This window comes from Vicugna pacos, chromosome 15 (assembly GCF_048564905.1).
Source record: "Vicugna pacos chromosome 15, VicPac4, whole genome shotgun sequence".
Taxonomy (NCBI): domain Eukaryota; kingdom Metazoa; phylum Chordata; class Mammalia; order Artiodactyla; family Camelidae; genus Vicugna; species Vicugna pacos.
In genome coordinates, this window is record NC_133001.1 from 56,911,091 (window position 1) to 56,983,179 (window position 72,089).

At 41.5% G+C, this 72,089-nt stretch overlaps 2 long non-coding RNA genes across 2 annotated transcripts; one reads left to right on the plus strand and one right to left on the minus strand.

Moving 5' to 3' along the window:
* Positions 1 to 22,220: 22,220 nt before the first annotated feature.
* LOC140685938 (uncharacterized) lies at positions 22,221 to 32,440 on the minus strand. The gene is made up of 4 exons (XR_012059406.1): positions 32,361 to 32,440; positions 31,140 to 31,188; positions 26,633 to 26,700; positions 22,221 to 22,306 (listed from the first exon to the last, which is right to left on the minus strand). It is a non-coding gene; the product is annotated as an uncharacterized lncRNA (long non-coding RNA).
* A 30,583-nt stretch (positions 32,441 to 63,023) lies between these two features.
* On the plus strand, positions 63,024 to 71,279 carry LOC140685939 (uncharacterized). The gene is made up of 2 exons (XR_012059407.1): positions 63,024 to 63,144; positions 71,039 to 71,279. It is a non-coding gene; the product is annotated as an uncharacterized lncRNA (long non-coding RNA).
* The last annotated feature ends 810 nt before the right edge of the window (positions 71,280 to 72,089 follow it).

The window sequence follows — 72,089 nt, forward strand, 5'->3', positions numbered from 1 at the left end:
ACGTCCAGAGACGCGCGTTTCTAGAAAATTCCCAGGTGACAGGGATGCCGCTTCGCCAGGAACTACACTTTGAGAACCACTGCTTTACGCAGTGTTTAATCCAAAAGCCAAAGCAGACCCTGCGCAGCAAGGAACCTGGCGGCTCTCAGCCCGCAGCGGACCTCCAGTTGGGCTGCACCTCCGCAGTCCGCTTGGTGCTTCCAGCCACGAGCAGGGGAACGTCCGGAGCAGGGCTACCTCAGGGAACCTTGAGATTCACGCAGGACGATTCAGCGGTTGTTCGCTTTTGCTTGTATTGTTCTCTGCACCTGCAAGTCCAAACCTATCCACCATGCACGTCTCAGGTGAAATGGTGCTTCTCCAAGGGAAGGTTTCCCAAAATGCTACCTCTTCCCCTGGAAGGTTTCCCAATCCTCCAATTGGAGAGAGTCTTTCCCCCCCTTAACTCCCTCAGCGTCCACCCGCATCTCTCAGTGTCCATCTCTTTCTATCTTGGGTTCTTGGAATCTGTGCATATACGTTAAACACATTTATCTCCCACCTTCTGCACCCTAAGAGATGATGTGTAATCTAGTCTCGGGGTGGTAACCAGCACACATCTTTTGCAAAAGTGCCAAGCAACCTTGAAATGCCTGAAAAAAGGAACACTTCATTAAACTGACTGGGTATTGACATCACACACTCAAAACCACGTAGATGAACACACACACACACACACACACCCACACACACAAAACCATGCCTATCCAAATTAAAAAAATAAAATACTTTCCCAAAGGACCATATCCCAATCTATAATCTGAGAAAAAAACAAAAGGTAGTTGGAAGCTTACAGTAAAAAGCTATTTTTGCAGGAAGGTGGATCTCAAAATGGAGGAAGTCTTTTTATTTTATTTTTCCTCCTCTGCTACTGCACCTCAATTCTCTCTGTGGCTCCTACGTACATTTTTGTATCTATATGAGGACTGAGGCACTGTGTGTGTGTGTGTGTGTGTGTGTGTGTGTGTGTGTGTGCGCGCGCGCGTGTGTGTGCATGTGTGTGTGAACCCTGCTCCTCTCTCTGGCTGTAAGTCCTGTTTTGTATTATGTTCATCTGCATTAAGGCTGTTCGGTGCGATTCTTACAGATGGCATGAAAGGGTATTATTGAAATGACGTTTCTAATAGTCTGGACATCTTCCAGGAGCACATAGAACCATAGTACCAAATTCTTTCATCTAATTAAGTTTGAAGATAATTTAGCTGATTGATAGTTGGGGTAGAAAGAACTTCTCTAGATTAGGGAGCCAAAAATGGCACATGCTTTAAGTATCTCACCTCCTGCCATTCTCAGAAGTTACCACAAATTAATTCTGCTGATGTATTTCTTGAAATGTAATTGAATTATCTACAGCAGAAATCTTATTGGAAAATTTAACCATCCCGTCTAGTATGCTTATTATGAACTCAACCCTGCGTAATCACTCTTTCTTTTTCTCTTTTCATGCCTTTTTGAGTAAACAATTTGCAAATTTGGGGGACAGGAATTAACGATGAAATATTTTTATTAGCGGTTCTAATATCATATTTTATTAGTGCCTCGATTAACTGATGCAAAGCCAGACAACTCATTTAATAAACAATAATGGCTTGTTAGGATCTCCTGCATCCCGTCAGGGGCAATTCACTGCTTACTGTGCATTGTGAATGAAGACTGTCGACCACAGGGGAGTGAAAGGAAAATGCGTGGACACTGGTCAGGTTGATTGCTGGACAAACTACTCCAAGTCTGTGCCAAATTGAGGTATGTCCGTAACAGCACCTTGAGAACACAAAGGAAACTACTCCAGTTATAAGGGGGCACTTTCATTCCTACTAGGGGGGAGCCCCTCCTGCTTAGAACGGCTTCTCATACACCTTGTAACCCCAGTCCTTCACAGCTAATAGACCCTTGATACGTGTTTGTAGGGAGGAATACAAAACCCACACTGCTCCGAAATCGATACATAGTATTTATGAAAATAAAAATGATGTAGTCTTAAGGTGTCGCACAATCTCATAGAGTTTGAATTCTGACATTTTGTTTATTTATTTAACTATGTAGCCAGTTGGCTATCTAATTAGTTTTGTGGGTTCTCAAAATATTCAGGAAGAGAAAAGTCCAAATTGATCTGTTACTAGCAGGAAAGAATTCTATTTCTCAAACCATAAAAATCTTAGCACACTTAGATATCTTAGATTATCCAGATAATACCATAATTTGCTAAATTCAAAAGGAGTTCTCAAGCAAGATAAGGAATCCCTTTACTCAAAATGTATTATCAAGACTCAATTATGTTACAGAATGTGTTCCACCCCCAAAATATAGCTGACAGTATTTTTTAGGCAAATCCTTCATTTCTGCACCAAAGCCATTCAATATTTATTATCTGGTATTTTAAGAGCAATTATCTTTTAATATGATTCCAAAATTATTCTCAAACCTAAAGTTAACTTTGGCTGATTTAGCTATTTGATTTCTGTATGTGACTATTTAACTAATAGCTGTAAAGTCGTGAGTTAACAGACAAAAAGTGCATAAGAGTTGTTATTAAAAGCTACTTTCCTTTGGTTTCGGTTGCCCGTGCACAACCGTATTAATTGCACTGACGATCTAGAGACAGAGACACAGTGAAGTGTCTCACTGAAGCTTTCTTTGTCTTCTAACTTCAACTCCAGTTTTAATTTTTTAAACAATTAATTCTACAACTAAAACTCTGTGACGGATGCCATTCAAATGGCAGACACTTATTGGGGAGCAAAAAGGATAAAATCAAGTAGTCATTCTACTAATCCCTTTACAAGGAAACAGCTTTCTGCATAAAAAGTGGAACTTATGTGGCCATTAGCAGATGCTACATCAAGCGACCAAAAATATACACATTTAAATTCTTAAGCACAATCTATGAACACTACACAGATGGTTTCCAAGAAACTGTACCTAAATTGATTACGATAAAAATGATCTGCTGCAATTGTTTCTGTCAAAAGGGAGAACAGAATTTGTCCCAATGTGTCGCTCTGCCCACTCATGCAGAGAACCCAGCTGCTGGGACAGATGTCGCTCTAAGCACTTTATTTTAGGGTCATTAAAATGGTTACAGGGGTTAGTCATTCACTGTTTTATAAATCGTGCTTACTAGCTGAGCTCAACAGATGCTGGAAAACTTCTCTGTAGTTGATCAGAAACAAAGTTTCCCATCAGATCCCACCTACCTTGTGCTCATATGCAGAAATTAGGAGCGAACGGGAATGAATCGTTAAACAAAGATCTGCGCACAACTCGTGGTGCACTTGATCTAGGAAGTCATTTCCACCCAGCTCTGTTCATAATGCTGAGGCTCGCCTGACATCCACCTCCGGCTGGCAATGCAGAGCTGTGTTGAAGGCATACATGTGTTCATTTTATTTAAGACATTTAGGTCTTACATCAATATTGCATGATTGCATTTTTAAAATCAACCCAGGTCTATGCCATTGTTCTTAGCAAGGTGTCCCACAGAATTTGTCAGACAATAACACAGATCATCTTGGTCTTCCTGAGGACACTCTTCTTTAGAAGGTTGTTTCTAAGCCTTTCTGAGAATATCATTTTAACTCTCTTCATTGGATATCAAGCTCTGATTTTGTATCAAGATGTATTGGGGTGGCACCTAATATATTAACAAAAACTCAGGAATATCAGCAGAATGTATATGAAGTGATGGGCATACATAAAATTTTGGGGAAATGGGTATCCATGTATAACTCCATGGGATCCGTGTTGAGGGTGATTTAAAGTATCACTGTGACTGTACTTTGGGACTCTAGGTTGCAGAGCTGGTAAACCATACACAGAAATTAATGCTGTTCGAAGGAAACAAGCTCTTGTTATGCAGGAAATTCAGAAATTCCGAGAAGACAACTTGCTCAAGACCAAAGGCCATAGAAGGAGAAAAGAAAAGAGCAGGGAAGGGGAGGTGATGGGGGCAAGGCTGTGAACTACGGCAGAGGGGAGGGTGTTCTCAGTAGATGTTGCTGGAAGTACTGTGAAATTAATCTGATTTTCGAGGAAAGCAGACAGGCAGGGACTTCAGCTTCTTAAAAAAGACTCAAAGCTCTGTAAAGAGTTAAGATCAAGAAACCAATGTAAAGAAGTGAAATGTCTAGCTTTAATGTGGAGGCAGGTCAGTAGTTTGTGGAGCCTAAAGCTTGTATATGTAATTGGGGTCTATGAAAATAGAATGTAATTTTTAAAACGCACCTCATGGAGAGTCCATAGGTATTTCCCACCCACCAAGGCTGTGTTTAAGGATTACCAACGTACCAGAGGCGAGAATGACTTAGCTGCAGCTGCTTCCCAGAACTGGCATTTCATGATAACACAGTTTTAAGGGTGGATTTGTCTCTTTTTGGGGGCCTGATCCAACTTTCTGATTTTACAGAAAAAGGAAGTTCAAGTACAGAGAGATCGAATCCAATTGTTTACTCCCTCATCTTGAGATACTACACCAAAACAAACAAACAAACAAAAAAAACCATATTTTGTTGGAATGAGGTTGCCACCACTCAAGAGCTTTGCCGTAACCCCGTCCTTGCTCTCAGTGATGCCCTACTGCTGTCCGTCTGGTGCACGTTTCTCAGTAACATATTTTGATTCTACAGGCAATTGATTACAAATAGCACATGCAGGAGCTGGTAAGAGACGTAGTTGAAATATTTCTCCTATGTGTCTACTTTCCACTCCCATACAAATATCCACATTTTCCCACTTTGCAAACTTTGTGAGGGCTGAAGTAGTATTAAATAAGCCTTATTTTAGGAGAGAAAAATAGTAGCAACAAAAAAAGCCCAAATCTACAATATCAACAATGTCTTTGCTGTTACGACTCTGGGGAGACTGTTCTCTGATACTGTTTGATTTTGGCTTCCCTAGCTTTAATTTTTTTTTCTTTCTATGCATTATAGTCCCATGAATCATGGACTTTTCACAGTCGATTTTGTTCTTCACAGTTTACACTACACCTTCCAATATATTAAATCACTGTACTTGTATAATATTTTAAAAATAAATTTGGAGGTGGGAAGATGTAAAAACCATTGATAAAAGTTAATATTTTATGAGAAATATTCTTTAAATATTTTCCTCCCCCCAGTATTATGTGGACATGCAGGGCTGAATTCAAACTCTTTGACCTTGAGTTTCTTTATACAATAAGGAAGCTGGATTCACTAAGGAGTTATTTCAGCTTGTGGTGAGCAGTCATTGTTATAGTCTTTTTTTATAAAAAAATAACTTTCATGAGATTAAATATATCAGTTAAACCTTTGGACGGGAGACAGACACTGAGCTATTTCCTAGATGCTTGCAAAATAACATAAAGAATATATGGAAATATGCCATGAGTGAGATTAAAGTCTGTGATCAGTATTGTCACAGAGTTCCCAAATCCCACGCATTTCTACCTTAGGAGTGGCCATTCCTTTCTCTGAGCACCAACTCAACTTGGCGCGTAACATGCAAATGGCACTTAGGCATGTCCCATGTCCTCCACTGAATTCTGCATTCCCTAAAGACAGTGACTGAACTTTACTTGTCTTGGTGTTTCCTGGAGACGCAGCAGGCACAGTTTGTTTTACTCAGTATATGCTCAGTCAGCAGTGAACGAAGGGTTATCAAAAGAGACAATTGCAGCTTTTACTTTAGAGGAAACCGGCTTTTACTTTAGAGGTCATGATGAAGAAGATCAGTGACATACAGAGGTGACCTATGGCAGTGATGTTTAGCTGAAGTGTGTGACCCATCGTCCAGGAAACATGGCGGTATAAGGGTATGCATTCAGACTGTTCATACTCTGAAACTGTAAAACAAACATAAAAAGTGTGCAGTCTAATTGGTCAGGCAGTGCACTATAGAAGATATTTCAAAAATGCAAATTCTGTTTATCCAGAAGTGGGTGAACAGCGTAACAGCCGAAGAGCGCCCACCACGTCATGCCCTCCTTCCTCTCACACCAGGAGCGTCTTCTCTCTCAACCTAGTAATGCTGGAACTTAATGCAGTCATTATTTAAAATAAATTGTTTTTAAAATTCTAAGTTAAAGTTTTTAATTGCTCTGGCTTGTATGTAAAAAGCTGATGGGAAGAGATCAAGACAGGGCTCAGCAAGGCCACGTAGGAAGCTGCTGCAGCAAAAGACGTCGACGGTTTGGTCTGGGCGGACAGTAGTGGCTGTCGTGGGATGTGGAGGATGTGCTGAGAGAGCTCAGTGATGGGCTGGATATGGGTCTGAGGAGGCAATGTCAGCGATGCCTTGATCTGAGGACCGGAAGGCATGGGAACACTGTTTTGTTTTGCTGCTTTTTTTTTTTTCAGATGAAGAGGATCCGAGGGAAGGAGATGAGAAACAGGATCAAGAATGGAGTTCTGCACATGTTAATGTTGAAATGTATATGCGATCTGTCCAAGTGAATACATCAATGGAGACGCCGTGGTTCTGGAGTTAAGAAGACAATTCTGGACTGGAGACATACATTTGGAACTCTTCAGCCTATAAACAGTATTTTTAGAATAAGGCCTGCCTTTGAAATTGCTGGATAGTGAAAACTTGAAAACTGAGAATATAACAAAAGATAAACAAAAGAAAGAAATAACAAAGAATAGACAAAAGAAATAGCAAGTAATATAGCAAAATAAGAAAAAAACATATAAAAGGAAATGATGGAAGACAAAGCAAATCACTTTTAACCATAAACGTAAATAGGAAAAAATTAAACTATTGGAAGAAAATAGATTTTTCATTCTGTCAAAAAGCTAAATCCCTGAATTATAAAAGATAAACTTCCACAAAATGACCTAGAAAATATGAAGGTGACGAGTGAGGTCAGGTCACCCAGGCAAATTCAAAACTGCAGGAAGCAAGGAGTGAAAATGAGACCCACCGAGGGCTGGCCTCAGGTGAGGCTGCGTATCTCCTGTGCCCGGAGGACAGGGGGAGCTGGGCTGAGCGGGGCCCAACACGCAGCATGACACCCCCGTGTGTCACCTGTAAGCTGCACCGGAGCGTCTGCAGTGGGGACATCATGGAGTGACTGTAGGTGGCCCCCGCATCCTGGTGAGGGACCAAGGCAAGGGCATATATACCTTCATTTCATGCAGGTCCAACTTGGGATCAAAACTAAGACTCGCCCTTTTCCTCCTCCCATCAATGTGCGCCTGAGAGCTGGGATGACTTTTCAAAAAGATCAGATTGGATGATCTCACTGCCCTGGTTAAACCCCTTTGCCCTTAGGATTCCAAACCTAAGTTGCTCCCACAGCCCCCGTCCGGTGGCTTCTGCTGACACTTCAGCCTCCGCTGGTTCACGTCCCTCATTTACTCCTTACCCTGAACAAAGCAGCCTTTCATCTTCTTGAAGGATCTTTGTTGTTGTTGTTGTTGTTGCCGTGCTGTCACACACAGGAGGCTCTCCTTCCCTCCCAGCTCAGCAAATGCTCATCCTTCCTTCAGAGCACAGATGAAAGAGCAGGACAGAAAGCCCTCCCTGACTCTAGCCAAGATCTCTCCTCACTGCCCATCCCCCTCACACCAGTTAGCGACTTACTGTAACACTGTGGAATAATCACTTAAATTACCTGTAATCGTAACTAAGCTCTATGCTTCATGAGGTCTGGGTCTTGTCCATTTCACACCGATTTTTATTCTGTGTTGAGTTCAGAGCCAGGCACAGAAGCAAAATTGTTTTTCTCTGCACTTTTTTAGTGACCGTGAAGACAGATGCACGGTGCTATGTGAGACATTGGGATACAGAAAGTTGATCAATGAATCTGCGTTGGATGGATCAGTTTACGCTAGGACATTCCTGCCTATCCCATAGTTGCCGGAAGCAGGTGAAAGACGGAAATGAGGGGAAAAGGCACTTTCATTTTCCCTTTGACTTACTTCTGTGGGACAGTTTCTGTGTGTTCGTTTCAGCACATAGGGGATAAGAGCTAAGAGAAGAGCTCTCGTTTGCTCCACACTTGGCGCTGGCTACCTTTCCCACCTGGAGAAGCGGGTAAAGGGTCTAAAAAACTGACATCTTAAAGTAGTGAAATATGTTGAACCCCCACTCCACCTAACCCCTGCCAATCTCTTTACAATGTAATCCATGCAAACACAGATTATGTTCATATAAAATTCCAGTTCTGCACCGTGGCCAGTCACCAGAATCAGTCACTAAGGCCAGAGTCGGTTTCAGCCATCGCAGCTGCTGGTTGGGTTTCTCCTACTCCTTCATCTTCTGGAAGCCTTACTGACACTCCCAGTTAATTCTGTTGGCAGTGACCTTGCTGTCCGTCAGCTCTAGAAAAAGCAAACGATACAGAAGCCTGAATAGATTAGAGAGTTTTGGGGGGAAAAATCTGCCTTTATTCCTAGGATAATTTACAGATTAATCACTTATTGCTTGCCTTATATTTCAAGCTGGAGACAAAAAATTAAAAAAACAAAAAACAAGCACATAGATTGTGAATTATTCAAAATTTAAAATGTCTTTATCATTGGTTATTGTGTGAAAGTTCTTTTCTCTCTCTCTCTTTTTTTTTTTACTTCCTTCCTGCCTGCCTTCCCTCCTTCATCCCTTCCCTTTCCTTGTCTTTCTTTATCTCCCCTGTTTGATGCCGTGGGTTCTCTGTCTCTCTGTCTCTTTTGCTCTCGCCTTTCCTGTAAATCTGTTGAGGGGATTTAGGGCACAACAAGAACAGAGTACAAGTCAATTCAAATACCTCACTTCGCTGAGCTCGTGAAAATCCTGCTCAGGGGTTGCTGCCATAGAACACAGCTGACTTTGTTTCACGAATCAAAACAGCTGAGAGAAAATGCTTCAAGTTGATTTTTTAAGTAAAACAAAAACAAAAATAAGGACCGTAAAGGTTAAAGTAACACATTTACTAAAATAGGGATAAATGCGTAAATGATTCGATTTAACCCGCAAACCAGTTGGGTCACATAATGTTGTATGCATGTGTGCTCAGGGCGCTGTCCACCCTGTCTCTTAGAAAGTTAATGATGCATTTCCTCAAGATAGAAAATGTTCTTTTTCAACATTTAAGTATAGGGCAGGTTATAGAATTGTTGTCAATGTTATTTTTAAGTTGAAAGTTATACAAAATATACATCTATAGAGTCTAAGAACATGTTTTCTTGGTCTCAGTCACTACCCAGTGGTATACAGCAACCTGGTGCTACTCCTGTACATAGCAGAAAGGAAAATTACCCCCTTAATATCATGCCTTTGTTCGTGGATATAAAGTATTCTAGAACATTGGTTGCCAAACAAGCTTTTGTTTTATGGCATATTTACTTTGAACATCTTTTAGTGCAATGAACACAGACACATGAAAATGTCTCCAACAAGATCACAGATTTCAGTAGTAATACGGATGGTATTGAATTTCCCCAGGGTCTCGCCACATAATTTTCTTAGGATATTTTGAAATGAAATCATGAAGAAATGTTTTCATTTTTTAAGGTAATACATGAGTGTACATATAATAAATAAGAAAATAAGTACAAAGAACAGAAGCAGTGTACCACATTCATAGTTTAAAATAGATTTTAATTTTTTTCCTAAGAAGACACAGAAAGCCATTTGGAAAATACAATTTCCCAAAGCCCATCACCAGGGACTTGCCTTTGTTAGTATCTCACTGTTTTGTTTTGTTTTTTTCTCTCTACTGTTACAAATAATATGTCAGGAGGCACATTAGCATAAGACTCAGAATGAAGCAGCCCATTTCTCTGATCCCTGAAGATCCTAGGGATTGACAACTGCAGACAGATGGCCTGCAGTAAAGGCTCCAGGTCGAGGCCAGAACCTCTACCTGGGTGAAAATGCTCCTTGCCAGACTTCATCCGCACTTTCCCGTGATGCACTTCAAGAGTCTCTCTCTGCTGGAGATTTGATAGCAGGTACGTGGGGCTGTGGGTGGAAGACAGACGTGAGTCTGGCATGACAACCTTGAGGTGAGACCTGGGGACAGACTTGGATGGAGCACTAGTATTCCGGTGGGCTGCATGTTGGCTGAGTCTGGTAGGCATGGCTGGGGGCAGTGTGGCTTCTGGTTCCTTGGCACAGGCATGTGCCAGTCTTGTTCTCTGCTTCAGTATTTCTTCCCCTATTAATCATAGAAGATCTGAGAGGCCTCACTTGCTTTAAAACAATTTTTTTAACTTAATGGCTAATAATATAAAGAGGGATCATGTCATAAGATACAAAAATGGCTAGCAGAGTAAGTCAGAAATATGATCAAAGTCAATGACTTATGTAATTCCCTCTTCATGATATAAGAATTTAGGAGAGTTCTGTATATCAATATATAAGGTCATAAGAAAGCTTCTAGCATCTTTTAAGGAAACTGTAATGTGAACTTTTAGGACCTGGCATCAGTCCCCAGACTTTCTTATGGGATGGTTGAGGTACGCAGATGATGAAGAAATAACCTAGAAATGAGTGTGTTTTCTACATTAAAACAAGGTAATATATGTGAATCGCCTATAACAACGCTCAGCCATTGTAAACTCTCAATAATTGGCTGAATAACCATACACTATAGACTTCAGCACAAAGAAATCACTGGGCAATGGTTTGTCTTTGTACATATGCATTTGCTGTTTGCTGTGCTCAGAATGTCCTTCTCTTCCATTATGTATTTGACTAATAGTCACATCTATTTAAAATCTCCTCTGGAAAGTCTTTCCTGACTTTCCAAGTGCCAGTCTTCAATATGCACAGACCTTCCCAACTTACATACTTCTCTTGAGTCTAGTGGTCAAAACATTATATTCTATTTGGTTCTTAGTTGCTTTTACCCCATTATACTTAATTTTGTATATGGTTCAAGGTAGTACTGAATTTCTTCTTTTTTCCCATATCGATATCTAGTTGTTCCAGCATCACTTGCTAAAAAACATTTTTATTGTGCAAGTCATGCATTTAATAGAGAAAAACATGAAATGAAAGGAAAAAAAATGACGGTTGGAAATCCATCAGTCTTGATATTTGCCATTTACCTTGGGTTTCTTTTATATTTATGAATATAACTCTTTCTTATTTTCATTTTCTCTTTTCTCTCTTTTTCCTTCATAACAACCCAACTTCTTTGGTTATAAAATTTTTAAAATTATGTTTTAATATTTGTGGAATAAGAATACACCTCACAATTGTTTTATAAAGAATAAATACAATCTCTTTGAAGTCCATATAGAACAGGATGTGATTTGTCCTGGCTGGACCACTCTGAACTTAGCCATATGTAAAGGTTTCTACTTATTTTACTGCTACCTCAGCTGAGTTATTCTCACTAGAAGTGCCAACACAGTTAAAGTTTAAGTTAGCTTGAACATCTATTTGTCTGAAAAGTATTTTTTTTTAAGCATTGAAGCAAAATTCTGAGAACGCTTATTTTCAACAGTGAAGGAGTACTTGGAATTGGTTGTATTCTTCAACCAAAAACAAGTAGAAAAAATAAACAAAATCTACAGAATAACTCTTTCAGATATTGGCCAATGGACAAAGTATGACTATGATCCCTGATCAGGAAAACAAGGTTTCTCTCTGGAGGCATTTTATGGATCTTGTTGCAGCAAATGAGAAACCAAGCTGGTAAAACTATTGAATTGAGGGGGCAGAGGTGATAATTTGTGGAAGCTTAGGTGAATGAAATTTGGAAGGCAGTGCACCAGACAGAAGGGACCTACTCAGACAAAGAGTTCCAAAATATATAGGGTGACTTCCTTGACTCTGTTGCTGTAGTCTAATTTCTGGATGCATAAAGTGAAATTTCACAAGCTGGATAAAGAAAAACAAAGAAACTGCAATCTAATCAATTTCCAAACATAATTGGAGGGCCAATTAACCAAAGTAAAGACCTTATTGAACACCTAGAGCAGCGATAGTAGAGACTCCAGAAGAATCACATCACATAGATAGAGTTATATTAGCCCTTGAGAAATGGTTTGTCCAGATGTGCCCTAACAAATCTTCAAATAAAGCTTAAAATAATCATTATGATCCCCAAATAATGTAAGTCCTTTCCAAAACAAAGTGAAATAATCTAAAGAAAACAATAAATTGTAACATCTGATATTTAATAATATAATGTCACAATGTCCAGCCTCTAATCAAAAAATCACTAGCCTACAAGGAAGCAATAAACTGTGACACATAACCAGACCAAAAGAATAAGCCAGTAAAAGTGAACCCAGCAATAACAGAAATGATGGGAACAGCTGACCAAAACTGTAAAACTGCTAGTATAAATATGCTCAAAGATTTAAAGGAAAGCATGAACACAATGATGTAGGAAATTATAGATTTGTAAAGAAATCAAATGTAATTTCTGAAGCTGAAAATTATTATAAATGAAAAAGTCAGTGAATGATCTTACTTGCAAATTAAATACTTTTGAAGAAAAAAAATCAAAGAATTTAAAAATCGGCAATAGAAATTATACAAATTGAAGCACAGGCATAAGAAAATGCTGAAAAATTTTAAAAGAAGCTCAGTACCCTGTAGGACAATAAAAAAAAATGGTCTCACATAAGGAATTTTGTGTTCCAGAATGGTGACAGAAAAAAAAATACTTTAACGAAAAATTAATACAAATTTTCAAATTTTGATGAAAAATTTAAATCTGTACTGTACGTACCTAAAGATATCAGATTAAGCCCAACTAAAAAAAAAAATTGTTCAAACATTAAAACATAATGCTACATACACATACACCAAGAGGTTATAAAAGGTTTATTACTCACATAATAAGGCATCTGGCAAGTATAAGCCAATGTTCTTAAGCTAGTCTGAAAAATGGCTTGAGAGAACAGGAAAAGAAAGGAGAATGATTTGGGGTTTTTATTGTGGTTAGGGAGCAGGGTGGGGTGAGAGTTCACTAAAAGAGCAGCACTTGGCCTTTCTTATCAACTTTTCCAGAATTGTGCAGAGGGGAAGATGGAGGAGTGGGGCTTAAAAGCTTTCAACACTCCAACATCAGAAAATGGAGTCAGACTATTTGTTACAACCCACAAAGCCAAGACACTTAAGAAAACCCAAGCAGGATGAGTACAAAGCAAACCATACCAAAGCACATCATAATCAAATTACTGCAGTACAATTTGAGAAAGGGAAAAGTTTTAAAGAGCAAATAAAGAAAAGCACATATTATACGGACAAAGATAAGAGTGACTACAGACTTCTTGTCTGAAACAATGCAAGATAGTATACAATGGGCCAAGATTTTTAAGAAGCCACATAAGAAAAAAAAAAAACCCTAAAATCCTCTTTATAGTTAAGGCTCCTTAAAAAAATGAGAGCACATAAAAATGTAGCTCTGTTTTAAGGAATATCTAAGTACAATTATGCATGACCTATCTTCCTACAAATGACAAGAATAAACTCTGAATGTAATGCAAAATGCAGCTATCTGAAGGCATTGGAGTTAATAGGAGAATTCAGATTTGGAAGGGGAGTATATAGCAAATGGAGAGAATTATGCACAGTAGAGTTGCAATTATGGCTTTTAGAATGGTGAGATCAGATGCAAATAGAGAAAGAGAAGGAGAAGAAGAAAACCAAGAAGGAAAGTAGCCAGCTACAGAGCCCCCAGATTTTGTCTGCACACATCTCTGTCTGGAGCAGATTCAAAGTAGATCAGGTACAAAAAAAAAAAAAAGTTTGTCATTTGGGATCAGAGTTAAAGAAAAGAAAAATTTTCATCTTGATTTCAGTCAAGATAATTGCCCACCAAAACAAAACAAATGATACATTTAGGAAAAAAAAAACCTAGCAAACCCCAGAATTTATACAACTCATATTCATAATATCTAAAATAGGCCCCCAGCTATCTGATCAGGAAAACAAATAAAAGACGTAAATTTCTAGTATCTGAAATTCTAAAAAGTGACATTATCAAAGATACTGCAGAAAGTAAAAGGATGATAAGGAATTACCATGAGTAATTTATGCCAGTAAATTTAACAAATTAGATAAAATGGGAAACTTTCTTAAAGGATACTGATTTTAAATGAGTAGCCTAAGCGGAAAATTTTAAAAATTAGTAGACTTCTATTAATTAAAGAAATTGTATTCATAATTAAAACCTTCTGAAAAAGAAAAACACTGGCCCAGATGGCACCACTGGTGAATCCTATCCAAAATTTAAGGAAAAAGTTGTTGCTAATTATTGCTACAAAAATTCTTTCAAAAAATAAAGGAGGAGGAAACTTTCTAATTCATTTTATGAAGCCAGAATTGCTCTGCATAAAAACTAGACTAAGGCATTAGAAGAACTGAAAAATTCATTATGTACAGATACCACACACTTCACAAAGTATTACCAAGTTGAATATATACAACATGTCTTGGGTAAGTAGGATTTATCAAAGAAATTCAAGGTTGGTTTAACATCCAAAAATAAATCAGTACAATACATCGTATTGGCAGAACAAAGCACATGATCTTCTCAATAGATGCAAAGAACATTTGACACAAATCAACACCAATAGAAAGTTACAAACAAATCAAGAGTGACGTCAACTCTGACATGGATGCTGGAATGATAAAAGGAGAGGCAGAAATTAGACAACAGATGGAAAAGTAGGTCAAGCAGGAATGGCGAGAGGGTCAGGGCTGAGGAAAGGGATTTAGAGAAGGTGAAAGAGAAATCAGAGTTGAGCAAGGAGCAAAGAAAACAGAGGAAAAAATTTAAGAGTTTGAGAGAAAAGTGAGAGAAATGAGAGCAAATCATACTAACAGAGTGTAAGAGGCATCTAAGAAACTTAAAGACTGAAAAAAAGAACCTAAGGACTCTGGTTTGCATATCCTTAGGGATTTTTGTTTTCATTTCATAAAAATTGTATTTCCTATTATGCCATTTATTCACCACTGTAATAGAAAGTAAGGCACTGATGGTTTGTATTTTCTAATATACAATTTCTTAGGTTCCATTATCCTAATAATACTGTCACAGGCTCATGGAACCTAGAGCACTGTTTCTCAAAGTATGGTCTCCAGACTTTTAACTTCAAAACCATGTGGTTGCTGTGGTTAGAGTTCCAGGTCCTTGTGTCCCTTCCCATACATCCTGACTCAGAACCCCTGGGGTGCAACCTTGGAGTTTAAATTTTAACCTGCACCCCATGTGATTCCAATGCACACTAACATCTGAAGAAGCCATTTAAACACTTAAAAACACATTGAAAATATTATTTAAAAAACCAAAGCACTTAATGATCTCCTTCAAGGATTTCTGCCATCTGACCTATAAGTTACACAAAGTGGAAGTTAGACTTCAGGCATTATTGCGTGAGCACACTAACTCCAGGGCTGTGTACATGTTCCTGTGTCCTCCCATCTTCTAAGCTCAAGGTCCTTCCCCAGCACCATCTGCTGCACAAATCCAGCTGAGAGTGATCACTTCTCCTCCGAGCTCCTGTGACGTCACTGCCTGTGCCCGCTCTCCAAACCCGCCGTAGACATGAGTCAGATCTGCTTAGGTGTCATGTGTGTTCGCTTACTCTCTCGTCTCTCGAGGCTCCTGCAACACAGGAAGTTAGCCCCATTGTTCTGTGTCTGCCTGACTCCCTGTTCAACATCAGTGCTTGGGAACAGCTGATTGATGGTGATGGACAGCAGATCATCAGTGGGAATTGTTAGCTATTCTGTTTACAGAATCTTGGTGATGCTTGATACAACTCACCAAGGCTCTCCACCCAGACACTTGGGCAGTTCTCTGCAGCTTCTCCCCTTTGTCCCAGTCAAGTAGATTTTAATTCTCAAGTATCTTGCAAATCCATCCTCTACATGCCATCTTCATGCTGTTACCTCTGTTCAGTCCTCATTATCTCTCATCAGAATTACAAATTTCTACCTCCTCTCGCCTCCAGTCCCTCCAAGCTTCTCCCTGCCAATCCTATCTATGCAATAGCTAGAAAAAGTATCATTGAAAATATTCATATGGTGAAGTCACTCCCCTGTTTAACGTGCTACAAGCACTCCCACTTGTCTGCATATGACAGAGGCATGGTCCCTGCCTGATGCTGGACTTTTTGTCCTGACTCCACAGCTCCAGGTTATGCAGTGTCCTAGCAATGTGGCATTAAGAGCTCGTTTCTAAAATGAAAAAGAATCCTGAGTTTGAATCCTACTTCCATTACTCATTAGCTGTTAGACTTGAACAAGTTATTTTAATTCTCAAACCTCAGTTTTATCAGATACAATATGGGAATAATCAGAGTATTTGTCTCATAAGTTTGTCACAAAGAATATAAGAAATAGTGCATACAGAGCACTTAACCCGGGACCTGGTACATAGCCCATGATGGATAAATACTAGTTATTATTATTACTTCTTGCCTTTGTGTCCCTGTGCAGTTCCTTCTGGTGAGGAAACTGTCTCTCTCCCTCTCTCTCTCTCTCTTTTTTTTCCCTTGGTTTCCATTCAACCAACTCCTGCTTTCTCTGAGAAAGGTATTGATCATTCAGTCTTGACCGCCCAGTCACCACTAGGTGTTTGGTATTCAGTGCTCGATTCTCTAACTCACTACAGTATAACTGCGTTAAAATATGTGTCTTCCTGAGAAACAGTGAGGGGCGGGTCCCACTGAATTGACTTCTGTACCTCCAGAAATTACAACAGTGATGCCGCAACTTTCCATCGTCCATCAGTTGGTTGAAGGAGTGAAGGACTGGCCATGAAATTTCACTGCATAGCTACCAAAGGCCCCTTCCATCTCTTCAAATACATTTACAGTAGCATTAAAACATAGGGGATTTCCAGAGCAGAGGGAAAATAATCATTTATTTCTTTCAAAATACAGCTGAACTGGAGGGATGGATGAGTAGAGAGGCAATAGTCAGAGTGAATCTCTACATATTGTCTGGTCCATAGAGATCGCAACCATCTCTTCCAGTGGGCCCCACACCGTCAAGTACTCTACTCCTGTGTGTGTCATGGGGGATGATATCCTTGGTTGGAGGATGCAGACGGAAGTGAGAATCCTACCACAGTTCCAGCTTGGAGGAAGCTGCTGTCCAGCTTGTGCAAGAGGCTCGCCTCTAAGGCTCATCTTTGTAACTGGAGCACAGAAAACTGTGCTAAGCTTTTCCTATTGTAGGTTGTCTAACACGTTGGACCATGACAATTTTGGGAACTGTGTTTACCGCCCAGTTTGGAGCAATGTGTTAGGTTAAAAGACCTATTGTTTGTGACTTGGAAGCATGGGTTTCCCAGGCCTCTGCAAGCAGGCAATCCTCTGAAAACAGCTTTTGTCTAGTGCCACGCTGCAATCACTTGCCTCATTGTTGAAATTCAGTTTGAGAAAAAAAAAGAAAAGAAAGAAAGAAAAGGAATTGTCATCTGCAGCTGCAAACTTCAAAATCTTCTGGGGCTCAAGATGCATTAGAATTGCTGAAGCTGTTAGAAGAATCTTTACTCATTGTTGTTGGACTTTTCCACCTTCAGTTCACTTCTCAAGTCCTCTCAAATCCCATAAGGATTATGCTTTTTGTTATCTAAGCCATATCATAGAATCTATGGTTTTTTAGCCATGAAGCAGATTAATAAAAAATAAATAAATAAAAATAAATCCAGCATGAGTTTCTCAAATTACTGATTGCTCCCTTATAAATGGTTTCACATTTTCGCAAATAACTAGATTTCATGGGAGTTTTTGAAGACTGTTAACTGGTATCTCAGCCAGCTAAGCCCTAGCCAAAATATTTTAATTGCACACCAGACCCTTCTCCTCGCTGTCATGGTAATTGTAGATTTCCCTAATTGAGAATCTGTGGGTGGGTATCTGCCCCGGAAGCCTAGTATGTGTCAAGACATCTGGTTTGCTAACCATCACACTGCCTTTCAGATTGACTTAACTGCAATCACCACTTCTCCCTGGGACCTTCCACTCAAATTCAGGGTTGCTCAGATCTGGAGCTGGCTGGCTACAGTGTTAGGGAAACGTGCAAAGAGGAGTGTTACTTTGCTGGGTCTTGCATTTGTAATATATTTTGGCTGTTGCAGGGTAATTGTTATAATGATCCAACCTGCAAGCTATGCCAATCCATTAGTAATTTTTTTTTAAAATAATGATTCTAAGGAATGGAATGTTTTGTTGCATAGAATATGCCTGTCAACTTCCAGAACAGCTGAGAGTGTTTGGATAAGCAGGTTCAAAGGCACACAGAGTCCTCACAAGTCCTCACATGTCCTCCCTATCTTGCAGTTTGCCAGGATGGCTGCAGACCTCAGAACACACTAGGACAATATTCAATGCAAATAAGTTTATTTTTATTTAGCCAAAAGACATTAATTTTATTATTGAGCTAAAAAATAAAATTTTAGACTAGAATAAAACTGTATTTATTTTCTGTTGCTCTGTCTGTGTGACATCGAGCAAATTATTTAATATCCTTTCCCCTCACTTCTTTCACCTGCAATGGGGAAAAATGTGTCTCCCTCAAGCCTTTAGATGGAGCGGGGAAAGAGGTGAAAATGCCCTACATCGTTCCTGACGCACAGCAGTTCCCAGAGAACGGTGCTTCCTTCTCTATTGCTTGGAAGTTCTACCTCATTGAATAAATATGTTCCTATCACTTGAAAGTAAAGTAATTAACAATTTAGGTTCCAGTCTTCTGAAATGACCTAATGTAAACCAGGGCAGAAGTGGTGGGAAAGTTGAAAAGGGTGGATTCAATGACCATGCAATACACATTTTCCTCCCTCAATTAGCCATCCAATGTGCAAACGACCGCTCTCTTTGAGGAAATCCTAGAAAATAAATAGCTATGAGGCGAACTGCTGTAGAGCCACAGAAACGTTCACGCACGCTCACCACAGAAGTGGAATCCCCAGCATGTAAGCCTAATATCCTAACAAAATGCAGAATCTCATCAAATAGAAACATTTAAAAGTTCTTCAATGAAAACGCTGATCAAGTGTGTTTTCCTGGTCTCTGTGGGTATTCTAGGAAACCACTTACAGAGCTTTGTAGAGAGAATCGTAGGCAGTAGATCACAGAATGGGACAGATGACCCATGGAAGTTGATGCTAAACAAGCTAATGCCTTGGCTTCATCAATGCTATTGCACATTGTTTTTGCCTTCCGATTCTATAACTTTGACAACAAATTTCATGCAGTTGCATTGTTCCTTGCCAACTCCCCTCAGAAAAGAAAGTCACTCAACAGAGGTATAAAAAAATGATCAAATACTCATCAACAGTTAAAATTAACAAAGAAGTGTTATATGCATCAATAGCAAAAATCTCGAAAGCATGTTGCTATAGCAAAAAAATACTGTATACTGGAAGAAAATGCATATGCAATCTGATAGCACCTATAAAATGTTTTCCAACCTACAAAAATATTTTTAAATTTTTCATGATAAATAGTAACTCTTTAAATACTAGTCTAGGAGTATAAACACCAAACACATCTAGTGACTATCTCTATGGGAGAATCAGGGGAACAGAATTCAACTGCAGTCCACAGGCACCTCACCAGCTGTATAATGTCTATAAATCCACACACACACAAAATCACCTGTAGCATATATGGCAGAGGGCAGCCATTTAATAAAGTTGGGAGTGATACATGGGGGTTCATTTTATTTTTCTGTAACTAAATGCTTATAATATTCCATAAAACAGGATAAAGTAAGTATTATTTTTAAGAAATGAAAAATGAGATTTTACTTTAGTTGCTAAAAGAAGTATGAAAAACTCTCTTTTCTGCTGTGATTATAACACACTGATCTGTTCATTACATGTCCTGCTAAATCGACCTGGAGGCTGCCCCCTTGCCTCCCAAGAGCACATGATCCACTCCAAGGAAACTGGGTAAATGTATCTGGGGGTTGAAAGCTATCTTTAGCATGGCAGTCAGGATTCACTGCGATCCAGCGCAGATCTCCTCTTTGGACCCCAAGCCTGTCAACTGTCATCTAGGACCTGCTGAGTCTCGTGGAACTGGTCACTGGCATCACAAACTCTTTGACACCTTCGTGCCTTAGCCCGAAGTTCCACCTCTTCTATTTCTGTCACCGTTGCCACCCACTCAATGGCAGGGCCACACTGTGCGTTAGCCCTTCGGAGGAGACAAGGGCAGGTGGGTTCTTCCATCTCAGTGCACCCCTCGCTGTACAAAGACACGTGGGGCCCTTAGCTTGACGCACTCTAGCTGTCTGTTTACTCACGCATCTGCTCTTCTGCTCTCTGTGCTGTGAGAGTCTCACCAGCTGGGCCCTTATTTGTCCGTCTGACCACAGGCTGGCCGTATAATAATGGGTGATGTTTAGATGCTGAGCAAAGTGATGTGTGCACGAGATGTTGATCCTGCTCTGATGACTCTTCAAAAGGTGATAATCCTGGAGGTTTGCTATTGTGTACATCACCGACAGGTTTCAATTTTAAAAAATGCACGCGTTTGAACGAGTTAAAGCGCTAAGAACGACAGCTGGTACGTGGCGAGCGCGGCGCTGCGGAGGCGTGGTGTTACCGGTCGGGCAGCGCTGGGCACCTGATTTGGGACTGCCCGGCTGGAGCTTTAGGCGTCCCTGCTCTTTGGTGCAGCCCCTGAATGTCCTGCCTGTCAGTGGCCGCGTGAGGACAGCAGCGATCCCAAGAGCAGGCTTTGGAGGCAAAGCCGGGCGAGGCTGGGAGACACGGATCCTCCCCAACGCAGCCTCAGCCGCTCCGGCTGTGAGGCTAATTCTTACCTTCAGGAGTTATTCTGGGGACGGTCGGGACAGCGCCGCTGAAGGTCCCAGCACGGACATCACTCACAAGCAGCGGATAGGTAGCCAGCTCACTGCGATTCCGCCGCCCCACGTGGAGGGAGCACCTGGCAGCAGCGCCACCTCTGGTGTGGGCAAGTTGGTGTTTCTCCCAGTGAGCTAACTACGACCCACTGGAAACAGTCCTGAGCTTAGACCTCGGAGTCTGGGTTCAAAGTCTAGCTCCAACACACGTGGTGAGCCTTTCGTAGCGTCACTTAAACTCTCTTAGCCCCAGTTTCTTTCATTGTTGAATGCCTGTCAGGAGACCTACTTCTCAGAGTGGATGTGAGGCTTAAAATATATATATATATATGTAAACACCCAGTTTCCATTAGATGAGTACTAGACAACCTCCGGTATCCGTCACGAGTACTGCAGACAAGTGGATAGGTAGCCACGGTGCGCACCGCAGCGAGCTTGGGGCTGATGGCCCGGGGCGAGCAGCACGGATGCCCTCCTTGCCTTGCTGATTTCTGATCTATATACTAAGGGCTGAATGTTTGAATTTGTCCTGCTTCCATTTAATCCTGAAAGTAAATTTAAACATAAACATGCTCTTACCTCTTACACGGTAAGGAGGCAGAAATCTAAAAGCAGTAAACGAGATGCAAACAACAATGCAACACATTGCCGAGCTGCCAGGGTGCCCTGATCGCCAAAGGCACCCAGTGAAGTAGCTGCCAGCACACGCGGGGGGAGCTCAGAGACACATGAGAAAATTTGTTGGTGTTTTGTAAAGAGAAACCGTGAAGAGTTTCCCCAAATCTGATATGAGGAACTCACTGTCCATTCCACCCAGTTTTTAAATTTCCTGGACGTGGGACTCTGCAGGCTGGGCAATATGTGCTATTCCTTAAACCTAAATTAGAAAACGCTGGGAGCAGCGCCAGGCAATGGGCGTCTTGCTCACCCTGGGACAAGGGTGGCATGTGTTTTTGCTCCAGTGCTCAGAGCTGATAAAGGTGACTCCTCACCCCCCAGATCGGCTTTCTGTCCACACTGCTGCTTAGCGGGCCAAGCCAGGGGGTGTGCGTTTGCTGCACAAAGCGGGAACCACCCAGCGTCCTCGGGGGTGGAGGTGGGGGGGGGCCGGAAAGTTCCAGGTTGGGAAGAAAGCTGCAGTTCCGAGGCGAGAGGGCAGAGGGGAGCTCCCTGGCGGTGGCCCTGGGCTCCCAGCGGGAGGAGGCTGGGTCCCTCGGGCCCCCGCCGGCGTCAGCCCGGAGGAGCGGCGGCCCGCGCCTCTCCCAGAGCCCGCGCGCGGCTGCTCCTGGGCACCTGGGAGTGTGTAGGTGTGTTTTTCTCTTCTTGTTGACTTGGTTACCGAAAAGGGCTTTTGATGGAGACCACATCCTTTGACTGCGTATCAGGAAAGTTTATTGAAAGTGGCTCCGAGAACACACTAAAACCCCCAACTTTCTGACTCAAGGAGCTGTTGCTTCACTTTCTTTTCTCTGTCACCAAGGTATAAACACACCTTCTGCTATCAGCTGTACTTTCCAGCCTGAAAGGAGAGTTCAGAAAGCAAGACAAGGTAAACAGGCCATGGCAGATAATAAATCAGAACATGTACAGGATTCTTTTTAAAAGATATGCTGAATTCTCACTCAACATACACGGAAGCGTGCGCTGCTGGCTCACAAAACCTGATATGATTTAACCCATTCCACGCTAACTCCCAGGAGCGGGCTGCCTAAGGTGGCAAAGAGCTCTCACGGAGCCCTTCCCTTCAGTTTAAATGTTACCATGAGCAGTGTGTGCCGGGGACGTCGCTCGCCCTCCCTTCACTCTGCTGCCCTCCCCTCCCCTCTGAGCTCCCAGTTTGGCTGTCACTTCCCGGCAGATGGGTTTCCCAGCCTCCCAGATCTAGGCGAGGTGCTGCACTCTGGTCCTCAGGGAGCCTCTGTGGCTCCTGCCTTTGCAGCGACCCCTGTCATGGCTGTCAGACTCTCATCTGTAATGTCCAGTGGGGTAAGCCTGGTGAGGACAGAGGCCATTTCACTCTCCTGTGTCAGTGTGTCCCCAACAGCAGGGATGTCACATGGCACAGGGCAGTCTCTCTCTCTCAGTGCTTATTAAATGTGCAAATAAATTCAGGAAATGAAGGCTCCTTAGCCTAGGAAACTCAGTCTTGGGGGTGAGGATGGGGAGAAAAGAGACAGACATGAAGACAATGATTTTAATATGTGAGTGGAGAGGGATAAGGGGGCGCAGAGACTCACTGCGGGGCAGTCGCAGAAGGGGCACTGCTGGTCTTGACCAGGTGGAGGGGCCAGGCTGGGAGAGGTGTGGGCGGCGGGGGTGGGCATGGCTCGCAGGGGCAGGTCGGGCGGCAGGAGGGTAGGAGAGCACTCCAAGCAGAGGGCACAGCTCGTGCGGAGGCATGAAGGGGTGCAGAGCGCGGGGCTCTGTAGTTAGTGTTGTAATGATCTGTGTTTCCCATTTCAGCCCTAGGACAGCCGACTGGGGTGATAAGGGATGTTGATGCAGTGTGGGCTAGGAGGAAAAGTGTCAGGAAAACTGCCTGGTTTGCCTAGGCCGCTGGTGCAGTGGAAGGGGCAGAGCAGGGGGCACTTACTAGCTGTGAGGAAATGAGCACGTCACACGCCTCCATTCCCTGATAATCCCGACTTCATAAGACCTGCCTTAAAGATTGAATTAGGAAGGAAAGGTAGATCCTCGCTTCATGCAGTAGGTGCTCAGTAAGTGCCCTTTTTTCTTCTTATTTCTCCTCTTTCTCGGTGCTGTTTCTTCCCTTTTTGCGCCACTGTAAGACCCAGACTGAGCCTGTTTGTGAAATGAGTCATATTCCTCCTTGCCCTGGAGCCTGTCCGATGTCCCGGTGGTGAGCAATCTCCCGCTCGGTCCCCACCCTGGGGAGCCCCTTTCCTGTCCCGAATGCCACTTCGCCTCCTGAGATGCTGCGTACACGTCCCCAGCCCAGTCTCTGAATTATGCATTTTTATTGTGCCTGAGCCCAGCACTTAATAGAGGTTTAACAAAAGCTAGCTGCTGATGAGACAGCCTTTTCCAGACCAGAATTACAGCACAATTATAGGACGAAGGTTGGCTGCCCTTTCTGTCAGGGTTAATTGTTAACTGAGCCACCAGAGAGCGTGGCGTGTTGATGCTCTCAAGTCAACGAGGAAGAAAACCCCAGCAGCATAAGCATTGCTGCTTTTTCAAAAAGTTATTTTTAAGGGGAAAGACTTGGAAAACGTCACTGTTTGGAATGAGCTAAGACATTAAATATACACAGCTGAGTCATTTTAAATTAATAAAGAGCAGACCTAGGCAGGGACACCAGCGTTTGTAAATCATCTGCTCCGTGTTCAGCACTTTGCCGTCCATGTATTACCCATATATTATCTCATTTAATCAATATTCATCAGCTGTTCTACAGAAGAGACCTATTTCATAAACCCAATGACAGTTTGCCCTGATGTAATAGCGACTGCTACAAAATCACTTTTTTTATGAGGAACTAAATCACCTTCCAGATGAAATGCTGATCGCATCGATGAGGTGCTGTGACATAAAGCGGGAGTAAGAGAGAGCCCTCAGATCTCAGGGGTTGAACCCACGGAGGTTGCTTTTTCGCATATGTTATGTATAGGCTGAGGTCAGCTGCTGCTCGTCTGCCATTCCTTTATTCCAGGACCCCCGCTGGGAGAGCAGTCCCAGTCTGGGACGTGGCACCCTCCTGGCAGAGGGGAAAGGCCATGGCCACACCACACCGTGGCTCTCAAACTTCTGCTTGGAAAAGGCCCACGCCTCTTCTGCACAGATTTCATTAGTCAAAGCAAATCACATGGCCGAGCCCGTGTGCACAGGATGGTGAGAACACTCTTCTCGTGGGAGGGAGGGGGCGGTCACCGTGAGCCACAGAGCAGAGGCTATGCACTCTCCTTCGACAGAGGAAGGGAGTGAAGTGTTTGGAATGATATTAAACCCTATGGCTGAAGTTAGGAGTAATGATGTCTCCTTTCAGGGTGTGAAAACCTCATGCCGTTAAGTTCTCCAAAGTACGAGCTTCCCTGCTCCTCTCTTCTCATTCCCTAATGCCCAGGTAAGGGGCAACGCACGTTTGTCAGGAAAATGTTGTGGCAAGCCTGAATTAAAACTATGACAGGGAAAGAAGAGAAAAGAATGGATCGGAGAAATATTTAAGGTCTATAGTGATCAATAATAATTCATAATGATGAAGTTGGTAGGAGTCCAAGAGAGGACTAGAGAATGTCTTCAAGGTTTGGGGTTTGTTTACTAGACGTTTGGATAGGGAAGGCTTATACTTTAGGGAAACCGGGTCACCAGTAATTCTTTGCTGATTGATTGGATTTTGGACCACCTCACTATTTACTGGTTTTCCCAGAAGAATGGAAAATCTCAATAAAGGTGCACATAGCAGTTATTTTGCAACCCACATTCTCATAAAAATGGTGCTCATTGGCTTCCTTCAGGAGAGAATAATCGCTAAGAGCCACAAGCAGGTGGGGACGTTCCTGCACTTAGTGTCATCCAGGTAGACCTGACCGTGAACTCCACCGAGCCCAGGACCGCTGGGCAGCAGCAGCTTCATAAAGATGCCGACCTCTTCTTAGAGGAGAATCTTTCATTCTCACCAAAGATACTGATATCTCAAAGTCAAACCAACGGGCAGCAATTTGGAGTTTTAAATGGAGCAAAAACAGATTTAATTTTTTAAATGGAAGTACAGTCAGCTACAGTGTGTCAATGTCTGGTGCACAGCACAATGTCCCAGTCATGCACATACATACAAATATTCATTTTCATACTCCAAAAACAGATTTTCTAATTTTACTTCCAACAGATGTTAAATTTGGATTAAAATATAGTAATACCGTAGCGTAGATTAGAATTGTAGCCAGGGTGTTTCAAGATAGCTATCTTCCCTTTTTTGGTCTCCTAATTCCTCCCCCCACCCCCCAATTATAATTTGCTAACATATCTTATAAGAATGAAAACAGTTGGGATCTAAACTTATTGCTCAAGTGGAAGCTGAGTATTCTGTTGATGTCCCTAGAGAAAAAAAGGCCCCCAGATGGGTCAGATTAGCCACAAAGTCTGAGACATGAGAAGGTATTTTAAAATCCAGAGCTGAAACAATCCTGGGGGGAAAAATGAAGCAATGATTTCAAGTCTTCAGAATAGCAGGAGAGCGACAACCTAGCTAGTGGGATAATGAGACGTTGTTCTTCAAAACTAAGCCTAAGGACTGAAGTCCACTCCAAAATCTACCAGAAATTGGTAATTCACTTGAAGAACACTATCAGGGTCTCCTGTATTGGACAAGGCTCTGTATCAAGTGCTGTCGGGGGTACAGAGAATTAAGACAAGCTCTGCCCTCGAGAGGCAAATTATTTAGTTCAGAAGGCAAAGCATATAAAACAATAGGTCTTCATATATGGTAAAACTGGATAAGTCCCAAAGGATATTTTTAGGGGTTTATGCATTATTTATGTGTTCATTCCTCTAATATTTTGGGAGACCTATTAGGTCTCTGCACTTGGGACACAGCGTTAAACAGGCAGAGCCCCTGTGTCATACAAAGGCATGCAATCAGAGTCCAACAAGACATTGTTAACACAGAGGCATAAATGGGACACTAGCTATGAGCATAGCATATGTTTTGATAGGATGGACAGGATTCTTTTCTGCCTTACAGAGTTCCATTGTGATAACCACAAACTTACACTACCTAGAAGTTATTTTTCTTGTTTACAAAACTGAGAATAGTTGTTTACTTCAAAGAGCTGGTCTAACCATATAATAAGACTGCATAAGTGAAATTTAGGCATGAGTCACTCACCGAAGAGAAATTGCATATGGCAGCCATGGTAGTATTGCCATGGGAACCAGAGGAAAAATCGTTTCTCCCTTCATGCCAGGTGAAGGCAAAACATCATGAAAGAAAACAAAAACACATGTGATTGGAAGCCATTTTTCCCCTTCAACTTCCTTGTAAAGTCCAATTTTGTCCATTAAAACTCATGGTAAATGTATCCTTAACATGGGAAAACTTCTTTCCAAGAATAGTCAATTGCCTCTTCCTTGCTCTGTCTCCTGTACAAACATCTATTATATTATTTATCACACCCCATTGCTAGGAGGTTAAATGTTTCTGTCCTGTTAGCTTATAATATTTTGAGAGAAGGAATCTAGCTTTTGTCATCCCTGTGTCTCTCGTTTCTGGCTCAGCTTAGTATAATATGATAGTTGTTGACTAAGCTAGGCTGTCTCTGAACTTTTGAGTCCCCGAGGAAAGAAGGGATCATAGGAGGCTGAGCACTGGCAGCATTTCTCTTTGTGCTTTAGGAAGTGCATTGCACCAGCACTAAACAATACAGGCCCACTCTCTGCCCATGAAAAGTGCTCCCCCTAAAATTATGTGTTGAATCAAGTATGAGTTAGTTGATCCTTACGTTGTAAGCAAGCTAATCTTACAGTTTTGATCAGGCCACTGTTCTTGAAATCACCTATACAGGATGAAACTCAAACTACTTATTATCCTTTCTGAAGCCTTTCCAAAACTCATGCTGACATGTTTTCACTTTCATCACCTGAAGCTCTTCCCACACACTTCTGCCCCTCATATCTTTCCTGTGGTTCTCGAAATGGCTATGTTGTTTCAAGGGCAAACTTATGTCACAGGCATGAAAAAGCTACTCTGCCTTCTCTGCCTGATATATCACTATTTGGTCTTCAAAATCCATTACAAACAAAAATTCAAAATAACTTCTCCTTGTGGAATTTGCCACTCCCTTCCTTCAGTTGCCAAAGATTTTTGCTTGCCATGTGTGCTCTTGCTTCTTTCAAGGGTAGTTACATCGATTGTGCTACCAACCCTTTAAGGAAGAACGTAGTGTTTTGGTTTTTATTTACCCCAGTGCCTAGTGAAATGCATGGTTCCTAATCGATGCTCAAAAATATTGAAAGAGAAGAAAAGTAGAAAGGCAAAAGTATGAAAGACAGGAGGCAGGAATAGAGAAAAATGTAGGGAAGGCGAGAAGAAAGGAATGGGCATTTGAGGAAACTTGGTGTGAATCTGGCAATGACAACAACATTGGGATAATCTTATTGTACTAACTATTGTGTTTTGAGTACCTACTGTGTGGCAGGTAGCATGCTAGGGATTTTATATGCATCATCTAGTTTTCTCCACACAGCTCCCTTAATTTAATAAATTTGTGAGTCTGGAATTTACATCTTCATATACTTTTCATAAAACTTAAGGACCACGTCTAAGTCAACTAGCAGAGAAGCTTTAAAGATTGAGAAATGAGTAATTGGTCATTATGTCTTATCATTCCTGTCTGGTCCTGCAGACAGGTCTCTTACATTTAGGCATATAACCATCAAATAAATGGTGACTAAATAAATGTAAGGAACACTATATTGAGTCTCTGAGCGATTTACAGAAATGACTAAGTCTTTTTTAGGACTCACAGCACCCATATTCTCTATTTCAAGATTCCCAGTGGTCCCAATGGTGTTGGCATGTCACCAAGACAGCTGCTTATATGTCTGTTTTGGCTCACTTAGTTATTTACTCCTTCAGGGTACATTTCTAGAAGTGAAGCTGCTGTCTAAAAGGTGTGAATATTTTTCATGCTTTTACGTATAAAGAAGTTCGCTTCCATAAAAGTTTTATCCACAGTGGGTACACAGAGAATTTCTTCACCCTCACAAATCCTTAGCCTTTTCAATTTTTAATAATGGTTTGTTTATATTTAATTTAAAATTATTATTTTCTAGCTAGATAGGTAGCGATTATATCTCATTGTATTTTTCTCTTTTGTAGGATGGACACCTTTTATATCTGTTAGTCATTTGTATTTTCCATTGTAGATTATTTGTATACGCTTTGTCTATATTCATATAATCGTATTTCTGTTTTCCTATATATATTGTGGATTTTTTTGTTTTTTTAATTGTGTCTGATCTTTGACACGTCTTTTTGTTTGTTTGTTTTACTGACCTATACTCAGTTTGCAATATTGTGCTAATTTCTGATGTACAGCATAGTGATTCAGTTATATGCATATGTGTATATATTCCTTTTCATATTCTTTTTCATTATAGACTATTTCGAGGTATTGAATAGAGTTCCCTGTGCTATACAGTAGGACCTTGTTGTTTGTCTATTTTATGTATGGTAGTTAGTATCCATAAATCCTGAACTCCCAACTTATCTCTCCCTACCCCTTCCCCCGCCTAGTAACCACAAGTTTGTTTTCTATGACTGTGAGTCTGTTTCCATTTTGTAAATAAATTTATTTGCTCATTTTTTTTTAGCTACCACATATAAGTGATATCATATGGCATTTTTCTTTCTCTTTCTGGCTTATTTCACTTAGTATGATGCTCAATACCACTAACTAGTAGAGAAATGCAAAATTACAATGAGTTATCACCTCACACCAGTCAGAATGGCCATCATTAAAAAGTCCACGAACAATAAATGCTGGAGAGGGTGTGAGAACAGGGAACCTTCCTACACTGTTGGTATGGAATTTTTTGATGTGTACTTTGCAATTTCTTTCACACCTCACTGTATAACTTTGCTTATGGTAGTTCTGACATATAGATGGTTTTAAATATATAATCAGATCTATCACTCTGTTTTGGTGTTATACTTACAAATGGTAAAGCATCTTAATTTTAGATCCAATGACATTAAAAGCTGCATCAGGGAAGAATTATGAACTACTTATTTTTAAGATGAAATCTTTAACTATTTACACATGTCAGACTGGGACAAGGCATGATGTCTGACAGGTACTCAGAGAACATGAGCTGATGATGGAAACCATGCTGAGCAGCAAGTCATGTTCAAGGTCACATTCAAACACCAGACCAGCCAGCTACCTGACTTCTACTACAGAATTCCACCAACCCCGAAGTATACTTGGAGCCTTGTCTTTTGTCTAGGAAAATACCAGACAAAACATTAGACTTGAGCATATTAGACTGGACCTTTCCAAAGAATTCAGTTTATTTAAATAAAATGCTTTCTGCCAGTAACTCCAAGAAGAGATAGTATGGAACTAGAACTTGGGAAACTTGGCAGTAGTTTTTATTTTGCTTAACTTTGGGCCTCAGATTATTTTATTTCTCAACAAAGAGTTAAAACCTAATCCCTAGGATCTTAATCTATGAACTTCCCAAAGCTTACGTTTTAGGTAATCTAGGTCTCTGCCTCTCCTGAAGGTGTCGCTCTGCACCGGGGGCATGAGTATGGATGGAAGAGAGTGGGCTTTGGAGCCCAAACCATTTGAAACTTGCTTCTGCTTCCTGTGGCCTTGGGAAGTTGCCTACACTTGTCATTGAAGCTCTCTTTTATCTGAGGCAAAGGTATTGTTATGATAAAGTAAAATGAGAGAGGTCAGATGCTGGGCACATGGTAGAACCTAAGGAATGCACCTTGAGGTGCAACCTTGGCAAAATGGAAGAACTTGGAAAGATATGAGATTTACTGCTCACCCCACCCTCCTAGCCTTGGGCTATGCACCTATAAATTTGAGCAAAATAATGCCTATCTTGGAAAAATGCTATCATGAATAAAGGAGATTATGTACAATTCGCATAAATCACAAATGGGTTGTAAGGCTTGCTGTATCAGCCTCCTGCATTTCCCTAATTAATTTGCTCCCTCACCCATCCAGACAACGATTTCATACTTCTACTCTTTAACCTTCAGCAATGAGTTGTCCTCTTCTTCACTCCCAAATAACAACCCCACTTCTTATTTTGTTGATGAAGCAGAAATCATTCATGAGAACTATACCATCTTTCTGAAATCCAAACTACTGACCTGCAGCATTGGGCCCCACATCCTGCCTTCTCTGTTTTTCACCCTAGATTTTACCATAGATGAACTTCCATCCATACTATTTAAGGGCAGGTCCTCCAAACGTTCACTCAATCTGATTGCCAAACACCTAGTGAAAGGCTCTGTGTCTTTATCCATCTCCCTTTCTTCTGAATCATCAGTATTTCTTGCCCTAATGCATTTTTCCATCAACATTTATAGTGTAGGGCTATGATAGCCCCATCTCTCTCTCTCTCTCTCCCTCTCTCTCTCCCTCTCTCTCTCTCCCTCTCTCTCTCTCCTCCTCTCTCTTTCTCTCTCTCTCTCACACAGACACACACACTCTTTACCCTACATCCACTCTTGTTAAAATGCAGCCTTTACATGAACCTCCTAGGATGGGCTGTCTATATCCTCTGTCTGCATTTGCCATCTAGTCAAGGCTACTAGTGACGTACTGGTCCAAGCTTCCATCACATCTGGGCTGGAAATGAAATATGCTTACCTTCCCACCAGGTCTCCATGCTTTTATGTTTGTCTTTTCGCAATCTGTGCTAAAACAAGCAAACACACACAAAAAATAATCTTACTTTTTCAGTTTTTACAAATTTCTAATTGTAGTAATATGCACATAGCATAAAATTTACCATCTGAACTGTTTTTCAGTGGACAGTGTTAACTACATTCATATTGTTGTACAACCATCACCACAGTCTATTTCCAGAACTTTTTCACTAACCCATACTAAAACTTTGTACCTATTAAACAATTCATTTACCCCTCCCCTAAGCCCCTGCCCACTTCCTGTCTCTATAAATTTGACTACTCTAGGTGCCTCATATAAGTGGAAACATAGTGTCTGTCTTTGTGTGACTGGCTTATTTCACTTAGCATGGTGTCCTCAAGGCTCATCTGTTGTGATATGTGTCAGAATTTCCTATCTTTTTTAAGGTTGAATAGTATTCCATTATATGCATAAACCATCTTTTGTTTATTTACCTGTTGATGGATTCTTGGGTTGTTTCCACCCTTTGGCTATTGTAAATAATGCTGTTATGAACATAAAGACATAGGTATCCCTTTGACACCTTGCTTTCGATTCTTTGAGGTATTTACCAGGAAGTGGAATTTCTGGATCATATGATGATTCTATTTTTAATTTTTTGAGTAAACATTATACTGTTTCCCATGGGGCTGCACCATGTTACATTCCCACCAACAGTGCACAAGAGTTCCAATTTCCCCAAATCCTTACCAACACAAATAACCTTTTAAAAGGATTAGACTAAAGCACCCTCTCGTTGAAGAACTGCTTAAGTTTTTCTCATATATTAATACATGAGGATTCTCTTGCTGGTGTATGAGAATTTTTTAGCAAATTTTTAACAGGGGAATGCTTTGATTTCATTTGATCTAATTTACTATATTCCATAAAGACCTGTATGATCTGCCCTTTGCTTACACAACCATCCTCAGTTCCAAGCATCTGCTCTCTTCCCTTTTTTACCACACTCAAGTCATCCTGGTCTGTAATCCTCAGCATTTCTCCCTCACATCTCACTCAGGAGTTGTACACTTGCTATGTTTTCTGGCTGGATGTTCTTCTCCAAAGTTTCCATTTACTCAGGGTTCAGCTCAAATGTTTCACTTCTATGTAAAATACTGGCCCTAGTCTAGCCATGCTCAATTTTCTACCTAGAAATGATCAATATCAGGAAGTACTTACTTAGTGAAAGATTCTGTGTTGTTTATCTTCTTTACTAGTATAAAAGCTTCAGGAGAGTAGGAACACTTTTCATTTTGTAAACCACTGTATTCTCCGCTCCTAGAACCGTGCCTGCCCTAAGGGAGACACTTAATGAATACATTTTGTATATTGAAAAAATATACTTACATGACAGTCATTGTAAATGAGAAGAAAATGATGATGATGATGATGATAGTTTTATTATAACAATAATGGTTCAAGCTGTTCATGCCCTCCCATTTCTTTGGACAACCAAGAGAAGTGCAATCACTGAGGAGCGACTGCATGTCTGTAATTCCCTTTTGAAACGGACAAATAAAACCAAGATGGCACAAGGTAGGAACAAACTTGCCTGGAGTTACGCAACTCCTATTTAAATGAAAAGTGAGGTGAGCATGGGATCTGAAATAGGTGTGGGTTTGCAGTCTTAGTACTGACGGAATCGTGGTCCCCTCTGAATGATTGTAACCAAGGGAAACGCTTTCATTTCAGCGGGGGGACTAGAGCAGGGCTATGAGTTGCAGGGTCGCCCCGGCAGCCCTGGGTCTGGTGCATAGACTGGCCACCTGGTAAAGCCCCATTGAGGTCATGGTTGCCAAGGCACAGGGCATAACCAAAGGAAGAGCCTGGCAGCAGTGCTGGCATAAACCACTTCCCGGCTATGCAGCTGCAAGCTACGCAATGTGATTCTGAATCCTTTTTCACTCTAACATCCAGTAAATAAAGTCATACAATTAAGGAGCCAGAATACCTGAAAGACACAAAATTGAGCACCGACAGGTTCCTGTCTTTGTCCCACACACTTTTTAAATTCAAAATCAGCTGGACCACATCTTGGCCAGACCAAAACAAAATACAGAGGCGGTCCAAGAATACATCATACTGACTTAAAGAGAGCTCCGAAGGAAGAGGAAAGATAACTGACCCTCCTCGGGTCACTAATACATCAGCACGTGGCGTGTGTACTCGGCAAAACCGATTACAGCCATTTCTGTCCCGCTTTCATTTTTGTCAATTTTTAAATTTCTAATTTATATGGAAAAGTTAAATAACAGACTTCTTATCTTCCTGGCGAACGTGATTTCTTAGAGCACAGTTGTTTCGTATTCAACTTTTGATATCACATTGCAGACACTTCAGCTGTTGACACAAAGCCCTTAAAACGCATTTGGCAGCTTCTCCACTAGCTGCAAGCTGCCCTACAGTCCCCGCAGGGATCTGATGGGACGAGCATCCCTTGATCTCCTACTAACCTGTGAGGCAGCTTCCTGGGGTGTGCAGGGCATGCAAAGACCCCTAAAGCCCTTCAATAACCTCATACAGTGAATTCTGCAGATAAACAGTCAGAAACAAGCATTTAATGGACACTTATGCACATATTTCCTGTTTCCCCTTTCTCTTCCTACAGAGGTCCGTACATGTCATTACTGAGACTTCTGTGGCAATGGTGGGAAGTTTCCTTGCCAGCAGAAAACGAAAGAAGCTGGTAAGGCTGGACTGATTTAAAATTAAATAAAGGAAATCTCACTCAGTTTGGATTATAAGTTCACTCCTTGAGGCTTCCCCTCTGCTTGAAACACTGCAATTTTAATTAAGAGCCGGAAAGTGGGACTCTGAGGACTGAGGGATGATGCAGGGGCAGAAGAACATGTCACGTATCAGAGATGCTGTAATATCCTGGGAGGAGACAAAGGATCTGCTGCATCCACGAGAAGAGAATGCACTGCACCCACAAATGTAGACGCAGGTGCTGTCTAAGCTTTGACGAAGCAAGGGTAAGAAATACACGCACATTTAAATATTAGTAGAAGAGAACGTCAAGAGGATCTCCTAGAAAGTCAAACAACAACGAATACAAAGAGAGACAACAGGGAGAAAAGGTGAGAAAATATTAAGATTAATCTACAAAGTCAAAGATGAGGGGCTGTACAAAAATTTTGCTTTTGAGTTCAAAGTAGTAGCTTGAAGAAGACCAGCACGTCCATTAAGAAATACTAAAAAACGCTGAGTTTCAAAAAGAAGTTACTTGAAGGCATCAGAGAACTACTGAAACAAAGAAACTGGGGGAGGGGAAAAGATTACACGGTGATTAAACCCAAAGAGAAAAACTAGTATGTTAAAGCCACTCTCTTTCAGGGACACCTACTTGCTACTTATTTGCTAGGGAAATGCAAATTAAAATCACAGCTTTATACCTTACGCCTGTAACAATACATGGACTATTAAAAAAAGACTGATCACATCAAGTGTCGATGAGAATGTGGAACAACTGGAACTTTCACACATTCCTGGGAACATAAAATGGTGTAACAACTCTGGAAAACAGTTCAGTAGCTGGAGGGGGGGGGGTTAAATATTTTGTTTGTTTTGGGGGGATTTTTTTTAGACAAACATACACTTAACATATGACAGCATCATTCTACTCCTAAGTATTTATCCAAGACAAGTGAAGGTGAAGGTCAACACAAAGACTTGTATGTGGATATATATATATAGCAATTTTATTTGTAATAACCCTAAAATTGGAGGATTTCCACTCTCCCATTTCAAGACTTCCCACAGAGAAACACTAATAAATGACTTGCACTGGTGTAAAGATAGACACGTCGACCAATCGGATAGAATTGATGGTCCATAAACAAACCCATACAGATATGGCCAACTGATTTTCAACAAGGGTACCAAATCCATTCAATGGGGGAAAAATAGTCTTTTCAGCAAGTGATGCTGGAACGCCTGGAATTCCACATGCAAAAAGATGACTCCTTACCTCACGCCACATACAGAAATAACTCAAAAAGCACCACTGACCTAAATATGAGAGTAAAACCCATAAAACTCTTAGGAATAAATCTTCATAACTTGGATTTGGCAATGGAGTCTTAGATTTGCTACCAAAAGAGCAAACAGCAAAAGAAAAACTAGGTAACTGAACTTCCCTGAAGTGAAAAACTTTTGTGCATCAAAGGACATTATTTAAAACAGGGAAAGAATGTCATGGCTATCAAACCACAGAGTCACAAAAGAAACCTTAAGTGCATATTGTTAAGTGAAAGAAGCCAGTCAGAAAGGGCTCCCTACTGTGTCATTCCAACTATAGGACATTCTGGAAAAAATCAAAACCAGAGACACTAAGAAGACATTTGTCAGGATCTGGGGGCCTGATGGTGAGGAGGGTAAAGGAGGAGTAGGTGTAGAATGAGACAGTTTTAGTGCAGTGAAACTATTCTGTATGATGTTGTAATGATGGATATATGATGTTGTGCAATTTGGCAAACCCCTAGAATGCAGAGCACAAAGAGGAACCCGAATGTAAGCTATGGGCTTTAACTAATACTGAGGTATCAGTATATGTCCATCAAGTGTAAGGAAAGTGTGGTGCCAACACAAAACGTTAGTAATCGGGGAAATACATGCGAGGGCGTGTGGGGGTGAAGGTACATGAAAACTCTCTGCTCTTCTTGTTCTGTTTTTCTGCAAATCTAAAACTTCTCTAAGAAACAGTGCCTATTAATGAAGAAGAACAACTAGCCAGTGAGCTGAGGAACCATCAACATGATAATTATTTATTTTAGGTTTTTTGAACTGACCTTTTGCAGTGCATTCTGGGGACTGGACAGATGGGCCCATGTCATCTTCTTTATCTGTTAAGAAGGCATAGTAATTTGAGTTTTGTCTTTATTAAAATATTTGGCATTAGACATAATTATGAGCTATCTGTGTTTTTCACTGTGCCTGTGTTTCTTCAAAACACACCACTACAATAATTGCTAAGAATGTCAAGATGAGATAAAAGCAATTAAATGCAGAGCCACTCAAATAAGAATGGTCTTCATCCACTCTGTCTACATTTTTGTCTCTTGAATTCAATCATACCATTGACTCTTATGTAGCGTATGTCTTACTATAAAACTGATTTTGATCAACTATGTTGTTTTGTTTTGGTTTTGATGTGGTGACTTGATCTCTAGTTCTATCCACTCTTTCCATTGAAATGATCCAAGCCTCTGCTTCTGATTACAGCATGTCACTGCAGCCCAGCAAGTTATTTGGTCAATAAGAGGTTTTTACTTCAATGAAAATTTATATGTTTTTTCCAGTAAAAGTCATTATAATGGAAAAGTTATGTTGTTCTTGGGTATCCATGTGGATTTGGAGGACAAAATTATGGAATAATAGTTCCTTTTGTGAACTGATTGCTTACAATTGTTTAAACATTTTATGGTACAAGAAATGTTCCATATTTTGGCTAAAACTTCTTTAATAAAAGCACCTCTTTCTATAATAAGCTAAATGTTATTGAAGACAAATATCTGCAGCGAAAGATATTCATGCATCTGGTACATTTCTTGTGTGAGTCACCCAGACAGAAAAGGCAGAGCATATGAAATCTTTGTCTTACAAATCCCCATGATTCTCTAAAGAAAGCCACGTAAATTCAACCAATATTTACTGAATGCCGACTTAATGCCTGGCCCTACTCTGAGCACTAGAAACTGAACTGACAGTGGGTTCATAGTTACTGCCCTCACACAGCATACATTCAGTTGAGGGACAATATCCAATTGTCCCTCAGTATCCACAGGGGATGGGCTCCAGGATCCCCCATGGATATCAAAATCCATGGATACTCAAGTTCCCTTACAGTTAGCTTTCCATATCCTTGGCTGCAAGTCCATGGATCTCGAGGGCTGCTTTTATAGTTATCAGGAAAAAGAATCCATGTGTAAGAGGAACCACATGGTACAAACCCTTGTCGTTCAAGGGTCACCTGTTCATATACATAACTACTAATATTAAAAAATATATAAGGACTACAATGAGAAGAAAGGACATTCATGGGAAAGAGGAAAACTGAGGGTGAGGTGCTAAGACCTCTCTCAGGAGACAGCACTTGAGTAGGGGTCTGAATAACAAGGGGCTGATGGAGAACATCTGGAAATAACCTTATCATATACTAATGTGTTAGCTTCCCACAGTTTCACAGATGCTGGAAGAAAGCACATGACTCCAAGTTCAAAGTTCGAGGACAGTTTGTTATTTAGAGTTTTCTATATCAAAGAATCTATATTTCTGAAGCTATTTCTTCCAGCCACAATTTTCACAGGGAAGGACAAAGAAAACCAGATGGTGCCTGAATAAGCAGTAGGCTGCAGAAACTCTGAGCTTAGGCATCCAAATTTTTATAATAGGCAGTAAAAATGCCTGGCCTTACTATCTCTATCTTCCAAATATTCACTCTGCAAACATCCTTGAAAAGATACTCTAGAACAAAGTGTAAATGCTTCCTTGCTCACAAGGGGTGTAAAAATGTGAGATATCCATGTAAAATTGACTCCTGATAATATCCAACCCTCACATCTACATAGTCTTTAATTCTGGCCTGTTTTCCAAGAGTATGCCATTCTATTAGCCACTCTGACTAATCTTACTGACAGAGTCTGGGACTAAATCCATTCAATTTGTTTCCTGTATCACTTAACTAAAACTGCTAACAATAGGACTCCAGGTAGCAGAATAAGGCCAATTTACATCACTGAGCTCAAACATGCCTCATGGTATCACAAATAAAACCAGTAGAACAAATTCTACAAACCATCCAAGTCTACCTTAGAAAACTAGGTTCGTATAGAAAGTTCTTAGAAAATGCTCCTTAAGTTTCTGCTCTGCCGAGGCATTAATATAGGTACAGCAGAACATCTTAGTAGTTGCACAAGCTCTGTCTTGGTCTGCAAGGAAGAAGGCAGTGGAAATTGTATCATTGGTGACAACCTTGGTCAGTGACTCGGGACTGACTTGAAAGCCTTCCAGGGCTGAAGCAATGTCACTGACCACTTCAACCAAAGTGGAAAATACTTTTTGTGTGATTTTTTCTCATTAAATGACTCCCATCTGAGAATGACTGCCTGCAGGTTACACCTAAGTAGTAAGTTATCTCTCCGTGAAGTTCCCCACCTCCAATCATCTTAGCGATACCAATCTACTTTGGTTTTCTTAAACACCTGAAGTTCTCTTTTGACCACTCTAAGTCTTCATGCTTCTGTGGGGAGGGCAAGTCAATACCTGGGTCCTACACAAGTGTATCTTGGGGTGTACATGTACCTGGAAAGAAAGTGTTATTTAAAATTGTTAGGAACCCCAACACTTCCATAAGTCAGAAGGCTTAGGATGAATCCAAAATGAACACCGCCCCCCGCCCCGCCCCAGCTCAAAGGCATTAGACTGTCCAGTTCAGTTTAAAGAATTGTGTCTGGTGCTTGTTTGGGGAGTAGCTGAATGAGAGAAGTATGCTGTCTAGCCTGTCCCGCTTGCCCACCTCACCAGAGGGTGATGCATGTTTGCTCCTGGTGACTGAGCGGTGGCGAGGGGAATGGGGGTGGAGAAGATACACAAACAGGGGTGTTGGCAGGCGCTTTGCACAGGAGGTGCAGGATCTGGGCTGCCCTTTTTTGTCTCTGATAGATTTCTCACTAGAGTTACGGGAATGGCAGTCCAGCAGTAACCAGAGCTGCCGAGTCGAAGGTTGCAGACCTAGCCGTCACCTAAATCCGAGGCACTGGCAGCAGTTTAGGGACGCTGTCTCCAGTTGTTTGCCTTGTGGGAAAGGCCCCAAGGACAGCTGTGAAAGACACAGGCCAGCGATGTCCTTCTCTCCCTATTCCTTTTGGAGGCTGGGGTCCTCCCATCTCAGGTGCTGCGGTGTTCTCACTCCATCGCACAGAATCTGCCTGTCCCATTCCAGTCGCTAAACCGTCCCAGTCAGTGTCAGCACAGAACAGACCCTTATCGTAGGGTCTACCTGATGAACGAAATTGCCCACACATGGAGAGCTGCCACATTTATGTCTCCTGCTGGGGCCGGTCAGCTGTGCTCTTCAGTACACCCTTTCCATTTGACAAACAAAGCTGTTTAGTTACTATCCTTCCTCCTCCAGACAGTTATATATCCGTCAACATACTATCTTGAAACTGACACTGTTAAGGTCTGTGAAGGATTTGAGATATTTTTTGCAGATTCACATGTTAGGCAGCCAGGTGCCCAAGCCTCGAATCCCATAAGATGATTCAAAGAAGAGTAGAGGACACTTACAAATGGTGTGTCCTTAATTATACAAGAGTGAGTCCGAGATTAGGGAACCCATGTATTTTATAACGGGCAGCGAGCATGCCTGCCCCTTCCTCCAGAGGGAGACAATGCCTCTACATTCCAGGGTCATTTGCTTCACAAACACACAGGGCAGTCAGTTCTCCCCTCATAAAATATGCATAACACATGAGACTCGTGCAGAACTGTCTCCCATGAAACTTTATGTCAAAAGGCACAGCAACACAAACACCTGGAGGCTAAAAGATGGGAGAAGTTGGCATCCTGCAGGAATGCAAAGAAGCCAATCTCTCTAGAACCAAAGGACAAGTGGTAAGAAATGAAGCAGGGGCCGCATCACAGACTGTCTTCTAAGGCTTTGTAGCGAGTCATAAGGAAAAACAGAAATTTAACCTTCTGCCTTTCACTTTGTATGTAAGGTGGAGGGACCTAATACAAAATTCTGTTAGTTTATCTGTGGTCAAATTTAATTTTTCCCTATTCTACACGAACCAAAATGGGGATATTCTTCTGTTATGCAGCAGAAAAGTTGGTAGGAAAAGAATTGCGATCAAGATGGACATTTCAGGGCTTGGTTCAATGACACACTAATATAATGATCTGTCTTTTCACTTCAGATTAATCAGATATAGAATTTCAATACCTCGAAGAAAGAGAGTAGGAGAGAGACTCTATACCTTGTAACAAGGATCATAAATGTTAGTTGTGATAAAGAAAACTCCTTACTTAATTATAGGGCAATTTAAACAAAATAGTAATCATTTCTGTTGGTGCTTTTAAACATAATAGTAATCATGGAACACTTCTGGGGCAATAATCAATGATGCATTACATGATCATTAAATCCATTTCATCTGTAGTTTTCAATCTCCTCCTTGTAATCTGACTTTCTTCTTAGAATTTTTTAAATGCACAGACAAATTTGAGATTGGAGGCACAAGCTCCTGTACGTACGAATTTTTCCAGATAGAAAAGTTAGTCTGATTTCAACGTGACTGCATGCTTAAGCTGCCAGTGGGGGCCCAGCCCTAGCTAAGATTGAGAAGGGCAACCAACCTTTCGAGCAGAAGTGAGGACTATTTTTGTACTGAAAAAGCCTTGGTTTAATGTTTATTTGTAAGATTTTGGCAGCTATTTTGGGATGTTTCTGAGTTGCAATAAGAAACATTATGTCCATGAATTTGGAAAAAGAGGGAAAAATTAAAAATAAAAATGATTTTAGCGTACAGATTTTTTTTTAATTTAAATTCATTATCAAACAGATTTTGATATTCTTGTGTGGGTTTTGTGTAGGGCGATGTGTCTCTTCTAGCTAGCTGTTTCAGGAAGATGCTTGAGGGGGAAAATAAAGATCTTTTATAAAGATTCTATGTTCTGGCTTTCCAAAGTACATTTTTAAACTTGTAAGAAAGTTTGTGACTACAGAGATGATGGTTCTACACTGACTGAAGGGAAGTCAGCCCCGGGCCAGTGGGACTCCTGGGCTGGCGGGGCCTGGAGGAGAAGAGCAAAGAGTTAGCGCCGCTTCGGATCTGAATTCGGATGAGCCACTGGCCTGCGGCTTTGAGCAAGTCACTTGGAATTGCGAAGGCTGGTTAGGCTTTTGGTGGATAATTCTGGGACAGTTCATGAACTGGCATTAAAAAACCAGTGTTGCCACGTTCCAAGAAGCAATGACATGACTAATTAGAACACACTTAGACTTTACCCCTATTAAAATCATCATTACTGATAGTGTTTATAATAACATCAGCTGTAACTTACTTGCAACCTACCATTTAGCTTGCAAACAGGTAAGCTTGTAAATTTATATCTACTCCACACAGTAACATCTGTGGATGGACAACCATTGCCACTTTTTCAGATGAAGAAAGACTGAGAAATGCCACTTCCAAGTGAAAGAGACACAATTCAAAACCAGTCTGTCTATATCCCAAATCCATGCTTATTTTATTGCATTTTGCTGTGTGTCTTTACTGAGTCTTTGTCTTGACCCTAAATTCTAGAAGGATAAAAGAGATAAATAGAAGGAAAGAAGTAGAGTAAGTTCTGCCATGATTCCTTTAGAATCCACTGATACTCGTATTTATGAACTTAAAGCATTTACTGTAAGATACCCATTTGATAGCATCAATTTGTGAGATGTTGTAAGAAAGAAAAAGGAAGCAGGAAAGGAGGATTTTTAATGCAAATTTACTAACTTGGAACTTGCACACGTATTTGCATTGTTTGTATTGACTGGTTAATTTGAAGGTATATGGCCCCTGGTGCATCCTTACCAGTGTACTTAATTAAAATATCAGATTGCTCTATGCTAAATATACATTTTTTTTCAGCACTTTCAGGAAAAAGTTTCATAAGGATTTACGTCCCCTGACGCATACCCATCTTGAGTCCCTAGTGACTTTGAAAAGTTAGGGATAAAATACTGTGTCCATTCACCTCAAAACTACTGAGTGCTTCCTATGCTATGAGTAATGATAAAAAAAAATGTGCAATAACAAGGTCAAAGTCAACAACATACCTGCCAACCATCTCAGAACACAGGAGAAAATGACAGGTATGTAAACAAATTGTTTGCAATGTAATATAAGAATTTTTAAATGTTATGCAAAGAGAAGTATGTGACTAAGACGAGGTACTTTACAGCCCACAAAGTGTTCAGCCTTCTCCCTTATTTGGAACTCAACAATAACCCTTCGAGATAGGCTGATCGCCGTAGCTCAGTTCAGCCCATTTGTAACAGTGTGGCTGAGGGCAGAGGCGTTGACAGCTGAAGAGTCCTTTTGGGCAGATTCACAAAGCTAGAAAGTAGCCTGGTTGGCAGAATCCTAAGGTGACTGCCCTGTCTTCCCACCTCCCTGGTACACAAGCCCTGCATAATCCCCAGTCCTGTGATGTGCTGGAGTGTCCCTCTCATGATCAGGTGATGTTATCTGGCACAGTTTACCATCTGAGACAGAGAGATGATCTGGGGCAGGAGGATGACCGAATCACTGAAGTCCTTTAAAAGCAGAGCGTTTTCTCTGGCGTCTTCCAGAGAAAGAACTCAGAGACTTAAAGCACAATAAAGTTTTGCTGTCCCCTTGCTGAATTGAAGATGGAAGGGGACATGCTGCAAGGGATTCTGGTAACTTCTAAGAATTAAGAAATGTCTCCAGTAGACAGGCAACAAGATAGCAGGGGCCTTAATCCTATATTGCTCAGAAACTGTGTTTTTCCAATCAAAATGAACTTGGAAGTGGATTTCCCCGCAGAGTCTGCAGACAAGAACTTCCGGCTGTCACTGTGATTTCAGTCTCGTAGTAGCCTGAGCGGAACATGCAGCTACAGCACGCAGGACTTCAGGACTGCAGAACTGTGAGCCAAAGTAGTGGACTTGATTTTAAGCCACCACCTTTGTGGCAATTTGTTACACAGGAAAAGAAAACTAATACAATCGACCTGTGTCTTTGAACTTAAAAAAGTGCTAGGTTAGCCTTTGTTGAGCGTCTGCAGAGGGCCGGGCATCAGCCTGGACACCTTCCTTATTATGCCATTTTTACACTGGATTCTGAGCAGGGCTGTGTCAGCATTACCGTCTCCATCCTACAGACGAGGGAACAGAGACTCAGATGTAAGAGACTTTCCCAGCCTCTCACTTACAGCAAGGGATGGATTGGAGTTTAAAACAGTCTGCCCTGATCTTGGTCTTCTGTCTGTTCATATTCCACTTTGTCTTCTCAAATTCCACAGTGTTATCTCCATCACACCATGATGAATATCTGGTCCATAACAATAGACTCTTCCATGTCTGGAAAATATAAATATGAAAACCCAGACAAATCTGCGAGAAAGATTCGGCTAAAATAAGTGCCAGATTTGAAAATAAGAATACCTTTTGTATATACATATTCTTTTCTTTCTTTCCATTATTCTTTCTATTTAATTGACTTCTTAACCAATGTTAAAATATGTAGCGGGTGTTATAATTAGGACCATTTCACAGATGAGAAAACTAAGGTTCAAGAAAATGATACTTCATCCTTCTACCTCACTTTGTTAGTTTCCTTACTCAGGTGAAGGGGTATGTGTATCAGTGACATATATATATGATTTTTTTTTCCAGTGGGCTTTGTATTACTTTCACAATGGTGAGATCCCCAGTGAAGCACTGGTAAACCTTGGAGAGCCACAAAGGAAATAAGAGTGATGTCCCACATTATTGTCAGCAGTTAAATGCTTCACATCATCAGGAGAGCCTTTTATAATGCCTCATCTCGAAAAATTGACATGGGAAGCCATTTAAACGAAGCACATCAATTAGAGTTGGTGGATTTAGCAAATGAAAATACAGGACACCTGATTAAATTTGAATTTTAGATATTTTGAATATATTTTTAAAATGTAAAGTATGTCTCGTATCATGTTTTGGACAAACTTATACTAAGATTCATTCTTTATTTATCCGAAATTCAGATTGAACTAGGTATCTGCACTTTATTTTGTGACCTTAACATCAGCGTTATAAGCTAGCCCCATGCTGTGTGCTAGAAATGCTAGGTAGAAGGTGCATTTCCTCCCTTAGAAAATGCACAACCCAGCAGGGAAGAGACATGTTAACAGCCACACTAGGGCACAAAACTACAATGACAGAAGTACATAGTAACAATGAGTTTGGCTTATTACGAGCTGGCCTTGTGCCAGGCACGGAGACAAGAGTTTTGCGTGTATTAACTCAGTTTAAGGCCCACGGCACCCTAGAAACAACTATTGTTATGATCTCTACTTTGTAAGTGAGGAGGCTGAGACCAGGAAAGGGTAAGTAAGTTGCTAGGACCACCTGACTAGTACAGAGGCCGGGCTGGGGCCGCGCCCAGGTCTGGCAGGTCACGGTGCGGCGCTCACTGCTGTCCCCGCAGCCCCTGCAGAAGGACGGCTGGCCGAGCTAGCTGGACGCAGGCGCCACAGAGACACAGCGGGGACACTGTATCTTGACAAATGGGTCCTGAAAGATAGATAATTCCTCACCACATGGATAAGGGACAAGTACCTGCGTTTAGGAAGAGACAAAACAACAGACAGAAAACATAGTGAAAACAAATGCGTGAAGCAGTGAACTGTGTGGTGCGTGTGGGAAAGGGGGACGAGGCATTCAGAGGAGGATGTCTACAGAGAAAACCAGCGAATAAAGCTCCAGGTTTAGAAGAGGCTCATGACCACGCCCAAGAGTTAGAGCTCAACCCTGCAGACCCTGGAGAGGGGGAGGGGGTCACTGTAACTGACCTTTTACTGTGTAAAACGACCTTGAAAGTCAGAGAGGAGGACGGGGTGGAGAACGGAGCTCCGGGGTGAAGACTCCGTAAGAGCCAGCTACGTGATCAAGGATGTCCAGCCCGTGGGAGTGAATGCGGAGAGGGACAGATGAGTGGAAGGAACGGAAGCTTATTTAGGATGGAGCATAACGGGGCGTGGTTTCTCAAGACACGACTGAGAAGAGGTGAAGACGTCTCTGCAGATAGATTCTCACTGGCTCTACTGGGTGTGAGACAGCAGACTCGACCCAGCTCAGACACGCCTGGCCCGCCCCCACTCTCCCTGCAGTACAGTGCGCGTGACCCTTAATGCACCGTAGGCTTTGAGAAGGCAGTTTTGACACTTCTGTGTAACTTCATGAAAAATCCCCATTGACCTTTTAATTGTCAAGGAAGCGTGAAGACGAGGGAAACTGACTAAAATGGGGGCGTGGATGACTGAATCCTGATTCTGGAGAAAGCAGGCTTTTTGTTTGTAATAACTACAAGCCAAAGTATGACAACTCATGTTGTCACTGTAATAAATTACAAATTGGTGAAATAAAATAAAACACTATGGACAGAATCCAAAGGAACATGGCTCAAATTAAAATACCAGCGAAGCATTCCCTGTGTGCCTCATTCGTCATTAATTTTGGCTAGGGGTCAGCCAGTCTAAGCCCCTCTACCCAGTCCCATCCCATCAGGGACAGGGAATGTCACAGGAAAGCACCAGGAACTGAACTGAACTGAGCTGAGGTCTTCCCTTAACATTTGCAGTTACCTCTTCCCCAAACTCTGCAGACAAATCCAGGCTGCAAACAAGTTGAGTGCTTTTCAGTACCTTCTGCACGGAGCTAAAAATCTATGGCTGGTGCCCACTCTTCAGTCTCAGAAAAGTCCTGGCTACAAGATGTTGCTTTTGCACAATGTTCTTCTTTTCTTTCCTTTTTTTTTTTCCCATGGAGTGAAGGGATTTAAAATAATTTATTCTTAATATTACACCTGCCTAGTATCTGAGAGTGAAGTTAAGTCTGACTGCAGGACTCCAAATAAACTGCTGAGGCCGTCAGAGGCTGGCTGGCGGGTATTTGGGATGACATTGCCTCCCGTATATTTCACTTCACGTCCCCAACCCTGAATGCGGTTGAAGTCCCATGTTCACTTCGGGGGCGGCCCCGACCTGTAAGTGTTAATAGGAGACGCACTGGAGTAACAATGACAGCGGTAGTGACGTGCATCACTGTCAGATCGCAGCTGCAAGGTGTATGTTTGTCAGCACCAAGCGCATCGGCCCGAGATCCAGGGGAGCTGGCTTGCAGCGCAGGCTCCGCGATCGGAGCACCGTGTGTTCTGTTTCTAATGATCTTCCGCGTAAATGGAATCCCTTCACTTACTGAGAGCTGGCCTCGCCTCTCACTTACCCTCCTGGAACAAAGACTTGGAAGAAGATATGTAAAAACAAAAAATGGGGGATTCCAGAAAGAAAAAGAAAAATACCATATAGCACTTATATGTGGAATTAAAAAAAAAAAGACGAACTTATTTACAAAACAGAAACAGACTCACAGACAGAGAAAACAAACTTTATGATTACCAGGTGGGGGAAAGAGGTGGGAAGGGACAAACTGGGAGTTCGAGATCTGCAGATACTAACTAATGTATATAAAACAGATAGACAAGTTCATACTGTATAGCACAGGGAACTATATTCAGTATCTTGCAGTAACTTACGGCAAAAAATAATATATGTATGTTCGCATATGACTGAAGCATTATGCTGTACACCAGAAATTGACACAACATTGCAAACTGACTACACTTCAGTACACACACACACACACACACACACACACAGACAATGGGGGATTCAGAAGGAGTGGGAGTCTAGAGCTAAGAGCACAATCTGAAACGCTGGAGGTCAATCTCTTTAAAAGAAGCTTCTCCTCCTATTTCTTTGCTTTTCACATCTATCTGGTTAAATATTCGCAGCTGAGACCTGATACACATTTCATATTTGAAACATCACTCTTCAGTCCCATCGTGTTTGCTGTCTTCTGATGTTTATTTCTGGCCCAAACACTGTTTCCTCCCTTCGGCTCCAGCCAGTTTGCGGAGGTTGTTTTAATTCAAGGGGGGAGAGGTACAGGCAGGCAGATAGTAAGCATTTTAATACAGAGAGCTTCGTGTCTTACACACGCTTATGTCCGCACTGTGCCTTCCTTCCTTGGTTTTTAGAGGACTCCTCTTAAGCCAAAGACGCGTAACAGCACCAGCTTCCTCCGCAGTGTTGTAACGCAAGGAGGAAGTACTGAAGTGGACCACACCATAGGCAGTACTAAAACAAAGCGTAAATGGAATTTCGAAGTCAGCCTATTGACCATATGCGTTTAGCTTAAATATTTGACCTTCTATGAGTTTAGGTGAGCTACGAAATATTGCTATGTCAGAGCATCCAAAGGGATGAACAGCAACGAGCAATGCAGTGTATTTCTAGACTCTCCTTAGAATGTGCAGTCGATTCACATTTGTGCCAAAGTGGCATCAGTGAATCAGTTTCCCCAAGAAAGGGGATGGGATAGCATCCTTCTCCGGCTACACTGCGGGCAGGGCAGGAGAGCTGCTGGCCGGAGAGCAGACAGCGCTCTCGACGTGGAGTGTGCTGTATACTGCAGAAACGTTTGTTTTGCAGGTATAACAGGAAATACCACTTAAAGCCGCCCTGCTTACCTCTGACTCGGTTTTCCCATCGTTGATAGCAGTGGTTTGGCTTCGCGACATTTGGAGTGCCTGTGCGTCAGCAGCTGTAAGACTCTAATCCTTGGAATGTATGGAAATGATCATCTGAGGGAACAATGAGAGCAGAATCGTAGTATTTATGCAGTGAGAAGGTGAGGCACTGTGACCAAAAGGCTGCAGCGAAGATTTATGTATTTAACCCCATCCAGTTTGGCCTTTCTAGTTGAGTTCGTTAAAATTTCCTAAATCAAAAAGCTAAGAACATCCGTTTTCCTGCTTAGAAATGTCAAAAAATCATATCAGTCTCCAAAAATGAGCTCACAGTGCTGCCTTTACCTCCTACCACAGCCGAGCGTCAATCCAGCTTTCAGCTTCTATTTTCCACTTCTCCTTTTTCTGTGTCCTCCTGACAAACGAGGCCCCTGGGGGCCCCCTGAGCATCCATGAGTTCTCTGGCCCCTGTGCCTTCACAGACGCTCCAGTTGTCACCTCCCCTACAAGACCCTCCTCCTTCTGCCTAAGCTGTAGCCGCCCCTCTCTTTGATATTTTATCCATCCTGCAAGATCCATTTCAAATACTATTCGCCCATGAAGAAATTCCTGCTTCTCCAACTCAAAGGATTTTTTTTTTCTCTTCTGTTAAAGCCCTGGAGAGCTTGGTGGGCGCCTTCTGGAACCTTCTGAGGCCTCTCTTCTGCACTGTGTCTGGACTAGTGTCATCCCGCGGCTGTGTATTCCTGACTGGGGGTCTCTCTTCTTGTTCTTAGTGGCTGTTAATACATATTTATTAATGGAAATAAATATGTGGTAACAGATTTGATGAGATTCTGTGAGCAGAGTAGTGGATGATGGAGGCCACATGGTGCAGTGGGAAGAGGCCCAGCTCCCGTCTCATTTCTAGGAGGTACTGCCATCGTCCACGCATGGTTCTCTTTCCTCCCCTGTGAACTTCGTGACAAGTGGCAGGGGGCTTTCCTTTGTGCCCCCAGAGCCTTGCCCAGGACACACTGCATGCAAAGCATTCAGATGTCTGTGGTGCCACATTGTCACTGACTGATGTTTTTATCTGGGGAAAAAATCCTTCCATTTATCTAAGCCTCAAATTTCCTGCTGGTAAGATGAGGAGTTTCTTTTCAATTTGTTTTTAGATTTTTTGTTTTGTAGTTCTTTCTCCCCTGTGCATGTAGCTACTAGGCGATCCTTCGGTAATAATTTAATTAACTTTTACTGTCAAATGGGCTTGATTTGTTCGTTGGTGTTTGTTTAATTAAACCCTCCGGTATAAGCATGTTTAAGCAGTATTGCTTTATGAACGTTTCAGAGGGAATAAAAGCAGTCACAAGACAGAGGAACCCCGTGGACAGTCACAGATCAGGCATCCCCACAGGGACCAGTGGGCCACCAGCTCTCCCTGCTCTCCAGACCTGTCTTTGCTGACCAACAGTGCCAGGGATGGAGGGACAAAGGGACGGATGGGCGCTCAGGACCCAGCTTTGCGATGTGAAACTCGGCGATGAAGCTCTCGCTCCAGCAAATTAGCAACCATTATGCATCCTTAGGATGAAAACCCGTAATTCTCCATAGAGGTGTCCGTGACCTGTCAGGCTGAGCATCCTTCCTCTCATGCGGATGAGGTGGAAAACGCACTGTCCAGGTGCTGGTTTCTGTGCACTGCTTTTAAAAAAAGTTGTTTTTTTTTTTTAAGGCAAATCACTAAGCTACGGTTGCTATTGTAACCTAATCACTGGTTTCCTGCAGTAAATGACAAGCCAGCGTCCCTGTAAGTGGCAGCCACAGTGGTCTTCTTGCTGCCTTTGCACAAAGCGAATTATTCTTTTTAGTCTGACAATAGCAGGAGCCTTGTGGAGGCCAGCTCTGGACTTGAAAAGTTCAGGCTGCCTTTTGCACTGACATTTCTGCTTTAATGATCTTTGCTGCAAAATTAAGTAATGCGAGGCTCTCCAGGTAGCTCAGAATTAAGACCCAGGCTCTCAGTCATACAAAGGGAAGCATGTGTCTGTGTTAAAGAATCTGGAGCGTGGAAGACGAGACTTTGCAAGAGCCCAGGAAATCTGATTTGAAATCTCAGGAGGGGGTTGCTGAAAAGTGCCGGGATGTGGTGCAGCATCCAGGCTTGGAACGGAGGGAGACGGCTGATTCATCCCAACTGTTTTCCACAGAATGATTTTTTTAAATAATGCCTTCCCTCTGGCCCCACCATATTTAGTGCAATACCACTTATATTTGAAGTCTGTTCTCTGCTCTAATGAAGTGGCAAAGAATAAGAAAGAAAAAAATAGAAATACTCTGTCTCCCAGGAATAATACTTTATCCTCATTTATTTTAAGCAAAAAATAACATTGTTCAATGTTCTTCTCAACCATTTCTAAGGGACCAACATTTTAAGCACCATGTGATATAAAATGTTATTTGTGTATCTGCATAAATATTATAATGTATTTTCTTTGCGGCCTCTGGTGAGGAATTTGGAAAAAAGTCAGCATTTTATGAAAAAATTACCCCCAAATTTAGATTACTATATTATGTCACTATGGATTACAATGGAGCACTGATTTCAAATTCCTTTGTGATATTTTTTAAATGATGGTTTATGAAATGTATAATCCTCCTCCTACGCAAATTTCTCCCTCTAAACGTGCTTCCCCGGGCTGCTGGTATATCTGTTCCCCAGTGACCTGAGCTCAGGACCCTTGCCTCTCCCTCCCCTCTGACATCTCTCTTGCCTCTCTGGGCCCATCATCAAATGCGCTCTCTGCATCCTTTCATGACTTTTAACAGCTTCAGTCTTCATTCTCTATTTGCCTTGTTTAAAAAAGGTGGATCCAATCTACCTACCTACCTATCCTTAGCTCCCAACATGCCCCAGTACAAACTCCAACCCAGTTCTCATATCACAAGACTAGAGCTGGAAGGAAGCCCCAGGAGCATCTGGTCTTTGTTCCTTCTCCGTTTCTAGCCAGCCCTCATGGATGCCAGTGTGCCTAGCCACGAACTACACTCTGAGTGGCAAGCAAGGTCACAAGGATGAACCCTCTGTGCCTCGGCACCAGCTGTCCTGGTGTCTGGATGTGAAAATAGATCCTTTTCTGCTTGGTGCTGAGATCCAGGCTCCTCCACATGCCCGTGTTTGGTTCCTTGTATCTGAAGATTGAATGTTCTTCATGAATAGTGTTCAGTCCTTTTCCAAGGCTGATATCCTGTTTCCATCATGCAAAACTTGTCTCAAAATCAAGACAAACTGCCCTCAAATTCAAAATTCAGTGCTTGGGGCTTTGATACCATCTGACAGCATCTGCTCTGAGCTCGGTGGCTGCTGGGTTGCTGCATCTCCCAACCACCCTTGCTCCTGGATTCCTCGTCTTCCCGCTGCCCACCTGCCATGATGCTCTGACCCTGAACACTTTTCGAACCCTCAAGCATCGCTCACTGCAGTGTCTTCTGGGCTCTTCCTGCACATACAGGCTTTTAAAAAGGTAAATTCTGGAATTATGAAATTCACCTCCTCAAAGATCTATCATTTCACTGAGTAAAGTTTCCGAGTTAGTGATTCCAAGCAGAGTTAAAATAGAAACCACTTTCCCGAAAGGCATTAAAACTCATGATGTTTCTGGGATCTGTAGTGGAGCTCCCTAATTCTCACCAAAGACTGGGGTTTCAGTCCTATCTTTTTGATTTGGTTTAATTTTTTAAAATATTAACATCTGCATTGGTGAATCCCCAGTCTGTCCCTCGAGCTCCATCCTTGTGCCCGTCACACAGAAGTCCAGGCACATCTGAGCGTTACTCACCTTCCTCACACACCTTAGGGGCCTTCCTTGGGTTAATGGCCACAGCATCGTTCTACACGTGTGGTCATTTTTGATTCCTCTCTCATATCGGTCACCCACATTAATTCAGTTACCAAGTCTTACTGCTGCTCCTTCATCAATTTAGCTCCAACTCACTTTTTCCTTCCATTTCTTTTGTTACTACCCAAGCTTAGGCAATTATGATCTCCAATCAGTACTTTTACAATAATCCCCAGTGGGTTCCTGGACTTTTATTCTCACCTTCTATACTTTCTTTTACACATCCTTCCACATTCATTGTCCATCTCAAAAATGACCTACAAAATAAAGACCATCTACAAGACAAGGTACATATTTCTTAGGTGGTAAGAAGCGTCCCCCAGATCTGTCCCCAACTTATCTTTCTGATATAATCTCCTGCAAGTGTGTTGTCATAGGGTTTATAAAACATTGTCTCAAACATTTCCTTTGATAATGACATCAGTCCTGTGAGTTGAGCTGACATCAGTGACCTTGGATTTATTATCCCATTTTACAAATGAGGAAGCAAATGTACACAAAATGGCATGGCAATCCATGAGTCCACATTACTGACTCAACACCACAGTGAGAATCAGAGGGAGAAGCAATCTACAACCCACACCCTAATTCTTCTACCTCTTCATGAACTTTCCAAGAAATGTCATTTCTGAAAATACCTTGCTCTCTCCAGGCAGAACTAGTTCCTCCCTGCCCCGGGTCCCTAGAAGACCTTCTACATACACCTACTATGATATGTAGCCCATGCAAAGTGATTATTCATTTTCATTTTAGTCAACAGTGAAATGCTTGCAGCAGGAGCCATGCTTCTGTTTTGGCTTGGTGTTTTGTCACTTAGCAGTATCTGGCCCATAGCGACAGGAAGTGCCATTTAATGAGTAATTCTACCTCGTTGTTTGGTTGTCTGAAACATGACGGTGCGTGGGCTCCAGCGCAGCGCTGCGTTGCGTTCCTGTGCACCTGCAGAAATCACTGTCACACTTTGATTGCGGTGGAGAAGACTGCTTGTTCTAGGGCATAAGTAAATGTGAATCTTGTTAAGCTGGAGGCCAGAATTCACTCTGGACAATCAACTGGCCATTCTCGTTGTATATTAAAAAGTGAACTTTGTATGACTAACCAAAACTCTTGCCATAAGTCACAGGGCATTAAGGCCCAAAGTCACGCCTGGTTTTGAAAGAACACTGCACTCTTATGCAAATGCCTTTATTAAGAATTTAGCTATTACAGAGCATGAGCTCTTCAAATATTTAATAGAAACTGAAACAATAAGTTCATCCAACCTCTGAATGGTCCCATAAAATGACTAAGCTTGAATGTAGTAATATTTCATGAGTGCTAAATAACATCTTGAACATGTTTGCTGGTGGAAGATATTTTTTTAACTGGGAATTACAACAAGGATTCAGATGCTTTTCTTTTTACTATGGTTTAGTAGTTCAACCTCCTAAATTTTGAGAAGATAATAAGCGAGCAAGAAGCAGACAAGGAAAGGATCATGCTTGAAATCGTATGTAGTGAAAAAGTCCAGAATGGTGGCAAGATGATAAATTAGGGAGAAATATATATACACACACACTATATATATAGTCAGGCATTTGCTGGTCCAGTTCACCGGATTGGGCATGACATGGAATATATTATAACTGACTGAGATGATGGTTTCTGATTATCACCAGGAGTCATCTGTTGGTTGTTTACGAAAGTCTCAGGAAATAGGAATAATCTCACAGGCCTTTATTAAGAGTGAATATCCAGGCGCTTGCTCTGAACAACCTGTGTGATGAGCTCGCCGAGTTAGAACCAGCAGCCAGCGCGGCCCAGGTCGTCAGTGCAGCCACACACGTCGTCCAAACGGGATGCTGAACTTGAATGCTTTTTGTTCTGAGATTTAGGTTTTCACACTTTCAGAGCCAGATGCCAGCAGGTAACGTGTGTCCTCAACCTTACGAAACAATTACTGTGGGAAAAAAACAGCAGATTTTCTTAAAAAAAATATACAAGCCAAGTATGTGCCTTATTGGACATCTAGCTCTCAATTTCAATATTCTGAGCACAGCCTCAAATAAGTAGATCATGGACATGTGTCTTTTCTTCTCTCTTTTTTTACATTTATTATTTCTTTTCTTGTTTTTCAAATGAGTATGATTATTGCTGATTTTGAACTGTTAAACAACTGAAAATATTTCTGAAAAAATATGGTGGTGTGTATTCCAGATTCAATAGATGAACTAAATTTGAATAAACCTAGAGGCCAGGGTGAGGTATTTGAGATGATAGATGTACTTCTCCCATTCTGTCCCCAGGCTTCCTTTCCCCCTCGTACTGTGTGTTAGCCCATATCTGCCCTCGTGGTCTTAAATCCTTTTCTCACTCTCCGCTTGCAGCTCAAGTCCTTCAGTGCCTTTAACTGCCAGGCTTTCCCGAGGGCCAGTTCGAACCCAGAAAACCAAGCTAGAACTACAAATAGAGTTGATGTAGGTGGTCTTTATACACGTGAGGACTTCACAGTCCAATGGGGGAAACAGAAACACACAAACCAAAAATCCCAAAAATATAGTGAGGAAAGTTCTAACAGAAAATTTCACTGTGTAATGAGAAGAGCAAGAAAAGGCGAATGAGAGGAGCCTGAGGCTTTGGGAAGTGAGAACTAAGACCCACTTCTCAGAGAAGAGCAGCCTCAGAGAGGGGCCAAAGTTTTCCTTCTCGTGATCCTCCCTCAAGCGCAACATCCTAGAGCCCGGGAACCCTCCCGCTGCCACCGAGAACACCGGTTTTCATGAAACCCTTTCTTACGTGTATTGTCTGAGCAAACATCGTTGAGACACTGGTTTAATTGCCAAGTAATGATTCTAATGCTTGGTCGCAGAAGAAATTGGAGTTTCAGTGTCATGTAGATATTTATAACAAACAATAGTGCTTGATGTAATAGGCTTCAAATTATTCTCAATTGTCCTATTGTGTGAATTATTTATGAACTTTTACACATCTGTAAACTCAGAATAAACCACTTTGAGCCATTCCATACATAGAAAAAAAATTATCAAAGATCTTTCCACTTGATTTACTGACACTTCATAGATTTATTTCAATGTTGTATGTCACATGTATAAATTATAACATTTTATTTGTCCAGATGCCTAACTATTGGATATTTCAATAGTGTATATTTTTAATGTCTTCAGGTAGGCTCACAACTTTTGAGAATCACCAGGTAGAAACTGAGTACTACCCGTCTCTCTAATATAGTAGGCATCTACAGTACTTTTCCTGTTTTCTTCAAAATTTCATTTCTTGGAAGGTTCCTGTGAGCATAGGAGAGGATGAGAAGGAACTAAGTTCTGTTTAGCACCCACTGTGTGCAAGGCCTTTACATGGATTATCATATTTAATCACCATAAGACTTCAGTAAAGTGTGTCATTATTTTTTAGTTTATCACTCATTGAATTTTCTTATCCTCATTTTATCAAAAAGAGTAGGAGATTCTTTTCCCCAAGACCCTCTCATGCTAGGCTGGGCCCACATGCACAGCCGTACGCGGCCGGTATGTAGCCATGGGAGAGCCAGACCGAACCTGGGCTTCAACCACGCGCTAGAGCCCACGGCACATGCTGAACCTCCGTTTCCCGTGTCAGAGGGCACGTGCTGCCTCCCCTGCCTCTGGCTCCATAGAGGAAGCAGCTAAATCATGCTGAAGGTGTTTGGGAGCCGTGTGCCCGACTTGACCACTGCTTCCCAAGGGTGCATCTGTGGTGAGCAGAATAGTGGCCCCAAAGATGCCCGTGTCCCAAGCCAAGAATGTGCTGCATTGCATGGGAAAAAAAGAACTTGCAGGTGCAATTAGGTTACCTACTTTAGGACTGGAAGACGACCCTAAATGATCCAGGTTGGCCCGCTGTCACCACATCAACCTTTCAAAGCGGAGAGGTTTCTCTGGCTGGAGTCAGGTATGGCGGAAGGAGAAGTCACAGAGAGTCCAAGTGTGACAAGGTCTTGATATAGTATTTCTGGCTCTGAGATAGAGGGGCCCATGTATGAGGACCAGAGGGAGGCTCTCCAGGAGCTAAGGTTGTCCTCCAGATGACAGCCAGCCAGGAAACAGGGACCTGAGAGACCTAAAGTTAAAAAGAAAAAAGACCCTACCAATGATGTGAACTTTAGCAATATTTTTTTAAATTAAGGTATGTACATTGTTTTTGAGACCTACTGCTAGTAGTAGAATAGTAGACAGTAACAGAAGAACAGTGGGATAGTGAAGTCAGCTCCCAGGAGCCGCGTATAACAGCACAGGCAGCTGACACCTCAATTCCAGCCTGAAGAAACCAGCATCACAGGAATGTGAGGGGCCGATCCAGGCCCCCAAACAAGACTGCAAGATAATAAATCTACACTTGCTAAGCCACTAAGTGTGTGGTAATTTGTTATAGCAGCAAAGGAGACTATCCAGCACCCTTCCACCCCGTTAGCAGCTCAGCCTTGGTCGGCCTGCTGGGTACTTCCTTCCTCCTCCCCCTCCCAGTATTTCTCCCTTTCATGAGCACGGAGCTGTGTCTGCCACAGGTAGGACATTATGTATTTTAATCACAAAATTCAGCTCCCACCAGAGGCCACTCTTACCCCTTCTCTGCTTTTAACAAATTATCTTATTACAAAATACCGCTCTCGAGCCAAATTCCACACACCTGTTTTGAAAGAGTCTGTGAAATTAACCCATGAACTGTCATTTCTAATATACCTAGTTGTAATTAATAAAAATAAACCTTTTCTAGTCTTTTGTTTTTCAATGATAACTTATCTTTTACTATAAAAATTATACGTTCTCATTTAAAATATGCCTGGCATGTCAAATAAGCATTCAGTGGAAGTTAATTAGCAGCTGTAGCAATAGGGGTTGTAATCAATACAACACGATCAGAACATCATGGCCCTGCTCTGCGGGGCTCTCCCACTTCCTGGACAAGCACACACTGGCAGTGGACCAGACACTCTCATTTGGAAAACCGTGGTCTGATTTCAGAAAATATTTTCTTTTTTCTTTCCTTCCCTCCAATGAGCTGATGAAAAATATGTCCCATGATTTTATTACAGCTTTCTATAGTTTTCTATTGCTATCAAGCAAATTAGTACAAACTTAAGAGCTTAAGATAACACTGGTTCATTATCTCATAGTTTCTCTGGGTTAGGGGTCTGAGCACAGCTTTTAGGATTCTCTACTTCAAGATTTTTACCAGGGTGCAATCTGGATGTTGACTGGGGCTGAGTTCTCATCAGAGGCTTGACTGGGGAAAAATCCAATTAATTTTCATGCAGCTTTGGGACTGGAATCCCCTTCAATTGCTGACTGTCAGCAGGCGACTATAAAGCTACTAGAATTTTCCAGCCATGTGACCCTCTCCTCACAAACCTTCACAAAGACCCAATCACAACATGGAAGCTCACTTCTTCAAGGCCAGGAGTAAAACCTCTCTTGCTTCAAATCCCTTTATAGAGGGCTTCTTTGCTTGGGTCAGGCCCACTCAGGGAGAGTGTCCAGGGGAAAGAGTGCCTCCTTTCCCCAGCCTAACATCCAGACTTCGCTGGAGAGGACACAGCTGTGGTCCACTATGACAGAGAAGCCATCGTGGTACTGCCCTCCAGGACTTGCAGTATATGCACCCACTGGGTTGCAGGAGAAAGGTGTTTATTGTGAGCTACTCAACAGAGACACACTGCAAAAATATGTCCAAGGTGGTGGGAGGAGGGCGCCAGGGCCACTGTGCACTGCAGGATCAAAGTTCCAGGAGATCTGGGTACCTGGAAAGAGCCTGCCAGGGAAATACCAGAACCAGAAAGCAAAACCCGGGCCTCCTGTAATGTCTCCTCAACACCCTCTACTGACAAAGATTAACATCATGCCAGCCAGCAAAGAGAAAAAAATCAAAGGGCCCAGATTCATTTCCACAAAGCAGACAAAAAGTTTGATTTGGAGCTGGGCAGCAATAAATCAATAAGCAACACATTCACTTTCCATCTCATCAACTCCAAGCAAATGAGCTTTTGCATTTGCTTGGTGCCTGTATACCATATTGTGTTTCCATCCCGTTGGGCAATACTGCAAATCCCCTGGGAAATCCTGCCATGAGTTATGGTGCAGCTTCTCTACTTAGCTGACATCACTCACCTCTTGTCTGTGAGATGGGCAGTCTTCTATCAAGCACCGCCATTGACATGCCAGGCCTTCGGTGTCCCATGAACATTTAAGTCCCTATGTCCTATGGCAGACATTGACAATATCGCTGTGAAAAATCACAGGCAGTTGCCACTGATTAATGAGAGAGAATGCATTTCTCTTTACCAAAAATATAATGCATGTAACCAATTGCCAAATGGTGGGTCTAATCCACCAGAGTGCTACACTGAAAAAACATATCTGAATTCTAACTTATGTTTCAAATAAAGAGCTCAGTTACAGTTAAATAAACTTTAATATATCTGCAAAATAGATTATTAAGCAATGATGAATATATATTTCTGAAAATCTAATAACTTGTGATATGCCCACAAAATAAATTTAAGTTTAAAAGTAAGAATGTATTTTATTCTGCACAATGTACAGACACACACATATATAACCAAAATATGAACACATTAATAACATTATTTCTACAAGAATATTTAATTTTCTTCTTTTTTTTATATGTATGGTTACAGATTTTCTTTACTAAACATTATGTTTCAAAAGGAAAAATATTAAAATAGCATTTGGCATCTTTCTCTGTTTTTTTTTTTTCTTCCTCCCTTAAAAGATTACAGCTCCATGAAGAAAGCATTCCTTAGGATTCTTATACATAAGAGCCAAACAATGAATTCTCATTGCACCCAAATTATCTTACCAACCAAAAATGAATACAATAACGCAATATTATTATTTTACTAACTGTAAAAACAAACAAAAATCATTCTTTTAGTGTCCCAATCCTCTCATTAGCTCATGCAAACCATTTTAGAAGTTCCATTTCAAAGGTTTAGAGTTTTATTTTCAATGATAAAGAGATAATACATTGTTTTATTTGGTGCTAGAGGTTTTGCAGATTTTTAAAATTATTGTTCTAAGAGCTTCAAAAATAATCCATTATATTTTTGGTTGATATGAAGAAGACATTGCCACATACCAACTTGGAAAATCTATTAATACTATCATGTGATCTTGGAAGGAGCATTCAAAACTCATCTCAAAATCTACGCTTCGTAGTGGATGCTTCAGTTCTGCCTAAAGCTCATATTCATTTGAGGGTCACAACTGGAAGACATGGGTGAGGCATGAGCTTACGGGGTCTACCCTTTTACCCCTAAAAGCCTTTGTCACTGTGATCAACGAATGAGAAACCTAAACGATTTTAAAAATGAAAGGTGCCACGTAAAGTCTGTAACAAGATGTCCTTCATACTCTCCAGCCATATATGTTGCGTGGCATAATCAATCAATTAAGCTTTCCTGAAATGAATTTTTTTTGGCATGCACAGTATGTGGAGTGAAATCTTTGAGTAAATGGGATCCATAAATCAGCCTACATAATATAAGCCCTTGGCATCGTTTTTACCTACCCTTTTAAAGGATTAACAAGGAACTGGCAAGAAATACAGAAACGTTGATATGGGCTTCCAGGCTGCAGTCTAACGCTGTGATGTTTTGTGCTAGTACAATTTAACCAGCAACGGCTCACCTCCTGCCTCCAGAGACTTGCCAGTGGAAAACTATTTAGTATCATTTTGCTCTTAATCGTTGAACGCAGACACTCTCAAATTACCTTTCCTAGCAAACTGCTGTCCTCTGTGACATTGCTAAGTGTATATTGGCGTCGAGTCGAAAAATATTACCTAACTCTGTTTAGACACTTTCATTCTTTCATTTGCTCACAAACATTTATTGAGCACTTATGTATGCCAAGAATGTGCTGACTTATAAGGAGACAAAGGGAAAAAAAAATCTACCTTTGCCTTCAAGGAGCCTGCGGTCTGAAGGGAAGACATGAAGAATGCATGTAAGTACGAGTAAAAGGCTGTTAAAATAAGACTCTGATTAAGACACGCTCCCCCCACCCCACCAAGGCTGAGAATAAAAAAATCAAAAGTACTCACTAACTGAAGCAAGAAACCACTGATGAAGAATTTTAAAGGTAGTCGTTAAAAATTGCGCTTTTCTCCCATTAACTATTACATTAGCTCTGATAGGAATAATCTTAAAAAGAGTCACTTTTTACCTAAAAATATATTTTTTAAAAATCTTAGAATGACTTTTAGTTGACAAAAAGCATCAGAAGAAAATTCATGATATCTGCCAGAGACTGCACCTACAAATTGAGAAGAAGAAGAAAAAAAAAAGTTTACGGAGAGAAGGACAGGAAATGGTTAAGCGCCCTTCTGCGCTCTGGAGAATCCAGCCAGCACGCCCCGACACTTGCTGTTTCTCCAGTTTCCAGAGAGTGTCGGGATTTGTTCCTCATGACAAAACTCTCCTGACAACAATGCCACCTAGAATTTCATCATTCAAGATGCCTTAGTTGCTAAGTAGAGGCTCCTCTGGAGAACCTAAGCCCACAATCACAGAGTCAGTCAGCAACCAATGCCTTTAGCAAAGCTGAATTAACAACACCTCTGCCCTCTAAAGCAGCTCGCTGTCTAGTAGCTGCAGTTGTCACGAAAGGCTCCTTGTGTCGGAGTATATTCTTTGTGCTAAATATATCCATGTTAATTTGCAATGCAGCCACCTTCTCAGCTGAAACGCAAAATGTTCCAAAAGAACATATGTCCAGCACCTTCTTTAGCTTCAGCTTCAGAAACAGTTTGTGTTTTCCTTTTTCTATTCTTTCCTTTTCCCCTCTTTTTATTTCTCCTGGTTTTTTTTTTCTCTTTAATCAAGACAGCAAATGCCTACTCTCTATCTGTAGGACAGCCACATTCTTCTGAGCTCCAGAAACACAAATCCACCTATGGAAGGCAGTACAGAACACACCAGATTAAGGACGTACTGTTCGCCACTCTTTAGAGTTAAGCAATTTTTTGAGAGAAAGAATTAAAGATGGAGAGTGACAAAGAGTAAAAGTCATTGAGGTGAATGGACTGTTCTACAGTGTTCTGAGAGGGCTTCAGGAGAGTCAGGGCTTTCTGTATGACAGTGGACAGGGAGAAAGCGGGGAGGGAAGACTGGAAAGGGCGGTCTGGGTAGAGAGACTGAGCTGGCAAGGGGCTGGGAGCCAGAGGAGACTGGCTTGTCTGTACTGGAATTGTTATGGATTGAATTATGTTTCTTCCAAATTCATATGTTGACATCCTACTCCCAGTACCTCAGAATTTGACCTTATTTAGGAATAAGGCTGTGCAGATGTAATTAGTTAAGACGAGGTCATACCAGAGTCTGGTGGACTGTTAATCCAGGATAACTGGTGTCCTTACGAACAGGGGGATTTGGACCCGGACAAGCACAGATGGAGAAGGCCAGGTGAAGCTGACGGCGGAGACTGGGAGATGCTTCTGTATGCCAAGGAAGCCAGAGGCTGTCAGCAAAGCATCAAAGCTAGGAGACAGGACTGGAACACGCTCTTCCTCACAGCCTCGGAAGAATCCCCTTCATCTCTGATTTCTGGTCTCCAGAGCCGTGAGAAGGCGGACTTCCATTATTGCCGCCAACCAGCCGGAGGTGCCTTGTCACAGCAGCCCTAGTAAACTGGTACAAGGATGAAGGGGCGCAACCTCACCTATGTTTGGGGACTGTTGTTAGGAGGAGCCCTCCACAGAATCGTCCAGGCTGGATGACAATCTCCTTTGCTTGAAGCCGTACTTTTGCAGAAGTTGGGAGAAATAACTTTCCAAAATAGGCTTTAATATGTATTATACGTTATTAGAGCGCCAGGAAAGGCCAACCCAGAAGTCTCTACACCTCATTAATGGGCCCTCAAAGAGCATTAATTAAATCCTGGAAACTACAGGGCTCTGAACAGTTGGAATTTATATTTTAAAAATAGGCAACTCTGTTTCCTCCCAGCTCTAAAATCTATAATTCTGGTTGTGACACACTTATCACCCACCAGTTCTTATGTTCATTTGGATCTTTCCAGATTTCTTAGAAAGTGCCAAGAAAACATTTGCATTCTGAAATACATACCACACCGGACATGGGCATGGGAATTTTAATAAAATGGTGTGCAAGATCTTGCGGTAGCTCACAGCGAAAAAAAATGTGACAATGAACATATGTATGTTCATGTATAACTGAAAAAGTGTGCTCTACACTGGAAATTGACACAACATTGTAAAATGACTATAACTTAGTAAAAAATGTTAAAAAAAAAATGGGTGAAGCACGTGTTTCCCAAACATCTCTCAGAGCCTGCCACATCCTACTTCTTGAGAAGAGAGGAGTACTACTTTTCAAAATTGTTAGTTTAAAAAAAAAGTGTTTTCTAAATGTTGGTTCATAGAATTTGTGAGATCTTGTTTAACAGGTGGTATGGAAGCTTTGTGGTCTTTGTAAGCTACAAGGTTTGAAAGAGGTAGGTTCTCAAGAAATCTTGTGGCTCTTTAGTCAGTGTTTACTAGCCACTGACACAATATTTTGTGCCCACTCCCTCTGATGACTACAATTTCAGTGCAGCTGTGCTCGTGTCTCCTCTCTTCCTCCTTCCTCCCTCGTCACCCTCTGCAGGAGAGAAACTAGGAAATTTGTCAGCCTGAAATAGCATCGGTGTTAGGAAACATGAAAAAAGCCAGATATGTCACCAGAGATATTGACCTTAAACTTGATTTGAAGGATTGTTTCTGATTTTTTTAATTGTTATTTAATCACTTGCCTTATTTTTCAAATCTCAGGCAACTTGCTATTTTATGACTTTCTCTGAATATGATCCTCCCCCTGTAGGATATACTTGATACTTACTACTAATGTTAATAAATAATAAACGCCAAGCCAATAATTTAGACAAGTTATATGTCCTCTCTGGGCTTCAGTTTCTGCATATGCAGGAGGGAATATTAACACCCCCTTTACAGCACTTTTGCAACTACTTGCTGTAAGTGAAATTGCAGCTCTGATAGGGATTCTGCACTGTGAGCAAGCTGACTTTAACAGAAAAAGGGATTTATTTAAACAAGACAATGCATGAGTACTTAGTAAAGTTTCCAGAAGGCTAAAGAAACGTGATGAGAAAAAAATGCGGTATTGTAGAGAGCACAGGCAGCCAGCATCACAGCGAAAATCACTGCAAAGTTGAGAATGACGGGGCCTCCCTGGGCAGAGCTGCCAACAGTGGATAGTGACCGCTATTGCTGAGATGGCTGCCTCCATCCCTTGTGCACCTAATGTGGCTGTTGCCACTGCTGGTGTCATTGCTGCCAGGTTGAAACCTTCCCTGTGCTTCTTTGCACTGCTCTGCCCTGATTCAAATTCCTGGGTGGCTGTGTCTGATTGGCTGAGCTTGATCACATGCTCCCTGATTGGCTAAGCTTGATCACATGCTCCCTGATTGGCTAAACTTGATCACATGCTCCTACCCCCGTAACAAGGGAGTCTGGGAAATCGAGTACCTAACATTCTCATATTCTATAGAAAGAGGCAAACCCCACTTCCCCAAGAAACCAATACAGTAGAGAATTTTGTAACTAAGAAAGAAAGTAAGAAGCAAATCAACAAACAAAAACTTGATTATGTTCACAAGTTATCTATCACTTTCACATTGTAGGGTTTAAATGTATTATTTAAATATGTTATTATAAAGAATACAAGAAAAGAATAAAGAGAAGTCATTCCCAGGTGGGAAAAGCCAGGTACAGTTTACTTGGAAATTTGTGTCTGTGATGAGATTGAGGGTAACATCTGGGCAAACAGAACAGGAGGAGTCTGGGTCTTTCAGGATGAAGACAAACTGTACAGACAGTGGTTTGACCTTTAAAAATATTAAAGTATATACTTAAAATAAGCAAAATCATTTACCTGAAACAGACCACTTGGGAGATAACTGAAAAAAAGGAAAATTGAGTCTGGGAAGAGAATTTGTAGCCTAGTTGCAAGATATTGTTAATTTTAAGTTAAGAACTAAGGGAATTTTCAAAGATTTTAATTTGGTGAAGGAATAGTAGGAATAATTATTTAAAAATATAGAGCACATCCTGAGAAAGATCAGCAGACTCTTTAAGGACTTGTGGGTGATCTGGGGGTAAAAGACAGCAGAGGAATCACTTAAATGACTGAGTTTTGAAAATGACTACATAGCAGGACCCAAAAGATTCAAGGTTACAAGTAATTTGTTACTTAAGGTAATGTCAATCTGACTGGAAGTGTTTGAAAGGTTTCTTTAACTGGTTTCTTCTCTTCATGACAAAAACTGTCATATCTTGCTCGTTATTTTTACCCCCTGTTGGCTATGGGATACAGATTACAGATTATAGGAAGGCTGCAGCATCTATCAGCATTTCTTTTATATCTCAATGAGGATGTAAATATATTTAGAATGGTAATTTGTGTCAATCCTGGGACCTAAATCCTGTCGACTGATGAATGGATAAACAAATTGTACATTATCTGTAAAATGGAATACTATTTAGCAATAAAATCGAACAAAACCATATACATGCAGTCACATGTATGTATCACACAAACAAACACACGAAAGCCAAGAGAAAGGTTCTAGCAGCTCAAAGCTACCTACTGTATGACTTCATTCATATGACTTCCTGTCAAAGGCAAAACCAACATAATTTAATCTTTTTCTGCTTTTGGTATCAGAGCGATCATGGCCACTAACATGTTTTAGAATCTGTTCCCATCTGTTAGAGATTCTGAATTCTGGAAGAACTGATATGATTTCTTCCTTAAGTATTAGGGAGAATTTCCCAGGGAAGCCATCCAGTTCTGGAGATTTCCCTGTAGGAAGGCTTTATAATATTAGTTCAAATTCTTACTAGATATAAGTAAGGTTTCTTAGGTTTCTTAATTATTGGAGAATGAGCTTTGATAGTTTGTGTCTTTCATGGAACTTGCCTGTTAAATTGAAACTATTGTAAAGTTTTTCCTTTATCCTTTAGCCTCTGTGGGATCTGCGGTCCTTTCCATCCTTTCATTCCTGGTGCTAGTAAATTGCGTCTTCTTTATTTTTCTTTATCAGTTGATGAGAGATTTAGCAATTTTATTAACATTTTTAAATAAGGAGCTTATAATAGTAGCTTCTTAGACTATGTTAATATCTGACAGGACAAACCCACCTCAATTATGCATATATTTCACATTGTTCTTGGCAACTCTCACACACTTATTCTTACATCTAAATTTTATATTCAGTTTGTCTAGTTTCCAAGTAGACCCTTGTTAAGATTATGATTGAAATTTTATTAGACTGAATCATTTGTTTTGGAGAGTGGCATTTTAATTAGGAGTAAGACTCCTCATTCTTAAACCTTCTTTATATTTCCCAATAAAATGAGGTTTATTTCAAATGGGACACACATGTTTGCTTTTGCATTTAATATGACGTACTTGGTAGAGCATACATTTGAATAACTGGTGTGCTCGTATTTTTTCTTGATCTCAGTGGGACTTTTCTTAACAATTCTCCATTTAGTATCATATTTGCTGTTGGTTTTTGATAAATACTCTTACTACAGGTTTATGTTTCCTCTTTTTAAATTAGACTTGTTATTAAAAAAAATCAAACCAAAGAGAAACAACATCTGGTTTTATTTTTATCGCCCTGGCCTTTTGGTTTATTATCCCCTTCCCCTTGAGCGTCACAGGTTGACAGTCTTCGCACGCGCACACCCCCCTGTAACGCAGGTGCTCTGCTGCGGTGGGAAGGGGGCCGTAGCTGCTCCTGGAAACGGTCCGGCCCTGCTGCCAGTACGCTCATCCCTCCCCCAGAGACCTGGGGAACATGCCGTCAGGCAAGGCTCCATGTCAGAATCTTCCACATTTCCCGCAAAAAGAGCGAGTTGTTTTCTCTCGGCTTGGTAGAGCATATTGATCTGCTTTCAGTCAATGACACAAACGCCTGCCCTTCTGGTTCTCCCAAGTGGCAGCCACTCGAGGAGTCTGGCATGCTATTCCTGTCACGAGCCCATCTGAGACAACTGGTATCCCAAAGGCATGCTCTAAGAATCGTGTTGACTCTTCACTTTCCCAGATTCTCCAGGCTTTGTTCGTAACTGAAGTCAGATTAGGAAAGCATCTACACTCCAGAAGCAGACCCCGTTATCCCCTCATCCCAACACGCACCGCCTCCAGCATCAGCACCAATCCTTCTTCACGGGACTGTCCGGTCCTGTCCACTGTCCGCTGGCTGTCACTGGAGGCCAGTTAAGAAACAGACCAGTGGGGTTTGTCTCCATGTTGAAGACAGTTTGAAGAGTCATGTTGAAGAATGGTTAGTGAAGATTCATTCTATCATAGTCTGAATGTCACCTACATAAAGATTTTCATGACATATTTATTTCCCAAGACTTTGGGACTGGACATGGCTTCTCTCCTGTGAAGCAGACTGCATTTTTTAAAATTAAATAGTGGATGTTATGTAATTCATAAGATTATCCTCCACAGGAAGCTCAGCGCCCTGTGTCTGTGTTGAACATCCTTTCTTCACCCCTTACTTTTTTGTTCTTGCTCTTTCTCCTTCTCACTTAGTGTGTTGTCTTTAGGGGTTTTAATCATACCTGTTTTTTTTTTTATTATAAGCTGCCTTTGCAAAAAATCAAGTATAATCAGGTCAGGCCATGTATAAATAAGAAATAAAGATTAAGTCAAAGCAACTTCAAGATTTATAAAGCTAATGAGAGAAAATATATTGGCTTTTTGTTACCTATAGTAATTGTGTGGGTTCCAATGCTTGGCATAAATCTGGGGAAAAACTTACAAGGCCCTCCTGTAAAAATCACTTTTTGAAACTGCGCTCGTCTCTGGCTGTGCGTGGGAGGGGCAGGGCTTGATGTAAGTCTTCAGTCTGGGGCTGATGCACCAGCAGGTGGATTAGAAGGACTTTTTACTTACATATTTTGCGGCTCTGATATGGAGAGATTCAAAACCAAAAAGCAAATGGTATTTTATTCTATTGGAACCTATTTCCAAGGACCTTCCAGGCTGCTGTAAGTGGTTTTAAAAGTTTATTCTGTGGGATTAAACAAACAAACAAACTGTAAGTAAAAGCCATTAAAACTTCCTTTGACTGCATCTTAACTGATCACACTGACAACGGCCTTATTAATAAAGTCACAGCCGTACTTTAACACATGCATTTGGGGGGAGCATGGTTCAACTCACAACAGCTGTTTTGGCTTGGTCTTTAAATTATTATCATTTTTTAATGGAGGCACCGGGGATCGAACCCAGGACCTCATGCATGCTAAGCATACGCTCTATCCCTGAGCTATACTCACATCCTGTTTTGGCTTATTTTTAACTTTAATGTGGAAGATTATAAGAAAATACAAGTAAACACAATTTTTGGTCCTGTTAGTAAAGAAACATTAGAAAGTCTGGTCAATTAAAAAAAATAGCTCATAGCCTGTCTGAAGAAACAGAAGATAAATTCATCTTTCTCTTGACATTCCGTGGCTCACTCAACCCAGGCTTGCTTGGGAATTGGAGCGGCAGACCCCTACTCAGTCCTGAGGGTACCCCCCGCCTGAATGAGCTGCTGGACGAGGCCACTGCTTTCCATGTTTTATAATAACCTATTCTTATTGTTCTCTTTCCTGGAGCCCCATTTTCCACGTGCAACTGTGGGAACATGTGAAGAAGGGGCTCCCTTTCCTCTCAGTAGCAGAAACTTTAAAGGAGAGATTCACTTCGCATCTTTGAGAGACCGATCCATTGAAATGCATCTTTCAAAAAAGGGAAAGGATAGCCTCTTTTCTCTGTATTCAGGACCAGCGAAAAAGCAGCAGGGCCCTAATTTACATGAAAAATAGTGAGAAATTTTGTTTGTGGCACAGATAGCTTTATTGCCTTCCTCGGTATTTCACAAAAGTCATAGTACTAAAAATTCAAAGCCATTTTCAATACATTAAATATTGTAGCCTCTAAACAAAGGGCTCCAGGAAAAATATTAAAAGTCTGTTCATTTCCACAGGAGCTATGTTCTTAAATATACACTTTTAAAGTAAATCTCAGAGGGCAATTCTACTTTATCATCAAAGCATTTCTTGTGTACCCATCTGAGAAGACACAAGTCATATGTATTGCATGTTCCTCTGCCGATGGTGAAATTCTATACAAAAGAGAGAAATATTCCCTGCCCTGTAGAAGTGTACATTTTCTGTGCATTCAGACTTTAATGGGTAACTTCCAAGCTGGGTCCTACACACTGACATGGACTGGATAAACCAGACAGTTGCTCTTATTGTGACCAAAGTCATGCTTCAGAGAATCTGCTGATCTCAAGCAATTATTAGGTCTGAAGAAGGTAGAGGAAGGGGGTCAGGGGACCAGGAGACAAAGTGTCCATCCTACCTCTGTGGCTTCCAGCTGTGACCACCAGATCCACCCCCTTCTCTTCTCTGAGTTGTCACTTCAGAAGGAGAAAAAGACACAGACCATCATGTTTAAGGCCATTCCAAGTTTACAGTTGGTTGTGGGTTGGGGCTGGCTCTAATTTTTAACTTGTTTTTAGGTTCTTTGCTCTAACAGAAAACCATTTCCTAATAATTTTCATAGATAGAACCAAAATGTTGTAGAGAATTAGATTCAACAGTTTTCTGTTTAGCTTGCTGATTCATTTTAAGGGAAACAGATCAAGGGTATTTCTTGCACTTACAACCTTAGAGCTTATGAGGAAATCGATTTTCAAGGTGACTTTTCTGTTTTATTTTTCTCCTAACTAGGTGAGTGGCAGCTTTAGATCACTAATGAACCCCATGCCCGGTCAGATTTGTCTAGGGGCAAAATCCCTTCAGATATTTCATCCTGTAAACATCTCAGAAAGAAAACCCCATCACAAGTTAAAGTAATGTGTCCAAGGGGAGCCGTGAGTCCCTTAAGCTCTCAGGTCAGCAATGCTCTCCTCTCTGGCTCTTCCCCTTGGTCAGCGGGAATTACACTCAACGGGAAAAGGCTGGCAACCCTTCCATCTCAGCGTTACAAAATAGGTAGCTTTGGAAACCGTTTCCTCCCTGGAGTATCACAAAAACCTCCCCAGCTGATAAATCTCTCCCCAGTTCATCCCCAGACAGCAGGACAATTCTTAAGTCAGCATTTTGCTTGGCATTTGAACTGACTTAAAAATTGGAGGATCAGGGTAAAGGGAAGCAGGTTTAGAAATGCAGGATCTGATAAAACACCACAGGGGGAAATAAAACTGGAAGGAGAGAGAACAGCCACGCCCCATCATCACTTCAAGGGCGAAAGGGAGGCGTTTCTAGGAAGAGCCATCCCCTGGGGTGAACCCCTTGGACAAGGCCATAAGATTCCAAAGGGAAAGTCACTGCCACGTTTCCCCTGAAGGTAACAGTCCCCATTTTACAGTCTACAAATAGTAGGTTCTAAATCAACGTTGGATGAGAGGATGAAGGAATGGACAATTTATACGTGAATTAACAGTTTGAGATGGTCTCCAAGGTTGCTTTCCAGCAATTTTGCAATAGCATAGGAAAAAATAGACATAAAATCCTCTTTAAATAAAGATGCATTTGAAAGAAACTAAAGCGCTAGTGAACTGTTCTGTGGATTACACTTGTCTCTTAATCCACTTTGTCCTCTATATGAAATGTGGCATACAGACATCTGCCAATATTCTAAAGGCTTCTCCTGGTGCTTGAATTCTATTTTTAAATTAGACCCTAAAGCTGCATTCTAATGCATTACTTTCATTTACTAAAGTATGCATACAGCCTCATTCCACTCCCACAGCATCCTTTATTTAATCAGTCTGAGAGCAGTGCAGACCACCTCCATCTCCACATAAATCTCTTCCAGACACTGCTGCCTGTTACATTTCACCTCCCCGGCAATGCATGACCTCCTTGAAGCAAGAGAACATAGACTCATAATTGAATAGGAGGTGGGGGAGGGGAAGAAAGACCTTCTTTCAATAATCAGCGGAACGTATGCAAATCTGGCTCTGTATGTGACGGGATGCATGTCATAGAAAACGCCACAGTAAACTCTGTTAGCTTTCCTTTGTAAAGGTCGACACAATGATTGATATATTTGACACGAAATTGAAGGTTGCGGATAGGAAGAGGAATCTCCTAGTTGTTAATTTGACAAAAGGAAAGGTATTATATGCACTTTAATGGTAATAATGATGTTGACAGTGGAGGGTTCCCTTTGTCCTTGTTTTAAAAAAAAAAAGTTGATTCAGGTCTTGGCTTCGGTGTATAGAGCGACCGATAAATTGGAGCCCCAGGAAAGAGACTGGAATCTCCTGGAGGGCAGAAATGCAGAGCTTCGGGAGGAAAAGAAGTCACCGGTAGAGGATTTGAACTCAGGAGGACTCTGCTGCTGTCTCAGCAGTTGTTAATTGCTCATCCATGTCCTGGAGCAAGCTTGTGGGTGGCGGGGTCTGGCAGAATGGGTTCCAGTCCTGTTGCAGCTATCTGTTACCCGCAGGATCCTGGAAGTGAATGGACACTCACTGATTCTTGGTTTCCTCATCTATAGATTCTACACAAGAGTGGAGACCACATCTCCATCATAGACTTTGTAAAAATTAAATGGAACAGCTATCAAAGCAGTTGACAGGGCAGTTATGTGTTCGGTATTGGATAATTGTTTGATCCTGACTTAGGATGTTCTAGAGTATGCTGAAGTTACAAACCACTCCACTTCTCTGTGGTTTAACACAACAAGAGTTTGTTTCTTACTCCTGCTACACATGCTAAAACGGTTGGCAGGGCTTAGGGAGGTGAAGATGACCCTCCCCCATTTGGAACATTCTTTACTCATTGCAGCAGAGCAAAGAAACATGAGAAGATTGTACAAGCTCTTTACTATCTCAGGGCAGAAATGAGACACAATCACTTTTGCTCATGTTTTATGGGTAAGACATGATTGTTTGACCCTGTCTAACAGCGGGAGGTCAGGACATGTCGGGGAGGAGAGATGAATATTTGGTGAGCATTTCCTTGGTCACAGATGATTTTCTCTCATGAAGAAATTTCATACTCTTCTCAAAAAATTTTTTTTTTCCTTTAAGTTACCTTAAACAACAAAAAAGTACATTTAATAAATAATATAGGTCGTTCTTCATAATTTAGACATTGGCACGTCACCACCTACCAGTTCATCAATAATGATTTTGGCTAAATCGTATCACCCTAATTTCAGCCAAAAGTAAAGAAACATCAGCTCCCTCCTCGCCTACAATACAACTTAATTTTTTGCTATTTTGGCAGCTCAGTGGATACAAAAATCCAGTTTCCATTAGGTTTTCTGAAAACATGAAAATAGCCCTCATGCCTCCTCTGGCAGTTTTTGGTATTCCAAGGGTGGCAGGGACTCCCGGTTGGGAGGCACGACATGAATCACACGGCGACCCGAGCTGGCTGGCGAGGTAGACTCACTTCTCTGACGCGGTCTCCATCTCTCCATCTGTGGCATAGGGTGTTTGCACTGTGTGCTCTAGCCTATGCTATCAAAGCCTCCTGCGGTGCTTTTTTAAAATAAGAATTTCTGTCTGAAATATACAATGCTGATGGAATTTCCTCTGGTTTCCACCAAATGTGCTTGACTCCACAGGGACCCAGGAGACCTACTGCCTGCTTCCTGCCAGATGACCCACTTCTGATGTCTGCAACGCGTCAAGCAGAGACTGCTTAGAGGAAATGGTGCTCATGAATTCCTTCAAAGGCAGAACTCAGCACTGCTGACCATCCCCACTGCTGTTCTTTGTCGTTCACAAACTTTGAAGTCATATTTTGGCTTCTCCTTTGGACACTCTTCTGTCCTTCCAATAAAAATCCACGTTTTATATGTGTTATGATTATTGTAAGAGGAAATCAGTCAATTTGCCTGTGGAATTTGGACCCTGCATTTAGACAACCAACACTTCCTAAGATTTCACTGTCCCAGGCCTCCTGTTAACACAGGGAATAAGGATGTAGATAAGACCAGTCTTCTTCAGGAGTGCACTGTCTACTCTAAGGAAAAGAAACTGCTGAAAAATAATTATTATACAGCCTGAGAAATATAAAGATGGGGGGAGAAAGGAGGGATATGTGTTTTATCCAAATAGGAGGCTTTATGATACCCCGGGGCATAGCGGCTGTGGTCCGTGAGCAATTGGAGCGTGGGAACATGTGATGACAGTTAATTCACCATCAGCCCATCCACTGCGACCAGGCGTGCCATTGACACCTGGCCACGTTTCAGGCTGCGGGAAGGACTCGCTCAGCGATTAACCACATTCCCCTCAAAGTCACTATTAAGCAGATATATGGGATATTTAGAAAAAAAAAAAAGCCACCAGTGCTGGTTTTCCCAAGAGATAATTCAGAGTTCCTTGGGGCTGGGGGAATACCTTGACTTTCGAATTGTCTTCTTTTCTTTTGCTAAGTTTGTATGTTTCTTCCTTACCTCACCCCTCCTGATTTGGCAGAATTCCTTCTTCATTCCATGCTTCTGCTTTGCCCTGCCTGCTCCCACAGCCCCTGTTCCACCTGAGATGCATTTCCTCTCAAAGACTCTCCTTAGATTGAGACAGGAAGGAAGGGGGCAGGGCACAGCCATTCAAGGAATGACACAGCAGTTAACACCAGGACGGCAGGAGATTCAACTCCCAGCGAGCCTT